Here is a 72,089-nt window from a genome sequence, read left to right on the forward strand (position 1 = left end):
GGGTTCAGCGTAGCACTGTGAAGCTGTCCGCAGCCTCTGCAGTGGGGGTTCTATTCCCGGCCGGCCAGGGAGAAACATACATGGCACGGCAGACCTCTCCTGCCTTGCCCACTGCTCCCCTAAGCAGTGTATTTCTTCAGTCTGCCTGTTCTGTTTCCTGCTCTGTCTCTGGTGAATCCTTTCACCCTCCCACGCATCTAGCCTGTACACAGGTTCTTGTGTAAAAATAAAAAAATCTTAAAAAAAAATATGAAAACTATCTCACCAAAAAGAGAATACTCAGCTACCAATAATGGACATGGTAATTTTCAGAGGTGGGGAATTTGTTATTGATTTTCATTATAGTTTCATGAGTGTATGTTTCTCTCTAAAGAAATCAAGATATGGGCCTCCCCGGTGGCTCATCGGTTAAGCGCTGGGTTGCGAAGCTGCCCGCAGCCTCTGCAGCGCCGGTTCGATCCCTGGCTGCTCCCCGGCGACCAGAGGAGGGTCCCACATGGTGCGCAGACCTCTCCTGCCGCCCGCTGCTCCCCTCAGCAGTGTACTTCGGTCCTTCTGCCTGCTCTGCTCCCTGATCTGGCTCTGGTGAATTCTCTCACCCTCCAGCAATTCTGACTGTACCCAGTGCTTGTATAAACAAACAAATAAACAAAAAACAAACAAACAAATAAATAAATAAAAATACATGCCTCTTTTAAAAAAAAAGTAAAGAAATCAAGATATATATATACATATAGACATACACACATATATATGTGAATATGCATTATATCTCATGTTAAGTGTCAATCAAAAATAAAAGTGGCCATAAATTTTGTTACTGAAATGAAGTTACACAAAGTGTCAAACTATAACATAAACATTCATAAATATGATACTTATATAGGACAGCACTTTGTATATCAATCAAAAAAATAAGTGGGTCCTCCCCCACAGCGCAGCGGGTTGAGCGCTGCGCTGCGGAGCTGTCCGCAGCCTCTACAGCACAGGCTTGATACCTGGCTGGCCAGGGAGATTCCCACATGGAGCGGCAGACCTCTCCTGTCTTGAATGCTGCTCCCCTCAGCAATGCTTTCGGTCCCTCTGCCTGTTCTGCTCCCTGTTCTCTATCTGGAGAATCCTGTCACCCTCCCGTGCCTCTGGCCTGTTCCCCAGTTCTTGTATAAAAATAAATAAATATTTTAAAAAAATAAGTGGATAGAAATTCTGTAATTGAAAGAACAATTACAGAAATGAAAATGTTAGACAAGGATTTTTAGACTATGAACTGGTAGAGGAAATGATTTGCAAATTTGAAAACTCGTCGAATGGTATTAGACAGTCAACAGAACAAAAAGAAGAAAATTAAAGAGCCTGTAATATACTCTCAAGAATACTATCATATGCAAACTGGAAGTTTCAGAAATGGAGGAGTGGGGGAAAGGGGTACAAAAATATTTGAGGAAATAATTCCAAAATATCCCAATTATAAAAAAGAACTATTAATCTTCCCTCCAAAGAGGTTCAACCAACTCTTCTAGCAATTAAATTAAGAATCTGTAGATGGCCATTATTCTTTCTACTTCACTGAATCAAGGAACAGATAAAATTTATAATAGACATATAACAAGTACAGAGAAAATTTACTATAAACTTCTCACAAAAGGGCTTCCCCTGGTGGCGCAGCGGTTAAGCACTGGGCTGCAAAGCTGCCTGCAGCCTCTGCAGCTCCAGTTCCATCCTCGGCCACTGGCGAGGGTCGTACATGGCACAACAGACCTCTCCTGTCGTGCCTGCTGCTCCCCTCAGCAGTGTATTTTGTCGGTCTGCCTGTTCTCTTCCCCACTCTGTCTCTGGTGAATTCTCTCACCCTCCTGTGCTTCTGACTGTACCCAGTGCTTGTATAAATAAATAAATAAATCTTTAAACTTCCCACAAAAGAAATTCCAGTTCCAAATATCTTCACTAGTAAACTCCAGTAAACATTTAAAGATAAATACCAACCACTCACAAATACTTCTGAAAAAAATATAAGAGGAGGGGATCCTGCTCTTGACGCTTCTTTCATTAACTTGTAAATGCTCTTACTAAATATAGTTTCATTAGAGGATAGGGATTAAATATATGAATATTAGGGGTATACAATTCAGTTCATAGTAGATTGTAACCTAGAAGAAATGGACAAACAACAAAGGGGTTGAAACCTTGTACAAGGGAAACTACATATCATTGTTAAAAGAAAAAAGACACAAGAAAAAAGACACAAAGAAATGGAAAATATTTCCTTTGCAAAGATTTGAAGAATTAACATTAAAAAAATCATTTTCTACAAAGTAATATACAGATCCAATATAGGTACAATACCCATCAGTTTCAATGACAGTCTTCAGAGGCTTGCATATTCTGAATTAGAGTCAAATTATGCATGTGTTTCAAAATGTACAAGAGTAAAGACAGTGCTTACATTCTGGGTTCATAAGTAACATGGTTACAAGTAAAAATTAAATCAGAACTCCAATTTCCTCATCTGTAAATATCAATATTATTAGAGATGTTGCATAATATGTACAGTTCCTTAAACATTTTCTGGCCTATAGTAGATACTGAAAAAATATTTTTATTATATCTAAACCATCCTGTTTAGATATAAGAACCATTTATTGTATCTAAACTATCCAGTTGGCCCTAGCAATTAGTACTATGAACAATATTTCTGAAGGATCTATAATCTCCCACTGTGCAGAGATGTAGGTGCCTGAAATTATGCCAATTTCTGGCCTGCACGTTAGTTGGTTCCCCTAGGTGGGCACACACACAGAAAAAAACACATTGGAAAGTTTGAGTTCACTGTTGCTATTTGGAGTTTTTTTCTTGCTCTAGGTTGGGATTGGGTGTCATTCCAAGGGGAGAAAATGGGGTGTACATGGCCTTTCAAATGCAGTGTTCTAGGAGTCCCTTGCCAAAATGGTCACGCATGCTATGCCCAGTGGTGCTGCACTCTCTCACTATGTTGTTAAGCAGACATCAGAAATTATACCATTTCCAGATCTGAGATTTGGCTGAGTCCTGAAGGCAGGCACAAAAAAAAATATATATATATAATAAATAAATAAATAAAATTCTGCTAGCAGACTAAACTCACTATGGCTACTTTAGGTTTCTTTTGACACACTTTCTAAGTGTTAGCTGAAGGCTACTCAGTGGAGAATTGTGCATAAACTTCCTGGCTCCATAGGGTAGGCACAGACAATGCTGGGAGTCCAGAGACTGCACAGGGGACAGAAGAATGGCTCTCACCTCTGATTAAACCAGTCATCAGCCACCTGGGTGCTATTTGTTGAACAGTTGAACAACCTGTGCTGTTGCTGAGAAGTATGCTCTTTCATTCTTAGGCTAGGGTGGTGAGAAATCTGGGGTGGACTAGTGGGGGAAGAATGGGTATTCTTCCCGGTGAACTGACATCAATCCTAAATTACTATTTCTCACTATTTCCTACCATATGCATTGGTTTCTGGCTATCCTCCTTGCTAAGAAACTGGTCTACATTCTTCTACCAGCTCTATTTTATTATTTTTTTTATTTTATATATTTCTTACATCATTTTTCATTTTTGCACAATATATACATTTTTATCTTAGTTATAGTCCCCATACAATTCCCACCACCCTTGTTTTGATCCTATTCCCTTCTCCCCCCACCCCATAGTGTGTACCCGGTTTATAGTTGCTTGTTGATTTTGATTTTTACTTTATTATAATTTCCTGGTCCCTTATTTAGGTTTTCTAAATTCCTGCTATTAGTGAGACCATCCAGTATTTTTCTTTTTCTTTCTGCCTTATTTCGCTGAGCATGATCCCATCCTGCTCCATCAATGCTGCTGCAAACTGCATGAGTTTAACTTTTTTGATTGCTGAGTAATATTCCATTGTGTATATGTGCCACATCTTCTTGATCCAGTCATCTATTTTTGGGCATTTGGGTTGTTTCCATAGCTCACATATTGAAAATAGTGGGAGTACAAACTGGTGCAACCACTATGGAGAGCTGTGCGGAGGTTCCTCAATCTGCTAAAGATGGAGCTTCCATATGATCCAGCAATCCCACTCCTAGGTATTTACCCAAAGGACACAGAAACATCAATTCAAAAGGACGCCTGCACCCCTATGTTTATTGCAGCACCAGCTCCATTTTAAATGTGGCTGCTCCTGCCAGATCCCTGCAGAATGTCTCTGATTTGTAGTTGTTGGTTTATTTTTGTTTTGTTGTGTTGTGTTTTTTTTAAAGATTTATTTATTTATTTATTTATACAACCACTGGGTGCAGTCAGAATCAGGGGAGTGTGAGAGAATTCACTAGAGCCAGAGGGGGGAACAGAACAGGCAGACTTACGAAATACACTACTGAGGGGAGCCGTGGACACGGCAGGAGAGGTCTGTTGAGCCATGTGGGACCCTTGCTGGTGGCTGGGGATGGAACCAGCGCTGTGCCACCAGGGGAGGCCCTGTGTTGTGTTTTCTTAATTGTTATTATTTTTCCCCCGATTCCTTATTTGATTTCCTTTATTCCTCCTATAAGTGAAACCATCCATTTTTTTCTATCTGACTTATTTCACTGAACATAATTTCTTCTAGCTCCATCCATGTTGCTGCAAATGACATTAGTTTATTTTTTTGATTGCTGAATAGTATGCAATTGTGTATCTGTACCATATCTTCTTGATCTGGCCATCTATTTTTGGACATTTGGGTTGTTTATAAATGCTTACCTATTATAAACAGTGTTGTAATAAACATTGGGGTGTGGGTATCCTTTTGAATTAATGCTTTTGTGTCTTTTGGGTAGATCCCTAAATGAAAGTCCTAATATACCTTTAGCAGAAGCTTTAAAGAGTGTTCACAAGGATTTACTTGTTACTTTATTTCAAATTATATAAATTGTGAAAAGAAAAGAAATTTATGTTGCTATAGCTTTCAAATGGAATCACAGGAGTCTCCTTTTAGAGGAATAGATGTCATTTATTTGAGAAATACAGTTCATGAAGTTAAAGTACAGGAAGCAGTGAAGGGGAATTGAATTAGAGATGAGCAGAAAAGTTTTCCCCAATCCCTCAGTGTTTCTGGAAGCAGCACGATAAGTCATAAGGTATTTACTAGAAATATACAATACTCCCAGGCATGAAATATCATCTGTTTTATGTGCCAAACATAAAAAAAAGAGACCGCTACATTATAAACAGCAGAAACTATTTTTTTCTGTCTGAAAGCATTAAAGTTTCGTGTTTCTTCATTAGACAACACTATGGCTTTGCTTAGTAAGAAATCTATAAAATAAATAGCATATACTGGAAAATAAGGACTAATTTTATGAGTACACATGAGGCATGGTCATTTATATTTTTCTTTTCATTTAATATTTCAGAGACTCTTCATGAATAAGTTAGCCATAACTTTATATTCATGGCTGGATAGAGGGGAATGGGTTTGCTGTTCCAGTGTCATAAATTGGTTTAAGTCAATGATTAGCAAAAACTTTATCTAACTAAAACAGCATTTCATTTTTTGTTAAGATTTATTTATGCATACAAGAACTGGGTGTAAGCTAGAGGTGTGAGGGGGTGAGAGGATTCACCAGAAAGAGTAAAGAGAAGAACAGGTAGATCTATTGAAATTCATTGCTGAGGGGAGCAACAGGAGAGGCATTAGAAATCTGTTGCGCCATGTGAGTTAGTTCCCTGGCCGGGTGGGGATTAAACTTGTGCTGCAATAGCTGGCATTAGCTTGATAGTGCTGTCTTTAACCCCTGTGCTACCAGGGAGGTCCCTAAAACAACACTTTAAAGTGTGAAAGCAAAGAAAGCAATATTTCTTAGAGAAGTAGGAATGGAGAAAGATTCCCTAAACTTAGAATAGATTGTTGAAGAATAGGAACCTGCTAAGTATGTATTATAGTTACTTAGAGAATTTTAAAGACCTTAGAGAAGATGACTGAGTGATATGCTAGGAAAGGGCAGAACCCTAATATTAAAATTATTGAAGTGTCTAATCTTGTTAATATTCCCTGACTCCAAGTCTTATGTGAGAAGCTGGGGGAACCACTGTATCACAGGCTCTCTAGACTAGAAATGAGGGTATTCTTAGATATAAAAGGAAAAAAAAAGAATGATTTCTAGAAGTAAACTTTACAAAATTGATGAAGGGCCTATACAGTGAAAACTATAAGATGAAAGAGTCCCTGCTCATGGATTGGGTAAATTAGCATTGTCAAAATGGCCACCTTTTACAAAGCAATATACAGACTCAATTCAACCACTACCAATGTTTCAACTGCATTCTTCAAAGAAATAGAAGAAACATTACTGAAATTCATATGAAATCCTAAAAGATCCCAAATTGCCAAAGCAGGACTGACAAAAAATAATAATAATGGAATCAAATGCCAAGATAGGAAACTATACTAAAAAGCTATAGTAATCAAAACCATGTGAAATAGATTTGAGAGCCCAAAATAAACCTTCATTTAAGATGAGAGTTAATCTAATACATATGACCAAAGATGATACATTGGAGAAAGGAATTTTTGACAGTGATGGAACTGGAGGGGATAAACTCAGAAGTGACATAACTTAGAGTCACATGAAACCAAATCAATAATAAACCCTATAAATCAGAATGTAGAATTAAGGTAACAAAGAATTAGGGGTAAGTGGAGGGTGTCCAATTGACAGTGTTGTACAACTATTGATGCCTTCATGGTTAGATGAGGTATAACATATTCTGAAGGGGTTGTGATCCAACAGCTCTAAATCACATACAGTGTTGTAAAACAATGTTACCTCAAGAAAAAAAGGGGAAAGGAGGAAGGAAAGAAGGAAGGAAGGGAGGGAGAGAGGGAGGGAAGGAGGCTTGATTTGTTCTTTTAGTTCAGATTGTAAGTTTCAGTAAAATTTTTCAGAATGTGATGGCACTGAATAATCACAAAATTGATTTTTCTTATAATTCCAGTCATTCATTTTCAGCTTGTCCTTCATGAGCATTTTTAACCCTGCACAAAAATTTATTTCATTGGTCCAATAGTATTATTCTAATTTTTTTTTTAAGATTTACTTATTTATTTATACAAGCACTGGGTACAGTCAGAAGCGCGGGAGGGTGAGAGAATTCGCCAGAGCCAGAGCGGTGAGCAGAACAGGCAGACTGATGACATATATTGCTGAGGGGAGCAGCAGGCATGGCAGGAGAGGTCTGTCTTGCCAGGTGGGACCCTTGCGGGCAGCTGGGTATCGAACTGGCGTTGCAGAGGCTGTGGGCAGCTTTGCAACCCAGCACTCAACCACTGCGCCACCAGGGAGTCCCTATTCTAAATTTTTGACAAACTGAATGTGAACTTTAAGTTTGCTTGCCTCTAAAACATGATACAATTTAGCAAAGAAAGAAATAACATAAGCATAAAAAGACAAAGAAAACACAGAAATATAAAAAAGAAACAAGATGTCTAAATATTCCCAAAAGTGAAATGCAAATGGAAGAGTGGTAACTGACCAGAAAACCTAAGCATTGAAGAAAATCGACCAATAATGTGCAAAAACCAGAAAAAAATTGTGAAGTGGAAGTACCAAATAAGCAAAATGTTGACATTTGGCATTAAAAATTAAAGTATTGTTTCAAAGGCCATTAAACATACATTAATCAGTCCTCAGTTTAATACAAAGGAGGCAGGGTCTTTCAATTCACAAATTACAGATATTTTCTCTTTCTGAAGCTATTATAGCCAAATAATGGCATTATACTTGGGTTCCAGTGTAAAGACGGGTGGTGAGGTGTAATGTGCAGTCAACGTTTGCATGCTGCACAATGATACATCACTATTTTCATAAACCTGCTCCCACACTCTGCCCTACTGCCCAAAGGGCTCTGTAAATAAAAGTAAAAAATATTTACTCTAGACATTTCATTAAGTAAAATTTGTCAATAGTACTATAATTGTTTAAACTTTATAATATTTAATATTATTAGTCCAGTTTTCCCCATTGTTTCAAGATGCCATTTGAAAAGAAAAAAGAGAGAGTGGGTGGTGAGAAATGATAGGAAGGAGAAAAAAAGTAAAATAATAACATGAACTAGAGAAAACTAGAAAGTAAATAAAAAGAATCATACATATTTTAAACTGTCACCATTAAACTTTTAAAAATATCAGGTTATATATGGATTTATGCATTTGTTTTTACTTATTGGCAAGCACTTCTCCATATGTTTTAAAACTATTAATTAAGAATAAAAAAAAAGAAACATGGATATCCTGTATAAATGAAACAGGAAAGTGATACCACCAGAAAAACATTCAAATGATAAGCGTTCATGAAAGATGAAATGATTACCTTGTATAAAAATGTAAAAAACAAATTCAAGCAATATATTAGCATGTAAGACAAATAAAAAGCAAAATAAAATAAAATACAATATAATGAAGCTGGATTAAAATGACCATTAAGCTCTAATTAACATATCCCCTATGTAAACACAGACATAAACATTCATTTAAATTTGCACATGAAATTAGAAATAATATGTTTCCAATAGAGTAAAATCTAGGCAGTTGAGTGGAAAATAAATTGACAAAATTTAATGTGGGAATCCACCAAAAATATAAATAGCCAAAAGAATAAAATCCATGAAACAAAATGAAAGTGTTTTTATGACATGGAACATTACATTGTCAAAATTCAGCAAGCATTATTAGAACTAATGACTGAGCATGTTCAGGTATTGAATAAATATGTGAATGTCAAACAAATAAATAAAAATAAATCTACACACGCAGTCATTATAGGGAAATGCAAAGCATAGTGTACTACAACAGTAATAAACTGTTACAAGATCCATGCCTTAAAACAATCCAAAGGCTAAGTCAACAAAGGACATTGCTTGCATCACTCTCCTTTACAAGAGGAATAACTAAGAATTATGGATTGAGAAAATCCTACAGTAAAGTTTGGGGTTAAAACACCCCTTGCATCTCAGAGACTATCACAGACAACATAAGACATGAAGCTGGGGTGATCTAAGATTCTTTGTAATGGAAAATGGGTTAAGAAGCAGCAGCCTAGCACAGACAGAGAGGGCAGGGCTGTCAACCCAACCAACAGTGCTGGGGAAGAAAAAGTAGATTTGTTTTAAGGACCAGGTTCTCCTCAAGGTAAGATCAAAGGGGAAGAACTGAGGTATTCAATGTGTCAGGATTCTGGCAAAGAAGAAAATTGAAAAAAAAAAAAAAACCTGTTGTTTGCTCCCAACCCCCACCTCAAGATCTGTACTAGTTCTGTGAAGTATACTGACAGCCAAATCTCAGATCTAGAAACCCAAAAAAAAGAGAATCACAGCAGTGTCAGGCATACAAACCAGGGCTCTTCTGACACACAATGGCCACAGTGGCTAGCCCACTCTGTGTACCTTCTCCTTCACATTGACACAACATCAGTTCATTCAATATCCCCCAGTTTTCTGTGGTAACTATAAAAGTCAGCAGTCAACAAAAATATTAATAAAAAAGCTATAGCACTGTCTTACAGAGAAGAAAAACATAAGTTCTAACTTGATGATCCAGATTGTAAAATAACAAGAGAAGAATAATTTAAAAGCTAGTAGGCAATTCAACTTAGAAGGCAAATAAATGTCCCAAGAGGAAACTTGAGATCCCCAGGTAATCTGAAACTATTAGGAGAGAATAACAAATACTCAGAAAACAAACTTAAAGATGTGGAAGTTTATGACAGGATAGATTAAAAATATTCAAAATATCTATCATGAAGAAACTAAAAGAGATATGAGAAAACTCAGAGAAACAAGCTCAGGAATAAAATTAATGAGCAGAAGATACTGAAGCTATCCCAAAGAAACTAACAGAAATTCGGCAAGTAAAAAAAAAATAAATAAATAAACAAGATCAAAAGTGTTAAAGAAAGGTATGGGAGTAGAACAGATGTAATGGAGTAATGAATCAGTGAGCCTGAGACAGAAACTTAGAAATGATTCGGGTGTAAGAAGAAAAAAAAAATAAGAAAACAAATTCTGTAAGATCTGTCTGACTGTACAAGGAAAGGCAACATAAGGAAAATGGGTATCACAGAAGGTAAAGATAGGGAGAACATAGCAAGGAACTTATTCAAAAGGTGTAACAGCTGAAAGTTTCCAAACCTGGGGAAGGAACTGAATATACCATTCCATAGTGATAATAGAACACCTGGAAAAGAAATGCAAATAGACCTACAATAAACATATTAGAGAAATTATCAAACATCAAAGACAAAAATAATAATAATGATATTAAAGGCAATTAGGGGAAAGAAACAGGTAATAATGTTTATCCCACGAGGCTATCAGACCTCTCCTCTAAGCAGAAAATCTGTAAGCCAGGAGAGAGTAGAATAACATACTGAAAATAAACCTTTTTTAGCATGCTCTTTAACCCCAGCCCTGTAGAAAGAGGTGTTGTGGCTTTAATTTTGGGATCCTCCTTCTTTATTAATTAGATGGAAGGGAGGAGCTTGGGAAAGAGAAGCCCTGATGACTGGAATATTGACAGTCTTTGGTGGGGAGGGGACATTAGAACTGGGAATCCTATACTATTATTTCTCTCTACAATCAAGTCTAGCTCCATTCAGTACATGGAGCCTACTTCACAGGTACCCTGTCAGTATTGCTGGCCTCCATGGTTCACAGCAGATTTCCATTTAGTCTTAGAAGAAAAGTGTGTTTGTATAGGGAGGAAGGATGAGGGAGAGTAGAGAGGGATGGGGGGGGGTGGTAAGGATTGGAAGGGCAGCACTCAACTGCACTTACATATTAGACATGTTTGAGGCAGATGAAACTGTTCCAGAGTTCAGTTAGGAAGAAATATGTTATTCCTACACAACATGCCAGTCTGGGCATCTGGGCACACCAGAGTCTATGACTTTTCCTGTTATTCCCCTGACAGGAATAGCAATAGCAACATTGTGCTGAGGGCTCGCCTCTCCTCTCCCTGCTCCAAAGACTTAGTGAGTAATAGAGCACCGACCTTAAGGAGAAAAATGCGTGGGTCAATCCAGCAATGCTGGGTATGAGATGGTGAGTTTGATTGTACATATAGGTTACAGTTGCACTTGAAGGAGAGGCTTGCAGGTACAGAATAATTCAGCCATATTCAACCTCATTATTCATTACTTCATATTTTTATTTTAAAGAAAACACACTCACACACACACATCAGAAGTTAAAATGCAATCTGAGAGGACTTCTACTTCCACACAAAACTGATTACCAGGTACTGGATTTAATATCCTGTCCAGAACAAAAAAACAAAAACAAACAAACAAACAAACAAACAAAAAAACTTAGAAATGAAACAAAAACATATTTTAACATGTAGGTTTAATAAACAGCATTTTCAGTGCAGAAATGAAGTGAGGACCAAGTAAACATACCCATAAGGCCTGACGGAGTCACTTACGAAGGACCAACTTTTGGGTGAACTCTATACTCTGGGCCCCTATGTATGCTCCGTTTCCTGTCTCATTAGTATCAAAGGTAGTGAAACCACACTGCTATTGCTAGCCCCACAATATTAAAAAGTTCATCATTCTTATTACACTCACCCTATCCTGCCCACTTAAAAGAACAGCTATTAAATTTCCCTTGATTACTGTGTTTGAATATTCCATATAATTCCTGCAGGAACTCTGACTGTTGCAATGGCATAGATGCTAGGGCATAAAGAATACCAAGCACAACTTTTTTGGGTGTATGCTTTATATAAAAAATTTAATGTTCTTTAAATTTTATATTTTAATTAAAATAAGCAATGATTTTTAATTTTTCCTCTTAGGAAAATTTGATAAACTAATGGAAAATTTGTCTCTATATTTTCTGTGAACAGAGTGTCCCAAATAAATAATCAGTATTTGACAAGAATTCCTTCGGATAAAGGGTAATCTGTCTACACAGTTTAGTTGAAAATTTTCATAATACTTCAAGGAATGGCTGTGTAGTTCAGTTATTACAGTGGAAAGTGAATGGTATGTGAAAGAAAGGGTGGTGAAAGAATAGCACATATGTCAATCTCATACTTTGGGGCATGGAATCATTGACAATTCAAATTGAAGCAGTTTACTAATTTCCTTTAACCTTTTTAGCCACTGCAATCTTGCGTGTGGCAAGGGAGCTTTCTCGTGGCAGAAAAGAGAAGAGCTAATTCATAGTTAATTTTATAAATTGCTTTAAAAAGGTCACTTATGTCTTCATACCTTTTAAAATCTATATTCAGAAAAAAGAATATATTTGTCAATTTTTTAAAAAAATTATACTATAGCACATAGATTTGAACTTTTTATACATGATTCCTCTGTGTTTTAGCATTTCTTTCAGTTCTTTTCCAATCCAGTTTTTACAGGCAGAGTTAGTTCTTCATAAAAACTGTGACTGGATCTGTCTTATTGATAAATTATTACTATAGATCCTTTCCAGACTCTGCTATTGTAGAAAATCCCTGTGCTTTGGGGCACTACTACCAAAGCTTGAAAACACATTAAGAACAACACATTACCCCTGTAGTTGTAGGGGGGGGGAAATTGAAAAAAAAAAGTTTTTAATTTAGCCCTATATTCATGAACACAGGGCTAAACTTTCTAGAAAAACAGCTACAGTATGAAATATTTCTTAGAGAATAAAAATCTTAACCTTCATGGATGATAAAATTAGCTGGGTAAATACAAATAGACTGGACACATACCAACCTGGATTTACTACATGATGTGGATATAAAGAGAATAAAATAAAATGATGTGGAATAGGGAAAAACTCTAAAATTCAACCTAGTCTAGTAAGAAGTTCACTTCATCATGAGTGAGAAGTAATATTAATATCAATAACCTTGTTAGTTCTAGCTGTACAATCACTGATAATTCAGGATGAATACATCAGCTGCTATGTTAGGAGCATCACTATCTTCTATATAAAATGAGTTTATAAGTATTTTTATCTAGATTTATTTATGTTCAGGATTCAAATAAGCTTCTACTTGTGGTCTTCAATTTGATTTCTTGTGTCATGTTGAATTCATGTAGACTTTCTTTTTACAAGTCAGTGGCCCAGTGTTTGAAAGTTACTAAAATGAACAAAAAATATTTTATTTTTGAGTAAAATAACAGACATCCTGTATTTAAACTGAATTGTATTCAATTTAAAAAAAAAAACTGAAAAAATTTAAAAAATAACAGAACAGTTTAAACTCAAGAATTCTTGAGAACTTCTTTCCTATAAAATCAAAAGGGCAAAACAGTCATTGGCCCAGTTCTTCCACATGAAATATAGTTTATGATCTCTGTGGGTTAAGTAAAAGAGTTGACAACATGATTTAAGTTCCTGGCCTCTTAATGTGTAATGCTTATCTAACAGTTAATAATGCTTACTGAAAATGGTAACCTAAGAAATCAAGGCTTATTCCACCCTTTCTGAGAATCATGGTAATCTTGATTCCTCCCCACATTACTTAAGTCAAATACATGCTGTACACATAATTAAAAAAAAAAAAGACAACAAAAGAACATTCTCATTCAAATCTACCTAGTTTGTAAATTAACAATACTAAAAATATGAACTGTTCTGAAGAATCTGAAGTATTTTTTTTTTTTATTTGTGGTCATTGTCACTTAGATAGTGATTCTGAATTTGACAGTAATCTGAAGTATTCTGTTTGAGAACACTTTCATTTAAGAGGTTGAGTAGTATTCTTTGTAGTACTACTTCTATGTGAAATTCTTCTATGTGAAAGGACAGTTAAAGAAAAAATTAAGCTTCTGTAAGAGACCTATTCTTTTCAGGTTAACCGAAGAATTAATTTTGTCATCATAGTGCAGCTTTTCTTTCTTATTACTTTGTTTCTTCACATCCTATTAAAAAGTTTAGTAGTTTCTCTTAGATAAAATTAAATCTGTCATTCAAGAGGCATTTGCACGTTGAAAGGATAGAAAAAAAACACTCACAGAATTTCATTAAATTTTCCCAAGTACTATATTAAGAACCAAGTAGATGCATGTTTATTATTATGAAGTTTCATTTTAAGTAGAATCTATCAAATAAGAGGCATTTGAATTCCAATGTGTAATTGAAAAAATAATTATTCCAAATCCCATAGCACTTTGTAATATTCATATCCTAATATAAATCACACTGAGTTATAACATAGTAAGAAACTGGTCTTCCACATCCCAACTTCAGGATATAAATTTTTGGGGGGCAAAATTTGTGTCTTATTCATATTTACATTCCTAATGCCTATGCCAATGCTTAGCCCATGATAAATTCCCCCTAAATAGTTGTTAAATGGAAGACTCAACACATCAATTCTATTTTTCTTTCTAACTCTGTAACAAGTGACTATTACATAGAAAATTTATAAAATCTGAAATTCCCTTGATGACTTCACATTTTCTTTTATATTTTTTTCTAACATTTCACTTAACTTTGTATTCTTCACAATAGTTTGGCTGAAATAACAAGCATATACAGTCTGGATTTTTTTTTCCCCTTTTGCATAGTTCATTGGACATACTATTTTGAAGCTTCCTTTCTTTCATGTTATAATGTATCTCAGAGATCATGTTATAATCTATTTCACAACAAAGAATTTCTACAGATTTTAACAGCTAAACAACATTTCACTGGATGAATGACAAAATGATTATTTGATGATTACTCTATGGATTGACTTTAGACTCTCACCTTAATCGTATGCTATAACCAATAACATTATGAACAATACAATTTTACAGGCATTTTTTTCTACAAATTGAGTATAGTCATCTATCAGTGTCTTAGGGAGATTGTATACAGTGTCCACCCCCACACCCACACATACTAAAGTGCCCAAATGACCACGTTCTTTATGGTATAATAGTTGCATTTACCCTACATTCATCCTATCCTATACTTTAAATCATCTCTAGATTGCTTATAACACCTAATTCAGAACAAATGCCATGTAAATAGTTGTTAAGCTATGTGGTTTATAGAGTAACAATAATAAAACATCTGTACATGTTCTTATGGTCACAACCATTATAAGTCTAACTGTATAGTTTATGGTTACAATCAGATGTTGGTTGATTCTCAGCTGGAATCCATGGATATTGAGAGTGACTGTACAATGTAAAACAAATTCTTTAAATTAGAATCAATGGATCAAAAGAACTTTACTTTGTTCAAAGAGTTATCACATTGCCTTCTATGTGGATTGTACCAATTTACCCTCCTACTAGCATTGCAGGAGAGTTGATAGTTTTATGCATATTTGCCAAGAGAGTGAGTTATAAAACTCCAATTTTCGCTAATCTTATAGGAATAAAAATATCTCAGTGAAGATCTAGTTTATATTTTTTCTTTTATTTTTTAAAGGTTTATTTATTTATTCATACAAGCACTGGGTACAGTCAGAAGCGTGGGAGGGCGAGAGAATTCACCAAAGTCAGAGCAGAGAGCAGAGCAGGTAGACTGACGAAGTACACTGCTGAGGGGAGCAGCGGGCGGCAGGAGGGGTCTGCGCGCCAGGTAGGACCCTCACCCAGCGGCTGGGGATCGAACTGGCGCTGCAGAGGCTGCGGGCAGCATCGCAACCCAGCGCTCAACCTCTGCGCCACCGGGGAGGCCCACTTTATATATTTCTTAAGAGCAACTTGAATGAACTTACTTATGAACATAGATAGCAATTAAAATTAGTGTAAGAATTGAACTGAGAGCAGTGATATAAAGTTATAAGTAATGTTAAAGATAAGTAATGTAGTAAAAAGAAAAAGATAAAGATAAGTAATGTAGTAAAAAGAAAAAGATAAGTAATGTAGTAACAGAAATTAACCTAGGTGAAACTGATTTGATTTAAAAAATGAAGAAAAAATTTCAGTTAAATTAATAAATTAAAATGAGGGATGGCAGTCATCAGCAAGTACTATAAAAATATCACAAAATTATATGAGAGAGAAATGCATATGTAAAAGAAAAGCAATTTGTTTAACAGTCCAATTTGTTAAGATGGTTTATAAAGTGTACAAAATAAAGTTTGCAAAACTGTCATAAGTTCAAAAGGTTTATTAATAATGATAGTTAGCTAGCAGGAAACTTATCAAACAGCAAATTGACAGCATAGGTAACACCACTGACATGTTTATTCTGATGCAGAATTTGTAGATTTTCTGTGACAATCATCAACTATGCTCTACACTACAAAATCCTGGTAATTCAATAAAGGTGTTTCTTATTCAGCTCCTGATATACTTGTTATTGAGTGACTAAATTGTTTTGGTCAGGTTTAAGAAGAAAATAATAGGGCCTCCCTGGTGGCGCAAGGGGTTAAGCATAGCACTATAAAGCAATCCATTACGCCTCTACAGCACAAGTTTCATCCCCCGGCCGGCCAGGGAGCCACCCACATGGCACAGCAGACCTCTCCTGACTCGTCCACTGCTCCCCTCAGCAGTGTATTCCAGTCAATCTGCCTGTTCTGCTCCCTACTCTGTCTCTGGTGAATCCTCTCACCCCCACATCTCTGACCTGTACCCCAGCTCTTGTATGCATAAATAAATAAATCTTTAAAAAAATAAGAAAATAATAGCAGATTATTCATTTATTAAAGTTTTTCATGAATATGAGTAGTTTTGAAAGGTGAGAACCTTTATATTCTCACGGCTTTAATTAAACATGTGAATCCAATGATTTGTTATATAAGTCCTTTGACATGCAGCATTCTACATGTCTATGTTGACATACAAATATTACAAGCAGAAGGAAAGCTAAAAAGGAGAATCATTGTGCTTTATTAAGAGAAAGACACTAGCTAAAAAAGAAAAAAGCAATTCCAAAGAAAATATACTACAAATATATGAAAGATTGTGCTATATCATATCAATATAAATAATGGGCTAAAATAATTTGGTTTAACAAAGATAAATTATTCATATGTTAACAAGAGGACACCAAGGATGCCAAATATCCAAATCAAAATGATGTAAATATGTTCTATGAAGAACATTTCACTCATATGATCTTTTACATTTAAATATAAGAAAGGCAAGGACAATAGTGAAAATAGTATATAAGAACTCTTCACTATATGGTAATATAATCAATTAATGAGAATTAGTGTAACATATTCTACATGTAATTTCTGTTGTCTTTATTGATAAGACTTTGACAATTCATTTATAAGGTGTTTCACTTAGAAGGTACTAAAAGAATCTTAACTCCCTAAAACCAACAGATCAAACTGTTAAAACAAAGTCTATGTTTTTTTAAAACATACCATAAGACAATTATAAATTATAATTAATCCTCATTAAAAGTAATTCTCGCTATGGGCCTCCCCTGGTGGCACAACAGTTAAGCACTGGGCTGCTAAGCTGCCTGCAGCCTCTGCAGCGCTGGGTCAATCCCCAGACGCTTGCGAGGGTTCACATGGTGCGCAGACCTCTCCTGTCATGCCTGGTGCTCCCCTCAGCAGTGTATTTCATCAGTCTGCCTGTTCTGTTCCCTGTTCTGGCTCTGGTGAATTCTCTCACCCTCCTGCGCTTCTCACTAAACCCAGTGCTTGTATAAATAAATAAATAAATCTTTAAAAAAAAATTCTCACTAAATCTAAAGACACACCATGCAGTATAAAATCTTTTATTTTTCTAATTCTTAATTAAAAGAAATAAATTATACTTAAGTATTTCATGTTGAACATCTAGTAATGGCTGTAATTTAGAATAACACTAATTTAATATTATTGTTCTAAAATGCATTGTGCCTTTATACTTTAATACTATCATACTGATAAAACAGATTCTATAGAACTTTATGATTTTTCTTATTAATCATCTCAATGTCCCTATGTAAATATTACTCATTTCTTTATTTTATAAAAGAAGAGTCTGAAGCTCATGAAACTGAAATTAGGGTCCATTTCCTCCATATTTGTTTCTCTAAAAATTTTTGATCAACTCACTCAAATATTTTCTAGAAAATGCTTCTACTTTAATAATACAAGAGTATGGCAAATGGAATTTACTGTATGTTTTCCTTTTAACTTATAAATATTTTGAACTACTATGCACTGAGCTATTTTGACATGAATCCATTTTTAATGTTTACAGTTTTGTAAACTGTATAAATTTAATTTCTATAAAGTATAAATATTATATTTGCAAATAATAGTATGATAAATTAAAATTTTGTTCTTTCACACTGTACATTGGACTTTAAAGTCCCAACTGAGTATGAAATGAAGCTTATTGATCTTGATTTTTTTTTTTAAGATTTATTTATTTATTTATTTATTTATTTATTTATTTATTTATACAGTCAGTAGCGCAGGAGGGTGAGAATTCACCAGAGCCAGAGTAGGGAGCAGAAGAGACAGACTGACAAAATACACTGCTGAGGGGAGCAGCAGGCGGCAGGAGAGGTCTGCGCACCATGCGGGACCCTCGCCAGTGGCCGGGGATTGAACCTGCGCTGCAGAAGCTGCAGGCAGCTTCGCAACCCAGCGCTCAACTACTGCGCCACTGGGGAGGCCCACTGATCTTGATCTTAAAGGATCCTGTGGCTAAAGACAATCATATCTGGGTGGATTGAAAAGTTATGGATGGTTAACTGGTATCACACTTGTTCCTTTCCTAATTGTTCATGATTTATATTATCTTCTTCAGACATTACAAAGCTTTAAGAACAAGCAGAACAAAATTTCAAATCTTCTTTTCACTTCATTTAAAAAAGGACAATGCCCCCAAGAAAAGCAAGTTCAAAGAAAGAACAGTGTAGAACTCAAGTCATATTATTTACAATCTCAAAGCTTTATTTTAATGTTCAGAATAAATAGAGATCTGGAAACTATTTAGAAACACTCATGGGCTAAAAGTTGACATAATTGTAAATATGATAAATAGATTCAGAAAAAAAATGATTAATTTGAGTTAGGAATAAAATAATTAGGAGTAATAAAAAAAGTTTAAAGTGTTTACAAATATTTAGATATTCTTAGAAGACAGATTCTAACAGTTACATATGAATCACCAGAACAGAGATCATTCAAGATCACTGTTTGTAAATGAAAAAACTAGATTTTTTTGACATGAAGCAATAGTTAAAATGTCTAAAGAATAAATGATAAAGACTTCTAGATTCTCCTCTCATCTCTAAAGAAGTTTAGATGAGGTGAATTCTAATATCCTCTCAGTTTGACTCCTGCATAGTGTTATATCTTACATACAGATGCCCACTACCACTGTCACCACTAGCCTTTATAGGAGCTATTCCACTGGAATAGGTATTTAGGGGTATTATAACATGTGATGACCCAAATCTATACACCTGCTTACCACTTTCCATCATGCATGTTTATCTTTTTTTTATTTTTATTTGTGGTGAATATTCATTTTTATAAGAAATTTATTCATTTATACAAGAGCTGGGGTATAGGCCAGATGTATGGGAGGGTGAGAGGATTCACCAGAGACAAAGCGGGGAGCAGAACAGGCAGACGGACCAAGAGGAGCAGTGGGAGAGACAGGAAAGGTCTGCCACGCCTCGTGGGTATCTCCCTGGCTGCCTGGGCATCGAACCCCCACTGCAGAAGCTGCGGACAGCTTCACAGTGCTGCATTCAACCTGCTGCGCCACCTGGGAGGCCCTGTGGTGAGTATTCTTTTTTTTTTAATATTTTTATTTATATAAGAGCCGGGGTACAGGCCAGAAGCACGGGAGTGTGAGAGAATTCACCAGAGACAGAGCGGGGAACAGAACAGGCAGACTGATGAAATACACTGCTGAGGGGAGCAGCGGACGAGACAGGAGAAGTCTGCTCTCCATGTGGGTTGCTCCAAGGCCGGCAGGGATCGAACTGGCACTGCAGAGGCTGCTGACAACTTCAGAGCTGTGATCAACTGTGGTGAGTATTCTTAAAGACAAAATGAATTCAAAATAATCTTCACACATTCCCTGATGCCCATAACCTTTTTATGGCAATGAATCTTATTAAAAAATGATTTACTCTGTTTAACTAAGTGTTCACTTATTTCTTCATAGACAATATGTACTGCTCATAAAATTGCAATGGGGGACAATTTTCTATATTGAAATAATTCATGGTGTTAAATGCAAATTCCTGGCCTAAACTTAGAACTACAGGAAGAAATGCAGTTATCTTCTGTGATATACAAGTTTAAGAAACATTTATTGCTGCTAGCAAAGCCACTGATAGAAGTTCTTTTATTTACCCATTTCTTTTATAATTTCGGTTACCTCTTGCCTCAAGTACCAAAACACACCCTCATTCTCACTTAGTAAATGATCTAATCCTGAACAGATTTTCAGAAAATCAGAATATTCTTAGACTCATCAGTCTGGGCAGGCTAATTTTTATCTTGTTATAGATCTTGCTCCCTAGAAGTTATTTTCTGAGCACATTCCACTATTTATGTGTATTTATGCAAAGATCACAATTCTATTTCAAAATAGACCAAATGGAAACACAAATTTTGCCTGTATGGTTAATAGTGTAGTCTACACTATCCTATTCTATTAAGGTGAATCACCTCGCTCTCAAGATAGATTGCATTATAATTTAATATTTCACCTTTCTTTAAATTATTCTAATCGGAACTCCTCACCCAAATGTGGGCCAGCCCTGTATTATTATTCTTTAGTGGCTAAATCCTAATCTAAGGTATGGGAATTTTCCTGATTCCTGCATTCTTTATAACTTTATGATTGGTTCACAACACTATATATAATTTAGGGAATACACCACAAAAAAGAAAACAAATAAATAAAATCTTATGCTTGGAAAGCTTGAATTTTTGTAAAGGATAAGGGAAATCCTATCTCACAGAAAAGGGGCATTTAAGGCAACATTACTAAACCTCCAAACAGCTTGTTTCCTTTTCTGTTCACCTCTCTCCCCCATATGCCTAGGCAAGATAAAACAGATGCTCATTAATTTTTAAAATTTCTTTAAAATATATAATACACACTCTCATATTAGTGAAATAAGACACAAGGTAGTTACATAATTTGCAATGAGCCCATAATTAATCAATAGATCAACAGTCCTGTATGCAAGATAGGCAATCAGGCCTAAAGATTTTACTCAAAGCCAATGGTAACTCCTAAAGTTGCCATTGATTTTCATGATCTGAGCAAACAAATGGTATTGTTGCACAATGTTAATAGCCCACATTCTATGCCTTGTTTTGCTTTTAACAGACTGTGAAAAGACCAGCAGCTGTTACAGAGCTAAGAAGAACTAAGCATTTACAGTAGGTGGTACCACCTGTGCTTTTCTTGTTCCACCCTTTAAAATCTGCCACTTTATTTTGGAGCTGGGTGGAGAACATGGCAGTGACTCAATGTCAGGAGGAGTGAGTAGTCAACTGTGGCTCAGTTCTGATATGAAAAGTAGTATCATCTTTACAAGTCATCAATGTGTGTTGATGAATGTCTCCTCTTGTTTATGCTTTATCCATTTCAAGAATCTATGAAAAAGATTGTAAATAAAAATCAGATCTAAATTTACCTGACTTTACTGTAAAAATGAAAGAGTTTTACAACCAAATATAATGCAACATGCTGTATATATGCAATTAATGATCTTTCCTATGTTATGCTTCATTTTAGCTTCTTTACCTTAAAGACTAGAAAGATACTTGCCAAATTACCACCTACTTGATACAAGCATCTGTGAAATTCAAATTTAAAGAGCCACTTGGTGAAATATATCTTCTAATTCTGAGTAAAATAGTTAAGGGATTATGGAAAATAGAGAAGTCATTTGGGGACAAAAACAGCTTTTAAAATTGGGTAGCTTACCTAGCACTTTAATATAAAGTTTTCCCTTAATGCTAAAGTTTAAAATAGTATGTACAGAATAATTTAAGTCATGTAATATAAAATAAATATTTTCTACAGAAATAAATGTATGGTGTACATTAACTGAATCACAGAATCCCTACTTAACCATGTAGTAATATGTCTGCAGCTTGCCGTTCTAAACTAATTAATGTTATCAAAATCCAACTGTAATGTATTTGTACAATAAAGAAGGTCATCAAATGACAATATCCTCTCATTGTTTTTATTACTTTTCATATTTTTCATATTAATTAGAAAGTTGTTCAATATTTGGCAAAAGAAGGACCTGTAGCTAGAATAATTTTTATTTATTGATGATGGCAGTGTTTTCAAAAACCCACAATGGCAAGACAGGCAGGGGACATTGAAAAGATGATACAAGCAACATGACAGTGAGGTTAGCATCCAATGATACAAGAATCCACGCAGTTCTAATCCTTATGTCACGTTATAGCTCAACCTTTTTCCTGAATAAACTATGTGGCAATGTGGTATATTTCAACCTCATTTATTTATTTATTTATTTATTTATTTATTTATTTATTTATTTATTTATTTATTTTCTGGGACCCTCGCCAGTGGCCGGGGATCCAACTGGCGCAGCAGAGGCTGCGGGCAGCCTCGCAACCCAGCACTCAATGCAGCACTCAACCGCTGCGCCACCAGGGGAGGCCCCCTCATTTATTTTTAACAACCATTTTTTTGCCTTGTGAAGCAAGTAAGGAAGAGAAAAACTCTAGGACAAATTATATATATACATATATAAAGAGAGAGAGAGAGAGGGAGAAAGAGGGAGAGAGAGAGAAAAGTGTGAAAGTACTGACCTTTGGACAGATTGATCTAAAAATTCCGGCTGAGAGATGTTGGTTTTTAATTGTTGTTTTGAAAACACATGTGAACCTTACCTGAATGTATTAAATATGATCTTCCTGTTTATGTTACTCATTTCTGAACAACTCAAGTTTTTCCTTGCTTGGTACCTTTTTATATAGTAATATTATTAAATAATATCACATCCAAATACCTTTTAATTACTCTGAGCTCATTTTTCATTGGTGTGTTATTTATTTATAATATTGTATGTTTCTCTCCAATCCACTTAGATGCATTTACCCCCACAGTACATGTTAGCAAGAGTGCTACTCCACACATTGAAATCTTACACTGTGATTACATTAGATGTTGATACAGCTGCAATGAATTTATCTGGATAGCTATAAAACCTCTCTCTCTTATTAGTATTTGTCAAGTCCAGGGCATAGTCACTGATGTTGGTGGCACAGTACTGAGACACAGAATGTGAATATGGTAGGGGGATTTGTGACAAGTGACTGCCTGTCACACTGACAGCTGAGACCCATGACTAAAAATAGGAAATGCCTTCCTGTAGACTGTATAGTCACCATAAGCCACCATTTATCAAGAGCCACCCAATGTAAAAAAGAACCCTCAAGGGATCCCCCCCCCAAAAGAATGTCAGGCTTTCTCTTAACCCTCCAGAATTAACTTATGCTGACTTGAAGAACATACAGCAAGTAGACTGATATATAGAGCCCTTGCCATCAGATACCTCACCTCTGCAAAATGAGAAGGGAGCTGATTCCAAGATTCAGACTCATGAAAGATACTCTAGTGAAAAATCAATGTGGAATAAAAGTGGATAAATGAAATATCTAACTAGGGACTTAACAGGAAGCACTTACTAGATAGAATAATTTTCCAAGGAAAATTATTTTGAGAAGGTAGGTCACAAAATCTGTGCTACAAAAAGGAGTAGAAAATATAAAGGCAAAATAACTGATATAACTGAGATGGGTATCTATTTTACAACTGAATAGATGAAAAATGTTCTGTGTAATAATTATAATGAAATTTAGGTAAATATCTTGGGTGACATCTCAGTCTTCTTAGACTTTTAATTGAAATTTTCTCTTTTCAGCAGACAAAGCTACATCAAATTTTAATGAACAATAACTGACAGTCAAGTCCTATTTCAGCCAGTGAAATTACATGAAAGGGCTTAGTCTGTATAGACAAAGAAAACAATTTAAGACCATTAATTCCAATATGAAACCACTTAGCAATCAAGGATTTTATTTATGATGTTTAATGCACAGATGCTAAGAGGTATGCCTAAAGGCAGAGAGATGATGCAACTTAATCTATAAACAAGTAGATATATGTACTAATTTATATACTTATTATAAAAGGTACCTGATTGATAAACTTCTTTATCCTCCTTTGCTTTCTAGCAGTTTATTTAATTACCTTGTATTAAGTACAACTGTGTTCAAGGTATCTTTGAACACGATAAACTTTTCAAATATGGTTATAGTTCATATCACCTGATGTAAGTTTTGGGGTCTCTTAATTCTTACTTGAAATATTTTATTCTATCTTTCTTCTATTTTATACTATCCTTTGGCTTTATTAAATGCCTTGCATTAACACACTTAATGGTATTATATGAGCCTTTTCAATTAACCAAGGACTATACCATCAACAGATTGTTTCTTCCAGGTGATATTCAAAAATTCAAAGGAAAAAGATTTATGAAATTTCTTAGGTATTTGTCAAAGGGAACCATATTTTCACAAGATGAAAGTCAAATTTTAATGGGCTTGTGTTTTTATTAAGGATCAGATAAGTATGTATTGGTTGTTTTGTGGTCACATTTTGTTTGAAATTCTGGTTCTAGAGCAGTGATAAATTTCAATTATGAAAAGAAAAAGGAGAAAACAGGATCATCAGCTTCAAACAAAAAATAAGACATTAATAAAAAGTGGAAAAATAAGAAAATAAAAAATAATTTAATATCACAACACCAACTCAAAAAATAAAAAAAAAATAATTACACAGGAAGTCAACTTCACACATGAGGAAAATAAAACATCAATAACTGTTCTTGAATAGAATGTATTCCAAGATAATATCCTATAAAAACTGGACACAATGCCTGCATATCCAATGATAGTTATGTTCTGAAGCTAATGTTGTAAGGCTCCTGGTCGAGTTACTAAAATATAGAAACAACATTATTAATTAAGCAATATATACCACATAACTATGAGCAGAACATTTACTGTTATGAAAATTTCCTAGATGAAAAAAGTACAAGGCCTCCCCTGGTAGCGCAGCGGTTGAGTGCTGGGCTGCTAAGCTGCCCGAAGCCTCTGCAGCGCTGGTTAGATCCCCGGCCTCCGGTGAGGGTCCCACATGGCACGCAGACCTCTCCTGCCATGCCAGCTGCTCCTCTCAGCAGTGTATTTCGTCAGTCTGCCTGTTCTGTTCCCTGCTCTGGCTCTGGTGAATTCTCTCACCCTCCCATGCTTCTGACTGTATCCAGTGCTTATATAAATAAATAAATAAATCTTAAAAAAAAAATCCAGATAAAACTGCTATTGGTGCAAAAGAATTACTGCTAAGACAGCAAGACTCTCTGAAGGAGTGAACAAAAATAAAATGGACTGGAAGGTATGTTATACTGCAAGTCCATAGGAAACTTGGGAATAATATGAGGAAGGAAAGCACCACTTAAGTATATGGATATCATGAAAAAATAAACAAGGATATTTGAAAAATAAGATAGAAAATAAAAACATTTACCACTACAAAAACAAATAAAGTGAATGGAACCTCAAAAAGTCAGTAGTCATTTAATGTGCATCATAGGAATAACACTACATCGTGAAATATTAAGTATAGTGATATGCTCAGTGGTTTACTGGATTTATCCCCAAAATGCAAAATACTTCTGAAGAGTAGCTTAATTCCACTCATATTGTGTTATTCTATGTTATGCATAATAGATTAAAAAACCTTTTCTCCTTTGTGAAAATGTGACCGTAAGTTGATTTTCTAACTCTGTCCCCTTGGTAACCTAATAAGGTGGTATATCCTCTATGTTTCTAAGCAACAAAGATTATGATAATAATAAACTCTGTTGGCAAATTTCATCTGGACTAAGAGAGCAAAAAGCTTGATAAGAAGCTGTAGCTTCAGGCCTCCTTGAATGTGATGATTCTAGGTATATGTATCTTTTAAAAAGACTCTGAAAATTAGGTCTATAGAACTGTAATAAAAGATATTGGCTCTAATGAAACATGAGTTTTCACCTCATGCCAGATCCTGCACCCACATGAAGTATATTTCCTATCCATACAGATAAGCTATATGGGACACTGAAATAGCTCCCCTGAAGAAGAATGACTAATGTCTTACTGCTGCATTTTCTATCTAAATCCTTCTTAGGAACCTGATGACAACATACGGTTTATGAGAATCTTGGAGTCTGGCTGTTATTTGATTCTATGAAGATCCCTTGCTGGTCAGTGCACAACAAATATACAGAAATGTGCTAAAAATATAAATTGTTCTTCACAATTTTAAATTTGACTATCTGCAAAAATTGTATTCTCAAATAAAATTACACTCACAAATACTAGAGGTTAGGACTTCAACATATTTGAGGGATCACAATTCAACACATAACCAAAATATAGCTCTGCAAGGCTATATTCAGAAAGGAGATGGTTGCATAACTAATTGAACGAGACACCCCTAAATTTTACCAAGTTCTCTCTTAAGTTAGAAACAATTTTCAAAAGTAAATGTTTCTTTGTACCACCACAATCTTCCTCTTTCACTTCCTCACATATTGAAATGCTAATGAAGTTTAAAAGAAATCCTCCTTTCTCTTTCCCATCATCCCAAAACTTATTAAATACAATTTTGAAACATAAAATTCAATATATATTACATATATTGAAAAAGGAAATTATATATAAACAGAATATTTAGAAAAATAAATTGGTAATAATTTGAAAAGAGTGTTCATGAAATGCAAAAACAATCTCCATAAACTCCATGAGTCAATTCTATATTAGAATGTATTTCTGACTATGAACAAGTTAAAACTGAGAAATGAAATACTGTTCAAAGTGTGAAATCAGTAACGATGCTAAGAAGTATAAAATGGAAAGAAAACGTTGAAGTCAGTTTTATAATACAAAAAATTCAACTTACAATATGGGAAATGTGTCTTATTCTTAACATAAGTAGCATTATTATCGTTGGGATTTGCTTTCCAGAGTCCTAGAGGTTACTGTTCAAAAACTTAGTTTAAGTTCCTTATGTTTGCACAAACTGTTAAAGTCTTCCAATAATCACCTGAATATTTGTTTGACTCAACCTTCCAGGCAAAAATTTCATCTTAAAAAAATAAAGGTGATGTTAATTTGCCTCTATGAAAAATGCCCTAAATTAATATTTGCTGCCATTTCTTTTGTTGTCATGAGTAAATATGTGCACTCTCACGAAAAATAAAAAGGACACACTTGGCAGAGTTTCTAGGTTTATGATCAATGGAATAAACATTCACACAGCTCACATTAAGCAAATTATTTAAAATAATTTTGTAATACAATTATAAGTGCATTATAAATTGAAATATGTGTGTATTGCATGGGATACTATTCAAATTAAGTAAATATTTAAGCATTGCAGTATGATGTGCTAAACTCTGTCTTGGTAAGGTTCTCAGTATATATGATCCATAATGTGCTAGATTATCATCCTGTAGTAAACTCAGAGGGTTCCTTAAAGCAAAGTCTACATAAAAATTTGCATTTCATTGAAAGTGTTTAACAAGTAACACCAAGGTACTGCCTCGGACACAAAAGTTATAGAGAATACCAAAAGAGTTAGAGAACTTACATTAACATTGGTTTGTTCCATATTCACAAAATATTTCCCCTTTTTGCATTTTCAAGGTTTTCTCTACTATAATAAAGTTTTACCTTCAATTTCAAGCTAGAAATTGCAAGATTGACAATTAGTCATTATACCTATTCTAGGGATAGTTGACTTGTGCTTTGAATGTTATACATGTTATTAGTCCTTTAGGATCATATTAATTATTTTCCACTTTTGAAAATAAACATGTTTATGATATATTCTAATTAACTGCATTTGATTCATCAAGAATAGTCTTTGAACTAGAATTCTGAAAATTTCAAAATTCTGTCCTAATTTTATCCAGGTTTAGGTTACCTTATAAGAGTTCCTTCATTCCATAAAAAAGCTAGTGGATGAGAACTCTTTTATTCCTGGCAGAGGTAGTAAGTTTGATTGAGTGTATTTTAAGTCAATTGTTCTAGGCCTTTCAAGAATATTATTTCTTTAATTCCATATAAACTTTATGGGTGATATCAGAATTTATATTATCAAGACTCTGAGGCTCAGAGAAGTAGGTTAATGTCTAAGACCATAGATGTAATGGTTCACTGTCAGTCTTTTATAATCTCTGTAACTTCAGAGTCCAGCTTAGCCTGTCCCATGAAGTTACACATTTCTACCATTAATTAGCTATTTGATCATAGTATAGTTATCAAACTAATAATAATCTCACTGTTCCCTTTATTTATAAAGAATGTTGGGTGTAGAGACATAATACCCAGTAAAATTATGATATGCACAATTGGTATATTATCAAATTATCTAACATGAAACATTTTTTGAGAATGAAAGGGCACTATGAATAATTATGCTAGAGAAACAGACATGTAATGGGTGAGCAAGTTGGTTTTTCCCACTAAGACTTCTAACTGGTATATTCTCAAGTACTTCTAATTCAGTTCAATACATTTCCTACTGAGTAATTAGTTGAGGCTTCTGCCTTATGATAAATAATATGATCCACAGAGTAATAACCATGCTGGTTTTATTACCAGAACTTAGCAAAATAGCCTGGAACTTTCTAAACAATATAAATTTCTTAAATGTAGAAAATAATGATTAGATTCTTACATGAATTAATGATTCAAGGAAGAATGAAAAAAATAAAAAAAGGGAAAAGCTGTTAACCAAGTATTAAGTAATATAAATCCATATGTAACAGAGAGGGTTGTATAGGAAAACATTAGAGGTTAGTATATCTACTCAAGAGAATTCCAGCATTATCTTAGCTTAGGGTTATGTTTTCATAGTAGACCACATAAACACTTAGATGTAGAAATATATAGCTCATTAGTTTTGTGCTAGTAAGATTTTTGGGCAGTTAATGAATTGAGAAACAATTATGATTTAAAGTTAAGTGAATAAGGCTTAAAATTTCATATATAATATAATTGATCATATTTGATAATATATGCATAAGATTGATGAGGAAAATAAAATCTTACAATATGTTTAATAATTTCCTCTGGGGAAAGGGATCCTAGATCATTTTTCAGTCTCTCTGTCTCAATATGAATATGCATATATACATATATACACACATATGGAAAGACTATATGTATATGGTTGAAGTTAAAAACATTGCTTGAATCTCTTAAGTTTCCAAAAACTATTAAGAAATTCTTCTAAAAATAAACCACATATGTATTTAACTGGATTTTCAGCTAAAATTGCATATATCCATGTGTGTGGATATATTCATAGAGAAACAGATATAAAGCATTTCTTGGTAACATTGACTTTTTATTTTAAATATTTTTATTTTATTTATTTATTTATTTATTTTTTTAGAAAAAAATTAAAACTTTATTCAAGGAGCTAAATTTTGCAGCACTGAATAACACATTTTAAACAGTACACCTACAAAACAAGAGTTAAATACAAGCATCATCTCATTTCATGTATTTCTGATTGTGACGGCTCTAAGCTGCTTGTTTCTTTTCCAAGTAAATTAGAGGTAAATGTTACTTAATGAGACATATAGAACTTGAATTCTCTAAGTTTTAAAATTGTATATGAGATATGAATTTCTCTAGTGATTAATGAAGTTTAAGAAACTCTCATAGTGACTGTATTATTCCAAATTTATTCCTGACCTTCACATGTAGATAACAGCTACTGCAGAAGTATAAATAAAAGGAAAAACATCTAACAAACCTAGCCTTACAAATAAATATAGGAACATTTCTAAGTTCATAGTTGATTTCCATTTCATTGGAAATATTTGTCAATAATTTTTAAATATGAGTGAGACAATAATTCAGTTATATCAAATAATAAGATGACCATCTCAGTGAAAATCTAACTTCAATGGTATTCAATGAATTCCAAAATACACCATAAGGCATAGGTGATAACCATATCGAATGTTCTGGAATTAATCAATGAATACTGAAAGGTACATTTATCTATCAGCAAATAGGGAGAATTAGGGGGAAAACACAGAATAGCAATTTAAATATGATCTGAAATGCTGCAAATTCAGTGTGCCCAGTATGAGTTCTATTATAGAAAGTACCAAAGCTTGTCTATGATATATATTTTATGAAATTCTCCTTTAGGCTATCCATCTGTAATGATATCCCACTGCTGCCATCCATATTGACTTTTCATTGTCTGTAACACAGGTAGAATGAAGCAAGAGATTATTTGTGATAGAAAGGGGGCCAGAATTAAAATGTAAAAAGCATGGCATAAATGATCCTTTTCAATTCTTAGGAACATTTTCTTCAAGTTAATTGTTTTTGATACATTGCAACTAGGAGTACTTGGCTCATAATTAACTTGAAAATGGAAGGATATAGGGATTTCTATGGCCCCTATGTGCAAAGTTGCTTTTCCATTTTATTATCTTTCTAGCAGCAGCATCATATCACACCTAAACCATAACAACTGAAAAATGAAGAGGAGTCTAAGTTTTTCCTTTATTCCAAGAGAAGTCATCTCATGTTCGCAATGACTACAGATTCCACATATGATCAAAATGAATGGGTTAATAGCCTTTAATCATTTGACATGTTAAGAAAGACATCATGCACATCAAAAGCAGTATTACTTTGAAAGGCATTACATCTAACTGCTTTCAAGACATTACCTTTACAGTTTCTATCTCTTACCATACAGACTATTTGCATTTGAGGTACCAAAAAAAACCCCTATTATTATTAAAAAGAGTGATAATATGAAATATTTAAAGTGTTCAAAAATTTATATATTAAAACCATTAGTGAATTAATTATAATTGCTTTGCTGCAGAAGTTTAGCTTAAGTATGCCAATTGACTGCCTTTAAATAAACAACTCACATGCATTAAAATATTGGTATCTTTTTCTAGAATATTCACTATGCTCTCTTGTCTTCGTTTCTACTTAATTCACACACCAGGAAATTGTGTGTTATCAGTAACTAGTCTTTGAGTATCCCAACTGAAACACTATAGGTAAGAAACTGTAGTAGATCCCAAACTCCTGTGGATGTGGTTTAAACATTCAACAGTATGATTTTACTGAGAACAAATATATAAAATTAAATATCAATGTCAAATAACTATGTTTCAAAACAGGTTTCTTTCAACTGTCACAATGAATTAGACAGGGGGTAAGACAGCTAGAGTAATCAGGTTGAAATCTTTTAAATAATTTTAACCCTAGCATGCCAATGAAGACATTGATTGCTAAACACTAATGAAAACTTTGAATCTCTTACCAAATAAAAACCTATTTTTCTTCTTCCAAACTTAATCTTATGGATTGATTGCAAATGTCAGTAAAAATAGTATATATATCTTTTCAAGAATGCCTCTTTGTGTGAGGCAAAAGTACTAGCCAGCCCATCAATTTCAAAATAATCTCATTCTCTTTTCTGCTAAAGTGTTAAAAAAAAATAAAAAACAGAAAGGAAAAGCAAAATGTTGATGAAGCCCATCTAGAAAATGTATTTTACACTAGGGAATAAGAATAAAAACTTGAGAAATAATTGCCATGCCTTCTTGTGTGAGGCCAGAAAAAAGAAATGCTTGAGAAATAGAATATATAGATTACTTCCACAAGGAAAACCTCCTGATTTTTTAAAAGTACTGATTCAAAAATTGCTGTGATTTTAGCCCAATCTCAATTACAGTGCCATAAATTGATGCCCAGTGTCATTATGTCATTTTCTTCCTTAAGTATACGCATAGAAGCAACAATACTGAATAGAGGAGAGTTTTTAAAATTACTATTTGCTACATAGTATATAGCAAATAATCTTGACTGCAGATTTTCTTTCATTTAAGTATAAATAAGAACTGTTCTATGTTCAGAAATCTCACCCCAAAATAGTAAAATATATTCACTTTAATTTTACTCATTACAATAAATTTCTGATTTAAAAAATGATATATGTCTGAATAGTGTATACTACATATATACACAAACACATGTATATAATTATACTGTATATTGCTTGACACTCAGCATCCATCTCTACCAGAGATGTCAATACTCTCGTCAGTACTACAAGGTTTGGAAAGCAACACATTATACATTTCTTGAAGCTAGATTTATGTATTCAACTTGGATTCCACCAATGATAGGTACTTGTTTAAGATGGGGAAGAGTTGTTGAGGCATGGATCATCTTCCTGCTGCAGTAATTGCTAGAAAGAAAAATCAAAGAGATGTGTTTTGGGATTTGCTCCTCATGCGCCAAAGTATAGGCTTCAAGAGAAATATAGAAGCAGTAGCAGCAAATGTTCTATGCATCACAATCATGAACCAATTCCCCAAGTGGAGATGGTTGAGGAGGTAAAAGCAGTGGCCTTTTCCCTGTATTGAAATGAAGCTATCAGAGTATATTTGAAATCTAGTAACACTTAAATTTTGTTTCTCCAAACTTTCCAAGAATCTGTAAGTATGTAATGCTTTCTATTGAATCATTTATTTCTTTTCCTAAAAAAGAGAGAATGTGTCCTGTTTCCTTGATCATGGATCCTGAATGATACCACAAAGAGGGAAATGTAAAATTCTCCCAAGAAAGGCCTTGTGAAACTGAGTAAAATCTTCTATTATCTTCATTCAACACTATATCCCCATCCTTACACTATGTGCTTGAAGAATAGCTTTGTTCTATAGAGATTTTTGAAATGAGAGAGAAAAATACTTTTCTGAGCATGAACTCCAATATCTAGCACTGATAAAGGCTATGAAGCCTCAATAGAATAGGTAAATGTGGGCAGTAAAGACTTTTACTTTAAAATTGAGAGTATTAATGGAATATGGACAGTTTGTTCAATACATGGTGCTGGGAAAACTGGACCACCACATGCAAAAAAAAAAAAAATGAAACTAGACCATTACCTTTCACCATGCACAAAAATCAACTCAAAATGGATAAATAACTGGACATATGACCAGCAACTTAAAATATATAGAAGAACATATAGATAAAACACTATAAGACATATATTTCAGAAACATCTTTAAAGACTCATCACTCAAAGCAGTGATAGTGAAGGCAAAGATAAACACCTGGGATTACATCAAACGGAAAAGCTTCTGCACAGCAAAAGAGACATTAACCAAAACAGAGAGACACCCCACTGATTGGGAAAAAAAATCTTTGCACTCCAGTCAACTGATAAGGGACTGATCACAAAGATAGACAAAGAACTCACATGACTCAACAAAAACAAAATAAACAATCCAGTCAAGAAATGGGCAGAAGAACTTAAAAGACATTTCTCCAAAGAGGAAATGCAAATGGCCAACATACATAAGAAAAAATGTTCAACATCCCTTTTAATCAGGGAAATGCAAATTAAAACCACATTGAGATACCACCCTACACCAGAGTAAGAATGGCACATATCAAAAAAACAAGCAACAACAAAGTTGGCGAGGATGTGGCGAAAAAGGAACTCTCCCATATTTCTGGTGGGAGTGCAAACTGGTCCAATCACTATGGAAAGCTGTCTGGAGGTTCCTCAGTCTACTGAAAATGGAGCTACCATATAACCCAGCAATTCCACTCCTAGGGACACAAAAACATTGATTCAAAAGAACACCTGTACACCTGTTTATTGCAGCACTATTTACAATAGGTGAAACCTGGACACAACCCAAATGCCCAAAAATAGATGACTGGATCATTTATACACAATGGAATATATTCAGCAATCAAAAAAGATAAATTCATGCTATTTGCAGCAACATGGATGGAACTAGAAGGAATTGTCAGTGAAATAAGTCAGAAGGAAAAATAAAAATATCAGATGGGTTTCACTTATAGCAGGAAATATAGAGGAACCAAATAAGAAATCAGTATAAAAAATATCAGTACAAAACACAGCAAAGCAAAAAAAGGACAATTATAAATCAGAGACATACTGCAGGGAGGAGGCAGTAGAGGGATCAGAGGGAGGGAGGAGCACAGGGGACTGAGGTGATGGTGCACGGGTGCTTTGGTGAAGGAAACTCTATAGGGACTACACCTGAGGGGGTGGGGTAAGCAAATATTATTTAAAAAATGAACAATGATGTAATATATATATACATAATAATAAAATAAAATAAAAATGAAAAAAAATTAAATTGACAGCAGTTTTGTTTCATAGAGATAAAAAAAACATTAATCACTGAGACACTGGGTTATTTTTTTGAAAATTATGAAATTGGACAGTACATGGATTTTTTTGGTCCTGAATTAAAACAACGGAAAGGTGTCCTTCCTTGATTTGACAATATATTCACGTCCGTGTGGGTAAGGTATGCCTGAAGACCTGATTTCAATGCCAGGTAATAGTTCCTTGACACTGGTCAGAACATTCAAAGTGTTTCATTTTCTTGTTCAACAATACAGTTCAAGTACCATCCAATGAGAGTTATCATTAAGATTATAATATATATTGTATCTCTTTACTAATATCAAAAGCTATAAAACCTATTAAAGTTTGGAGCTTCCAGGATTACCCTGTATTCATGTGGAGAGACTGTCTGAATTAAGCTTTACTAAGATGAGCAAAGCCAAGAATTAGGAGTAAAAGAGATCTGAAACTGCTAGAATCTTTGAATCCAGATATGCTTGAAAGTAACCTACACTATATACTTGCCATAACAAAAACATGCAAGTTTTCTACTTGGTTTTTGGAGTAGGCTTAAACTTATTCTTGCTATGTTAAAACTTAGTGGACTCTAATTTAGATCCATTTGTTGGCAGACAATTCTGAAGCCACTTTAGACAAAATGTTTAGAGTATAAAATTTTAAGTTTACTGCTTGCTAACATACATGCATATGAGTGTTCACAGTTGTTTTTTTTTTTTTTAACTATGGAATTATCCTGGATTTTCCCCTAGAAAATACTGCTTACATTTGGAAACTTTACATGTATCTTTAAGCCCGTTTTGTTCATAGGGAAATAAATGTGCAGAGTCCCAAAGACCACACAACGTAGCATGCATTTATTTGTGAGGATGTCAGTCTATGAACCAAAACATAAACTGAAGGGAGAGGGGACATGATGCACAGCAACATCTATCTGGTATGTTCAAAATGGCAGTTTGGTGAGAGAGGAATAAACCATGGAGTCAACCAAACTTAACAGTGTTGCTCTAGGAACAGTATATATTAGGTATACAGATATATTAGATATATCAAACAGAAATTTTATTACACTATGTTATAAATCTGCTTAGATTTCTCAAAAGGTTTGTAAAATCTTGTTATATGCTGAGGTCTTGTCTCAGCTATGATTTTAGTAAAATATGAGAGACCTCCAAGAGTATAAGCAGAAACACAACATAAATAAAAACACAATGAGAGATCTAACATTCTAGAAACCAAGAACATGTAGAGTGAGCCCATGGAGAACAGAGATGTTTCATTAAATTCAGAACTCAGTCTGAGACTACAAGTAATAATCAGTGTTCATGGGCAGATCATATTTTACTGCTTTGGGTATCACAGTAATATTTTGATGACAGCCATTTAGCAAAATGTTTTACAAAATAAAAAAAAAAGTGATTAGTTTTCAAATGCTTAAACAAAAAACACTGATAGCACCAAATGCTCACAAGGATGCAGAGTAACCAGATCATTTATACATGACTGGTAGGAATATGTAACATTATTTTGAATCTGATAAATAGTTATTTCTTATAAAACTAAATATTCAACTATTACAGAATCCAGGAATTGCAAAGTAATTATTTCACACAAAACATTTATACACATATTCAGTTTTCTTATCCAGCTATTTCCAGCCAATGTGGCATGAGCTGTATTCCCTGCCAGGGAGTTCACCAACATATGGGGTAACTTTCTCCTGTCTTGCCCATTGTTCCCCTTAGCAGTGTATTTCAGTCAATCTGCCTGTTCTGATCTCTATTCTATCTCTGGTAAATCCTCATAGTGCCTCTATCTATAGCCTACACCGCAGTTCTTGTATGCATAGATAAATAAAATAAAAAAAGAAAAATCAGAACTTCCTAACTAAAAACATTATGAACATGCAGATGATCATCCTGACACATATCAGACCTTTGTTTCTATGTGTTCTGAGGTCACAAAGGCACATTTATGAATATACTTTGTAAACTGTCACCCACTTGTCATTGAACTTTTCAAATGGGTTATCAGAAATCCCTTTCATTTCTCTAAAATTTCTAAGTGGATCATAAACACTACATTTAAGAACATTGAAGGATATTCTTCTACTTTTTAGAATATATTCAAGAAGATAAATATGATAAAAAATGGAAATGCCATTCTTTTTTATTATTATTTATTTATTTATTTGTTTATTTATACAAGCACTGGGTATAATCAGAAGCATGGGAGGGTGAGAGAATTCACCAGAGCCGGAGTGGGGAGCAGAGCAGGCAGAAGGACCGAAGTACACTGCTGAGGGGAGCAGTGGGTGGCAGGAGAGGTCTGTGTGCCATGCAGGACCCTCCTCCAGTAGCCAGGGAGCAGCCGGGGATCGAACCGGCACTGCAGAGGCTGCGGGCAGATTCACAACCCAATGCTCAACCGCTGCACCACCAGGTAGGCCCGGAAATGCCATTCTTAATGCTATGGATCAAGATGCAAATTAGTAGGAATGATTTTTCAGACACCAATGTTTAAATTGAGACTAAACTTTAATGGTAGTCTTACTTTGTTTTAGTGGCATTATACACTAAAAATATAATCTTTGTAAGGTTCTGAGAAACAAAGCAATACATACACAATTATAATTTCCTCCACATAAAACTTTTTTAATAGATTTTCAAGCAACTGAATTTCATTCGAAATTTTGACATGCGGATCTTTGGTGATACTCAGATGGTCTATACTACTATGCTTCCAGAGTTTCATAATTCAAGATATGGGAAGTCAGGCAAAAGTCCAAGTGGATTTTAAAATATGACTTAAGGTTTTGAAAATAGCAATGACAATCTCAAAGCTATACAGTGATTTAGAAGAAAGCAATAACGACTAAGGAGGGTATTCATTTTGACTTCTAAGCTTGTGCATAGCTCTTTTACAAAGAATTGTAATCATGTATTTTCCTACTTTCAAAGTTTCAATAAGAACGAATGTATTAGATTTTCAGATGATTATTCAGAGTGGGATAAACTACAATTTGTGAGGTATAGATGTCATATATATAATACACACACACACACACATATAACAACTGTTGTCTGGGGTTGAAATCTAAGACATCATGCTTCACTGTGAATCTGTACATTTGAAGAATTTGGCAAGGAGAAACTATGCATTGTTTTGGAATTATTAGGGCTTTCTTGAAAGATCTTGATCATTTTTTAATGTCTCCCTCAGGTCTTATTCCACCTAATTCCTTTTACTTTTTAAAGCCTCCCCCTCGACTGTCAGGGACTTTCATTTCCTCTTTAAAATTTATATTAACATTCACTTTTATTTAATCATGACAGTTTCTCCCCCTGAACCTTGAGGTCCTTGGAGGGGTCCATATCCATGACAATATAAATGAAGTGAATGTGAGATAAGTCCCTCCTGAGTAAGTCACCTATTTTCACATGTTTATTGCCTTGTCTACTTTATTAGATCAAATCAATGTCTATGAAATGTTTCACACTGATGCCTCTCAATAAATGTTTAGTCTGATCATACTTGGCACCAATATTAATTGAAGAAGCTTTATAAAAACTGTTTGCAAAATGTTTTGAAATGCCCAGATGATAGTTGTATAAAATGCATCACACTGATTAATATTTATTACCTGTTTAAAAATTTATATAGTAGCCATCACTTTATAACTTAGACACTTTGACAGATACTATTTTAGCATTATAATAAAATGGATAGAAGAGAGAGTATCTTATTTGCTATTACTGCTAGGTCAGCCCCATGCCCAGGGATAAGAAATTCCATGACATTTAGGTAAATGTAGCATGAAAGATGGCCTAGAATTTATTTTTAATAGTAATACTCCTGAGTCTTATCCTCCAGACTTTTTCTCTAATCTTTACCTGACTTCCCCTAAATGCATTTTTTACACTTATACTCAATGGCACTCATTCATGTTTTTCTGATATCTATGTCACTGCTTCCTCGGTCCATCACTCTAATATTCCTTTCTGACTCATGCCTAGACTTCCTCCCTTATTCTGACACATATATTTTATCCCTGTATTATTATTCCTCATATATTACAGTCTTTTCCACACATAAGAGGATATTTTAAATCAAATAGTGTGGATTTAACAATTGCTTACACAGCTATATAATTTCAGGTGTATCAATTTTAAATACACAATTTAAAGAATGAGGTTTTGTTCCATGTGGTAGTTAAACGCATGTGTAGAGATTTCAGTGATTAAGACATATTTCTTTCATAGATATTCTAAAGAGCATTAAAAAAAACTAATATACTCCAAGAAAAGTTAAGTATTACCTTTCTTCCATTGAAATGAAACTCAGACAGGATAACAGTAAGCATAGTAGAGTAACTCTACTTACATTAATCTTTTTTTTTTTTAAGATTTTTATTTATTTATTTATTTATTTATACAAGCACTGGGTACAGTCAGAAGCGTGAGAGGGTGAGAGAATTCACCAGAGTCAGAGCGGGGAGCAGAGCAGGCAGAAGGACCGAGGTACACAGCTGAGGGGAGCAGCGGGCAGCAAAGGGGTCTGTGTGCCATGTGGGACCCTCCTCCAGTGGCCGACCCAGCGCTCAACCGCTGCGCCACCCGGGAGGCCCACTATTTACATTAATCTTACCACAAATAATGAACTCCATGAAATCTGCTTTTGTTTTCTATATGCACTTGATGTCTTCCTCAAAATTTTACGGAATGTAAAAATTATTTTCCTGTGACCTGTACAACAATCTCAAAAACTTCTAATAGAGGTAATTTTTATTCACAGAGCACCTTCAATGATATGTCCAAATGCCAAAAAAGGCCTCAGTGATTTCTCAAAACTAAATACAGTGAGATGATTTTTACATCTTCAAATGTTTAAGCAATGTATGGAAAACCAAAACTTATGTTAACTCCATTGGTTCTATTTTCTTTTTTTTAATAATAAATTTTATTTTTATATTCCCCATACAATTGCAACCCCCTTATTTTGACCCCAATCCCTCCCCTCTTGCCCCCTACCCCCCATAGAGTGTCTCTGGTTCATAGTTTTTTGTTGATTTTGATTTTCACTTTCTTATAGTTATTCATTTTCCTGGTCCCTTATTTAAGTTTTCTAGATTCCTGCTATGAGTGAGACCATCTGGTATTTTTCTTCTTCTTTCTGGCTTATTTCGCTGAGCATGATCCCTTCCAGCACCATCCATGTTGCTGCAAATTGCATGTGTTTATCTTTTTTGAATGCTGAGTAATATTCCATGGTATATATGCACCACATCTTCTTGATCCAGTCATCTATTTTTGGGCATTTGGGTTGTTTCCAAAGCTTAGCTATTGTAAATAAATAGTGCTGCTATAAACATAGGGGTGCAGGTGCTCTTTGGAACTGATGTTTCTGTGTCCTTTGGGTAAATACCTAGGAGTGGAATTGCTGGATCATATGGAAGCTCTATGTTTAGTAGGTCCAGAAATCACACAGCTCTCCATAGTGGTTGGACCAGAAAAAGGAACTCTTCTGCACTGTTGGTGAGAGTGCAAACTGGTCCAACCATTGGTTCTATTTTCTAATGAAGATAGAGTATTTAACTTAGTAATCATCAAAATGCATCAACTCTGAACAATATATTTTTGTATATTTGTGTGTGTATTTGCTAGGTATATCTTATTCTGATTTATTAATCACCTTCTAATTGCCCACATTCTACAGAGCATCATATACTTCAAAAAAAAATCTTGTGATTTACCTATGTCAATGCACTATGAATATACTTTATTAGAGATGAATCTTAATGTATCTTAATATACAAAGATATTATATATTATTTCTGACATATAAAAGTCATCAAAATTTATATTGGGATGACTGAGCCAGCACACTGAAAAAAAAATTCTATAAAATGACTATGTGATCAAAATAGTACTTTGCATCTCTTCTTAGAAATATAGAGGGAAAGTAATCACATTACACCATATGGATTTTGCATTCCAATCCATTCGTACCAACATATTTTAAGATTTTACTTCCATCCTTTTGTCATTATTTAATGCCCTACTCAGTAACAATCTGCCCAAACTTAAGAAGGTAAAGCAGTCAAAACATCCATAACTTTTAAAGAAGTCTAATTGAACAGTGATAACACTCTGAGCCCTCTACCAAATTATCAAGAATTTATCAGCTGCACTGTCAATAACTGCATTGTGCTCTCTTTACCACTTTCTACACTTCAAAATGAAAGACACTTCTTTGTGCTGAAGTGAGTTAGGGATTATATTCTGTAAGAACCACTATGGGTGATGGACGCCTAAGTGATCTCCCGCTGCTGGCCGTGGACTGTGAAGCAGCTGAGAATACTAATAGCAACAAAGCAGGAACAGTTTTTGCTAGCTTAAGATCATGCCAGTCTCTATTGATGTAAACAGGGATTTGATGGATGCAATGATCTGTCTGCTCTCCACATGCAGCACATAAAACTTATTTTAAATTGTTTATCTTCTTAGATTTCATCTGAAATTCAAGATGGACTCTGACTGAACTGATGATAATATTGGAATATGACTTTGAGCTACACAATTAAACTAGCACACAGCTTCTTTTCTCACTGTGTCTTTTTGCTTTCTGTCAGTTACCATCCCCACAGAATTTACTGGGAGCAAAATGAAATTTTAAAAGAGAAAAATGAAAAGAAAAAACTGATGCTCAGGGAAGACCTACTGCTTCAAATCAGGGATGAAGGGAGAATGTAGCAGTTCGGGTTGCAGAAGCAGCATTTAGGGCCCTAACATAACTGCTGATTTTCACACCATATTCTATCAGTTTGTACGTGTCTGGGATGTGCAGTACCTTGCAGTGAGTGACTCTCCTACAAAGAAAAACTGTTTTCAGATTCTCTCTTCTAGGGAGCCTTCCTCTCCAGAAATCATAAAATGTGCTCTTGTTTTCCAGACTCAGCACTTAGTTCTCTTGTGTTTTGCTACTGAGTAATAACTGTATGGTTTGGCCTAGAAATGGCACCCCTGGAGTGAATTGTTGTAACAGTAACTAATGTGAAAAGTTGATTTGCAGATTTCCCTGTGTCAAATGCTCATTTCATGGCATTATCACAAAGCATTACTACCAGCAATAGAAGAATGGAGAACTAACATTTTTAGAGATTGAAGGGCTGAAATTGCTGCAAGGAAGGGAAGGACAGGCAATGAAACGATATGTACTTTTCATCAATGCCCTCATATCATATCTGAGTGACTAACCGGTCTGGCACAAACTGAATGGCACCATGCTTATCAAATGCCAAATATCAGCAACATAGCTTATCGGGCCAAAGCACGGCACATGATTTTTTATATATCAGATTTCCTTCAGTGATAGCCAAAGCAACATGTACATGAACTGCAGTTTTTACTTGTAGCCCCTTCACAAGAGCAATCCTACAGAAAGTCTTCTTTCAGAAGTAACTCTAACCTGTTTACCTAATTCTTTATAATCCATCTGCCATTCAATAACATATGTACTCTCCACTATTCTCAATTCAAAGTTATTTCAAGCCCTTTGGTCCTTTACCTTCTTAGCCCTTTCCTTCCCCGGGTATGTTCTGGATCTTGGATCTTGAATCTATACATTAGAACAATCCATTTCCGGTACAGTTCCATTGGGGATACTCTGGTGAAACATTTAATCTAAGGTCCCTTTTCTGCCACAAAAAGTGACCACACCCTTTTTAAGGATATGTGTTTTCTTACTTGTAAAGGATGTGTGTTTTCTTATGTGTAAAAGTTCTCCCAAGAAGATTCTCCTTAAAAGTAGTTTATGGAAACAACATAGATCCCAAGTCAAAGTGGACAAGTCCCCAGGAGGCCTATCTTGTACTCCTTACAGGATTGATTAAGGCATTTCATCTTTGCTTCTGGTAGAAGGCAATAATTATATCAGGATAGCAGATGTCTGCCTAACCTGAAGTCTCTCTAGTATATAGTAAAATATCAAAGAATTTGCCTATGTGAATAATAGTACTGATTTCAAAGTTGCTTTTCATTATATATCCTCTTCTAGAATTCCTCTTGGAGTTATTTCTATAAACTTTTGTTTTTATACAATATTGCTAAGAGAGACCATTGATTTAGACCACAGACTTATAGATGGACCTACTAAAGTATAGTTAACCCTGGTTAAATAGCCTAACATTAGATGAATGTTGAGGATGCATGATGGCAACATCTTTTTGTCTCCTCTCTATATACCACACACGAGATAATTCTTAAACAAACAACACTGAGATAAAAAAGACTTTTAATACAAAAATCATTTCTTATTTTTTTCTTTTTAAGATTTCTTTATTTATTTATATAAGCACTGGGTACAGTCAGAAGCATGGGAGGGTGAGAGAATTCACCAGAGACAGAGCGGGGAACAGAACAGGCAGACTGAGGAAATACACTGCTGAGGGGAGGAGCCGGCATGGCAGGAGAGGTCTGCACGCCACATGGGACCCTTGCCTGTGGCCAGGGATCGAACTGGCGCTGCAGAGGCTTCAGGCAGCTTTGCAGCCCAGTGCTCAACCGCTGCGCCACCAGGGGAGGCCCACAAAAATCATTTTCAATTCTTACCATGAAAACTATTCTCCTATACCCTAAGCCACTGCTGGAAATGGTACCTGTATAGTAATAATCACAGTATAAACGCCCCAAACTTGTATAGTGCTTAGAGATTTCAGTTGTTATATATTTATTGCCATATTTGATTCAACACATTTATAAACTTCAAAAAATGAATATATAAAGGTTAATGGATTAGACAAAGGTACTAATTAAGTTTTGTGCCACTACTAAATTGGAGATTTTTTAACCTGAGAAATTTATCTTTGGGATATATGTTAGCATATCATTACATTTTGTATAATTTATTTTACTATAATAAGAAAGGTGCAAAAGTATAATTTTAATACTAAATAAACAAAATAAAACTATTCAAGTGTTCATTATTCTACACCATATACTTCATGGCAAAATAACCAACTTTTAATTAAAATTAACCATCCTCAACATAAATTCAATATCCAAAGCTGTTAATATTACCAATTTTTGAAACGTGAGCCAAAAATTATCAATGACTGTAGATTCCAACATGTACTCCCTGAATTATCATAATATATTCAAGGAACTCTCAAGCATTCAATGACATTGTTTTTGGCCCTACTGTGGAATGTATACACTTTTCCACGCTTTACTATTTCATAAAAGTCAGTCACCATCAAATAATAATAATTACCAGTCTGTATTATTGTTGAATCTACTGGGAATAGGAGATTGTTAAGATTAAAGTTAAGAAGCAGACAGCGAAAATAAACTAAGTACATTTCTTAAATTAGATGCCTTTGTAATTATAATCTGCACTATATTAAGAATTCTAATCCTTTAGCTTTCTTCCCATATTCATTGCTTTCTAATCCAAAAAAATCTGAAAAAAATTAACATACCTTTCCAAATATAATATTTGCACAGCTTTAAAATTTCCCCCCAGGGCCTCCCGGTGGCACAGTGGGTTAACTGCAGGGTTGTGAAGCTGTCCACAGCCTCTGCAGTTTGGGTTTGATTTCTGGCTGGCCAGGGAGATACCCACATGGTGCAACAGACCTCTCTTGTCTGGCCTGCTGTTTCCCTCAGCAGTGTTTTCAGTTAGTCTGCCTGTTCTTCTCCCTGCTCTGACTCTGGTGAATCCTCTCACCCTCCACACCTCTGGCCTGTACCCCAACTCTTGTATAAATAAAATAAGATTTTTTTAAATAAATAAATAAATAAATAAAGTTCCCCCCAACATTACTTAATATCTATGTCTTTCATTTGTTGTGTGAATTTTGATACTGAGATTGAGGTATTATTGCAACAATTTTATAGACAAAGATGCAAAGAATTAGCAGATTTTTACCATCTTCCAACATCTAGAAAATGGCTGAGAACATCTTGGAAAATCAAGTCTTAATTCAAAGACTCATATTTTCAAAGGGTTTTTTGGAGATTGTAATGTATTGACTATGTCTGGTGCTGACCTCAGAAAATTCTTCCACTAGTAGAAAGTTATAATTGAGAAATATAAAACTAAATGTCAGGCATGTCTAGAAACAGAATTAGAAAAATTGTACACGTTGCTTATTGCTATTTTCTGTATCATTCCCAAAGAAACATGTTCTGGATGATAATTATGCTATAGGGTATAACTGAAAAAAAAAGTACATTTGGCAATTTATTACATGATATGGTCTTTTAAAGAAAAATACTGAAGACAATTTCAGTATGGAAAAAGCTAATTTCACTTGACACTTTACATGTTTATAGAACTTTATGTAACTCAAATTTTTGTTTGTACTTAAATCCAGATTTTTAATCATGATCAGGGTTGTTAATTTATCCCTAACATATATTGTGTGGAAGTTTTATCACAAATTCTTTTTTTATAAGAATTGAAATTAGGAAAACAATTATCTTGTCAGCTAGAGTATAGTCACATGATCTGTGCTCTGCCAGTTATTTGGAAATCATTTAAGCTATAGTGGCAGTGGAATAGGATGATGAGAACTCAGGAACAACTGAATATAACAACATGGGATCAGATCTCAAATAACTGGTGGCGCTATTGTCAATGGAAATACATTAAGGAATACATCCCCCCATGGCACAATTTGGTTAATTTTTGCTCCTCAGTCATTTTAAACAAGCAAATTTCAGTAGTTTGATTAAAGTTTACAATTGATATTTCTGACAATTTCAGGATTAAATGATTTAAAAAGTAGTGTTTGTTCATGCACATGCTTCTTTCCTCTCGTTTTGATATCATTAGTTTATCATCTATGCCACACATAGTAGAGATAAGAAATTTGCTTTGATTTATTCATTTTTCATTTGTAAAATATGTTTTCAGTGTGTCCTTATCAATTCTGTTTTGGTTGAAAAGAGCAGAAAGCAATTTCCATTAGCTGTTTGTGAACAGATCAACAAAACAAAGGGGTTACCTTTGGGTAGAAAGAGACACTTACTCCACTGAATAAGATAATGGAAAGTAAGTACAGGGTAGATGTGGTTATTTTTGAAAGGAAAAGGTAGATAGCTAACGGTGTTACTCTGTGGCCCTTTAATTCCCAGGGAATTTCTAATCTAGTTATTTCCAGCATTTTGACTAAGATCAAGTGTGGAATTTCTGATCTACTGTTTAAGAGAAATGAAGCTCTGGGCCTCTCCTTCCCTCCTTTGAATGTTAGCGAAATGAAATGTGAAAAAAAATTCATAAGATACCCACTTCCACAGAAATAATGAAAAAGACGGCCTTGATATGATAGGGGGTAACATGACAAGCTTGAGTCACTCCCTCCTTCTCTTATGTCAGTTGCCTCCCCCTGCTTCTCTCCTTTCCATTCTCCTGCCTCACTTTCTCCCTTCCACCCTCCCCTGAAGCATCAGGATAAAAAACATGCAGTATTATAACCATTCAAAAAAAAAAAAAAAACACACATACCCCTACCCCTCTAGTCATTATAATCATTACAATTCTTTTTTCCAGCAAAAGTTGTCCAAATAGTGGTCTCTTCTTATTGCCTGTACTTTTTCAGTTTCTGTTCCCTTTAGTCTGGATTTCTACAATATTTTCTCCCAAATATAATCTTATTAAATCACAATGACTGTCAAATTCAACGGTCACTCCTGAGTCTTCATCTCCATCAACTCCCCAACAGATCAACACTGTAATCACGAGTACAGTCATGAATCATTTTCATTTTTATTTCATGTTATCAGATGCATCAGGTTGGTCCCTGGCTTCACTGGTCATTGCTTTTCTGTCTCCTTCTTGAGTCCTACTAATTTACCTAAATTTCAAACGTTGAATTATCATGGGACTTAAGTTTTACACTTTTTATTTTTCACTGAACTCACTTTCTAAATAATCTTATTTAGTCAATATCACAAATATCATGTCTACAAAACTGACCTCCCTCCTTAACTTAGATTGATGATTCAAAATCTCCTGGTGAGAACTACCCACTCAAAATCTTCCTGTGGATATCGACTTAGCACAGAAAATTAATTACGTATAAACCACCTTAATTCTCTTCTGCCTAAAATTGTACTCATTTTGTTTTTTAGTATTTTATTTTATATAATTCTTACTTTATTTTTCATTTTTGCACAATATATGCATTTTCATTTTGGTTATATTCCCCATACAATTGCACCCCCCTTATTTTGACCCTAATCCTTCCTCTCCCTGCTCCTCCCCACCCCCGTAGTGTGTCATTGGTTTATAGTTGCTTGTTGATTTTGATTTTTACTTTGTATTAATTAGTCTTTTTCCTGGTCCCTTATTAGGTTTTCTAAATTTCTGCTATGAGTGACACCATCCAGTATTTTTCTTTTTCTTTCTGACTTATTTCACTGAGCATGATCCCTTCTAGCTCCATCCATGTTGCTGCAAACTGCATGTGTTTATCTTTTTTGATTGCTGAGTAATATTCCATTGTGTAAATTTACCACGTCTTCTTGATCCAGTCATCTATTTTTGGGCATTTGGGTTGTTTCTATAGATTAGCTATTGTAAATAGTGCTGCTATAAACACAGGGGTGCAGGTACCCTTTGGAATTACTGTTTTTATGTCATTTGGGTAAATACCTAGGAGTGGAATTGCTAGATCATATGGAAGCTCTAACTTTAGTAGGTTGAAGAATCTCCACACAGCTCTCCATAGTGGTTGGACCAGTTTGCATTCCCACCAGCAGTGCAGGAGAGTTCCTTTTTCTCCACAACCTCACCAACATTTGTTGTCGCTAGTTTTTTTAATATGTGCCATTCTCACTGGTGTAAGATGGTATCTTGTAGTTTTGATTTGCATTTCCCTGATTACAAGTGATATTGAACATTTTTTTCATATGCCTGTTGGCCATTTGCATTTCCTCTTTGACCAAGGCACCTTACTCATCCAGTTGCATTAGCCATCTGGGAGTTGCTCCTGTCTTTATTATTCACTCTCAAGATTTTGTCTATTAGCAAAATGCTGTCAATGAAACTCAAAATAAATGCCAATGTGAACCACTTCTCATCATCTTAGCCTCCTACAAGGAATCATTATGTCTTGCTTACTTAAATTCCTTAAATGACCTCTTAACTGATGTTTCTGGTTCCACTTGTGCCTCTTTGTAGACTATATTCAACACAGCCATCAGAATACTCCTTTTCAAAAAAGGCAAGTTAGATTAAACTTTATGATCATTACTCAACAACAACAACAACAACAACAAAAAACAACTCTCAATATGTTATACAAAATCCTAATATCTAGCCCTAACTTCAGCCCCATCTCTTAATCCTAGTTTTTAACCATTATTCCATATCTCATCCCACTCTACTCTCAATGGCTTATGCACTATTTTCACTCAGCTTTGGAACCTTTATAATTGCTGCTTCTGTTGAACTTAATGTTCATAACTCAGAATTCAGTGTTTTTTTTTTAATTTATGTACTACCTTCAGATGTCCATTTGAATGTCACATTGTCAGAGAATTTCCATGTAAACTATATGTAAACTAGCATACCCTCTATCCTCTGTCTATCCTATTTCCAATTTTGTATTTTTTAAAGGTTTATTTATTTATTTATATAAGAACCGGGGTTCAGGCCAGATGTGTGGGAGGGTGAAAGGATTCACCAGAGACATAGAGGGGAACAAAACAAGCAGATTGACAAAATACACTGCTGAGGGGACTGCAGGAAAGACAGGAGAGGTCTGCTGCACCATGTGGGACCCTCACTGGCCAGCCAGGATCAAACTGGCACTGCAGAGGCTGCAGACAGCTTCACAGCACTGCACTCAACTGCCTGTGCCACCAGAGGAGGCCCTCTAATTTTGTATTTTCAATAATATATTACTACCTGAAATGATTTGTTTATGATATGACACATACAAGACATCAACTTAGTATCTCAAGTGTCTAGAGTAACACCTATGAGTACTCTTGCGGATTTTGCAAAGGAATGCTTAACCTTAGATTGTTAGTTGCAAGTGATTCAAATGAACTTTGAGCAAAGAGTGAGGTAGCTATAAAAATAAGGTGTCATTTCACTAATAAGGCAAAGATAATTTTGTTAAAATATGATTTTGCTGTAATTCTGACTTTTTTGATATACCACAAAATAATTTCCATATTGCTGAATATTCATTTTTACAGTTTTTTTGTCTGACACTAATGTAATGAAAATCTTGAAATAGATCTTCATGTGAATATCAAATTTTTTATATCATAATTTCTAAGAAGTGCAATTACTAGTCAGAGGATTTGAACATTTAAAAATTCTTGACAAATATTCCAATATCCACCAAGAAATCTATATTAATTTCTTCACCTGCCAAAAGAATATTAAAATGCAAGTTCCATCCACCCCTGTAAGATACCATAAATAATCTCTTAAAATAAGTACATACATAAAGAACTTTATTCATATAATAGCAGTAATCTCCTTTCCCCTGTTTCTATTATTAATGAGATTGGACTTCACACACACACACACACACACACACACACACAAACTGTACCCCAGTTGATGTACGCATTAATAAATAAAATTAAATCTTAAATCTTTATATATATATATCTTATATATAACTTTTATATTATGTATCATATATGTATGTATATATATAAGGAGAGAGAGCTAATTTTCCCACCAATGTTCATTTAATTCTAAGGGTTTCTTCATTTTATCTTATCTTCCCTATTCTTTGGTATGCAAAAAATGCAAATATTCTCAGTTTACCTTTTGAATTTTGTTTATGGTGCTGACATATGTGATTAAATATTGTTTTATTTACATTTAACAATTGAAGAAATTGTTTTTTTTTCCATGCTAATACTTGTATGTGTGTGTGGTTCTTCTAACAATTTAAACTTTAATTGATGGAAGAATAATTTTAAAAGATATTATAAAATGAAGTCCTTATTATAGTTTTCCAATATTTTATTCAGCAGCCAAAAAACAACTTATTGAAAAATCCTTCGTTTTCCAATTGTTTTATCTATCAAAACATCAGTCCTATTCTACAGTCCTCATTATATACAATCATTACTACACTATAGAAATTTCAATATTCTTGCTTTGTAAGCAGTAATGACTAAGTCTATATGGCTTACTATTGTACCCCTAGAACCAAGCACCTCTTCCAGTGCTTGAATTTCCTTTACACTAAGTGCTTGTAAACTTAGTGCTGTGCAGCTTATAACCTCTGGAATTAGTTTATTTCAGTATCAATAAGCTTAGAATTTAAAAGCTTACCTTCAGGTTAGCAATAGCTCATCTTCCTTAAGCTTCTATCCAACACGAGTCTATTAACACCTTTCATATGACAACAATTCAAATATTTCAAGAACTGCTCATGTCACTAAATGTTTTCTCCTTCAGGAAAAGCATTCTTAGCTGTCCAAATATTACTCACTGGTATAGTTTCAACATCTCTCTCATTTTCATAGTAGCCTAACCATTGAAAATCAGAAAGGAGGGGGGTCTCCCTGGTGGCACAAGGCATTGAGTCTCAGCTCTATGAAGCTATTACCAGCCTCTGTAACATGAGCTCAATCCCCTTCCGCCAGAGAGCTGACTCGCATGGCAGCAGACCTCTCCTGTCTCACCTGCTACTCTCCTCAATAGATCCTCCTGTTTGTCCCCCACTCTGTCTCTGGTGAATCCTCTGACCCCATGCACCTCTGGCCAGCACTACAGTTCTTGTATGCATAAATAAATAAAAGTAAATCTTAAAAAAAAAAAAAGAATATCAGAAAGGACTATCACCGCTTGCCTCTCACTTCTTTCTTATCCTTCATCTCATTTACAACAGTTTCCCGAGTTTATGGCACAGGTATTATCAGAAGAGTTCAACTAAATCTCCCTTGTATTTGCCATTTACTCTGCTGCTAAAGAGAACCTCTTCACTGCTTACCTAGAGGCCATGCATTGGATTTTTTGGCCTCAAATGTAGAGTTGATTTATCCTTTTTAAATTCCTCCTTGTTAGAGTTCTCCCTTTCTCCAGCCATGCTGAGACTTCATGAATTCTGGTTCTGCCATTCATTATGCTCATTACCTTCCCTGATCTGTGAGTCACCCACCCTGGAAGGCCTGTATTTTATTAGATCATTCCAAAGTGAGCTCAAATGACTTGAGTAAAGTGGCTGCTCTTGAGGGCTGTTTCCTCGATTCTCTCAATTAATACCTACTGTGCAAAGTAAGACATTGTGAAGTACTGGGGTTTGAATAAGTGGGTTCACCACATTTCTGCACAGCCAGAACAAGATAAAGGGTACTAGGGCCAAAGTCATAGTTTTAATGTTATAACCTCTTAAGATGTCACCACCACGGCCATCCCCAAAGGTCACAATGTTGGAGAAGTCGACTAACATCTGGTTTGTTATCTTAAGATGGTGGGCAACTATGATGATTCCATCAGCAGTATGGGTGAGAATGGAAAGAATAAATCAACAAGCTTTCCGAGTTCCTTAGGAGCAGCTGCTTTTAAATAACTATATCAATTTATTTTTATCTATTTGGGACTCAGGGGTTATTTCTTAACAAAGAGTGCCTAGATGCAAATACAAGTCACCCTTCCCATATATGTTTTTCAAAAATTTCATTTTCCACTTGGATAAGCAAAATGATTCCCTTTCCCACTCCCTGTATTTGTAGATGACACCTAGAGAGCCTTAGCAAGCAATTTCAGCTTGTGGAATGTGGGTAAAAAATGATTTCTTACACATGCATGTCAAGCCATATAATGTCCCTCACCCTCACTCATGTGTTCTTCCTGTTCACACTGTTATACATGATGAATAAAAAGAAGAAAGATTCATGTAAAGGAAAGAGTCTATATACTGCTTAGGACAAGAGGGACCAAAATGCATCTGATTAAGGACATGCAATGGAAATACATGATTTAGAAATAAAACTTTCGGATTACAGAAACATATTTGGATTTGCTTATTTCAGCAAGATAATCTTGACTAACATAGTGTATTAATTAATAATGAGCAATCTCACTCAACCCTGTGTCTTGTAACTTGTATAAACATTCTCACCTAACTAGGAGATACTGTAAAGCTATAGACCTCTTTTCTTTGAACAGTTCCTTTAATTGCACCCCTTATTCTCTAATCCACATCTAATAATATCTCTTCCATCATATAAGAAGTTAAAAAAAAAAAACACCTTAACACATTGACTTTATTTGTAGATGGAGAAGCTGCCAATTTAGGTACTATTTTTAAAAGGAATATACAGAATACACTTAATTCTATTATGAAAATATATAAAATGATGAGAAGCTTAATATGCATGAATATATGCACATATCGCTTTTAAGTTTTAGGTTATTGACCTAAACATTTATTCAAATACTAAAAGTATGGGGCCTCCCCGGTGGCACTGCGGTTGAGCGCTGGGTTGCAAAGCTGCCCGCTGCCTCTGCAGCGCCGGTTCGATCCCGGCTGCTCCCCAGCCACTGGAGGAGGGTTCCACGTGGCAAGCAGACCATTCCTGCTACCCGCTGCTCCCCTCTGCAGTGTACTTCGGTCCTTCTGCCTGCTCTGCTCCCAGCTCTGGCTCTGATGAATTCTCTCACCCTCCCGCGCTTCTAACTGTACCCAGTGCTTGTATAAATCAATCAATCAATCAATCAATCTTGTATAGATAAATAAATAAATCTTTAAAAAAACCAAAAAAACTAAAAGTATGTCTTCCTTTAGAGGACACAGTAAGTTAATAGTCAATTTAGCATAGCTAATCTTTAGCAAAAACATACTCTATATATGAGGTGTACTAATAAAGTTATATTTTATATTACACTTAAGTAGGATAAGGGAAATTTAAAGAAACATGAATTAAAACACATGGAAAAATAAGACTTTAATATTTTAGTTATGGAAGAACGCACTTCACATTTCAACATGAAAATCTTATTATATATAAATGCTAGGAAATTACAAAAAATGCTTATCAACTCTTTTCAAATCTGGCTTACTAAAAAAATATATATGTAAAAATATAAGTAATGACAACATAGATGGTAGAGTTTAAGAATAAATAACAAAAAAATCAATGAATGAATGCCAAATCAATGAACAAGTATGTTTTTCAACAAACAATAAAACAAACACAGCAAAAACTGAATGAGTAAGAGTGAAGTAAAATCCATAAAATTTTAAGTTCTATAAGTTAGTAAAGACTTGCCAATTTTTAAAACTATCCTGAGAGTGTAGGTCCTGCAGGCCCCAGCCAGAGGCAGAATAAGCTCTAGTAAGTGGTTCAATGGGCTAGGCCCCAGAAAGTATGTTCTCTGCCAGCTGGCATTATTGGAGCAGCAAGCTAGAAGGACATAGTGCAGAAAGAGTCCTGTGGTTAGAAATGTGACTTGAGAATCCCATTCAATACTGGTACTGACTTCAAAAGCAGAGATAGGAGATCCAGACCTCAATAAAGCACAGATGGGTAGAAATAATGCTCTGGAAAGTGTAGTCTGGACCCGGGGACACTGGTGGCAGAGCTTTCAGCTCTGATGAGGGTAGAATTCTGGTGTGTTGAATACCTTTTGAGAATACCTTGTGCAGCAGTTAAGGTGCTTCACAAAAGATAGGTCTCAGGTAAAGATAAGAGCAGAATGGACACTCTGGTCTACATTCCTCTTTCACCACTGCCTAGGACCATTGCATAGAGGCTCATTGAGAACACAAGAACACGTGTTGTTTATCCCGAACAACATAGAGAAGGGACATCAGTTGTGTAACAAACATGAGACATTCCATCCCAACATAGTATCAACCACTGGACACCTTCAGATGCTTACACCACCCTGTGACACAGCAACTGCAAAACAGATAAGAGTCCACACAGAAGCCAGCAAAGGACAGTGAGATAAAATAAAGCAAAAAAAAAAAATCATAATACCCACTGGGAGAAATTTAAAATAGCCCAACCCTTATGTCCCATAGACATTAAAAAATAGTAAAATATGCAGATTTCATGTTGCAAAATGGACAGAAATATACATATAACACAGGGTAACATGAAATCTTAAGAAAGCATGACCTCACATGGTAAGAATATCTCTGTAAAATGTAAATGAAAAAATATGGAAGATGGTATTTTCCTATCAGATAGTGTTCAGATTAAACTATAATAAACTCAGAAAGATAGACACGAACTTGAAAGGCAAGTCAAAAAAAATACAACTCATAAAAACTAATCAAACAGATATAAGAAAATTCAGAAACACATATTAATTAGCTCACAAATAAAATCAATAAATAGAAGATAGAAATTGAGGCTTTGAATAAGAAAGAAACAGAAATTTAGAAAGCAAAGACCTTAATAAATGAAATCAAGAACTTTAGAGAAACCCATGGAAGTGAAATACACCAGATGTGGAAAGAAACAAGACTGAAAAAGGAACAAGAGTATTTGTAATATAACTTTCATTTTACCCAACAGGAGAAACTGACATACAAATGAGTTTTTTTTTTTTTTTTAGAAGACAAAAGTATAAAGTGATAATAAAAGCTAAAGAAATAAAATCTGGGGGATGCATGTTCCTAAAGGTAAAAACTGTAATGGATTAAAAATTTTGCTAATTTAACTTTGCTTCAACAATTTTTAAACTATTGGAACTTGTATGTAATAAGATTAAAAATACTGATTTAAAAAAAAGTATGCTTTCCAAATACTGGCATGAGACCTTGCAAACTGAAGAACACGTCTAGATAAATGCTACATAACTATCACTAAACTAAAGTCACCTGACTTTCCACCCAGGTGAAAAGTTAAAAAAAAAAAAGATAATAAATTTGGCATCAAAAATATAAAATTATCATTAGAATGACTTTGCAAATAATTTGACCTGTTATTATCTCAGTTCACAATAGAATACAATGTGTAAAACCAAGGTTAAACAGCATTTTCAACTTTTCATTTTCAACATCAAATGCTTAGTTTTTACAAAATGAAAACACCTGTTTCATATGGCAGTGACCTTCCACAAACAAATAGACCCTGATTGCATTTTGCAATTTGAGACTTAAAGAACTGTTAAAATAGGTGCTGAAAATTTCAGTATTGTTTTTAGTCTCTTTATTCATTTATTAAGAAGTCAAAATAATTTTACCACCTTTGCCCTTTCCCAAGCCAATAATAAAAAAAAAATTTAATTATGTAAATCTATGTGTTATAATGTCCAAACCACATAATTTTTACCTCCAAACCCATAATTAAAAGTTTCTTTTTGCTTTGACTCAACTTTATTATATATAAACCTAACAGACATTGTACTTTATTGCATTTTATAGACTAACACTGCTTCCTATATAGTATAATCTCCTATGAAAATATAATACCACAAAGAGGTTATAACAAAAAGCAAGGAGAAAAATTACTCTGTGGGATTTCATCTACATAATAAATGAATTTGATACATAATATGGAAAATGACTGTAAATGTCTTGAGTTAACAAATTTGGCTAAAATACATCAACTTGGCCATTTTTCATTTGTCAATTTTCTTTTCTACTCTTTTTATATACAGCAGAGAAAATACAGGTAATATAAATAAGACGTATGTAAAAGGTATATTTCAAATTTCTCAGACATCTGACAACTCATCTAAAAAGAATCATTTCAATTTAAATATAATAGGCATTTAAAAGAGTAAATCTTAACAATAGATAAAACTCAGAAATAATGCTTCCTTAATTGATCTAGTGTTTAAGTTATTTAAATGGGTTTACCTATAACAAAGAACTACTGGAGAGAGATGAGACTTTGGCCTTTAAGAAATCAAAATAGCAGAAATCTACCAAATTACTTTCCCAATTTAACAAGTGTTTAGTCTTTTAAATAACTGTGATAATTAAGTATACTGTTGTTTGAAGGGGGGAACAAATAAAACTCAAGCAATATGTGAACAATGTAAGAAAGTTATTACTAAGGAAATTGCCTATGAGTCTAGTAAAGAATGAATATATGTTCATAAAGTGAATGGGGGAAAGGTAGAGAAGAAAGATACAATAGGGTATTTTATGCCAAGGAATGTAAAAATGTTAATGGACTCAAGAAAAAAAAATAAATTGTCAAGAGAAAAATATTATATTGTAAATATAAATATAGGGCCTGTATGCCATGCTAAGCAGTTAGACCTTCATTGTGTGCATAAATTAAATCATAATTACAAGAACAAATAGAGAAGCTTCACTGAGCATTAGCCAGTTACAGGTACAAGTGCTTATCCCAATGTATAAAACATCTTTATGAGCTGGGGTACTACTGTAATACTGCATTTACAAAAGGAAAAATCTGAGGAGTGGACAAATTCATTTCCTTTGGGTGGCAATGCCCTAATTTTATCCGGGCATTAGATCCACAGCCTGTGTTATTAAACACTACAATACTTTACCATTCTATGAAGTCATATTTTTTACATTATATTATAATGTGAAAACATAAATAGTGCAAACACACTGCCTCATGATTCATGATGTTTAATTGTGAAAATCTAAGTTTAGCTTGAAATCTGATGAACAGGATAAGATTATCATGAAAATATTGAAAATTCCTCATTAACTATTTTTTTGACATTGTACTTTCTTAGATTGTTTGCTAATGTTATATACCATTGTATGTAACCCTCTATGATTCAGTTTTCTGTAAGAGTTTCAACAGCAACTGTTAAATAACTAGGAGTCTCTATTGTTAGTTTTTCATATATCAAAACTTTTTATATTAACTTTGGTATGACCAACTCAAATTTATACCTAAAATAAAATTGTAAAGATTTACCTATGATCTGGATTTTAAGTAGCTAGAGTCCTTGATCTAAAACATAAATAAATAAAAATGTCTTTGGAATCCAACTCAGCTTGATTCATCCCAAATCAGCTATATGCTCACTCTAACTATGACTCTGTCAACAGAAGATTATTAAATTTAACAGGTGTCCAACTTTATTTCTAAGCTGCAAACGATACTTAGCTTTTTTTTTTGTCTCTGTGATCATTATATAGTATTAAAATGCTTATACATACATGGGTGGATATAATGGATATAATAGTTTTTTTTTTTTTTTAATGGTGCTGCTAATGATAGCTTATAGTTGTTGCCACTGTTGCTATCACCTGGAGTTGGCCAGCCCATTCTGGTTTTAAAGTCAGCCAATCTAGCACTCTGATAACTGATTTTCATAAATTGGCAAATTTTCTGTTAATGTGAAAAATCAGTTTGTTTTTTTTTAATGAGGATAAGTAGAATATAACTAACCATAACAAAGCACATATATGACAAACCCATAGTTAACATCATATGGAATGATGTGAAAATGAAAGATTTTCCTCTAAGAGCAGGTAGAAGACAATGATGTTCACTTTGACCACTACGATGCAACATAGTATTGGAAGTGCTAATGAGAGTAATAGAGCAAGAGACAGATACAAGTGAATCCAAATTGGAAAAGGAGAAGCAAAACTTCAAAAACTCTGCTAAAAAACAATTTTAAAAAAAATCAGTTAAGTGGAAGGTTACACATCAATCTACAAAAATCAGTTACATTCCTATAGGCAAACAATGAACTAGAAAATAAATAAGTAAGACACTTTAGTATCACATCAAAATGTTTTCTGAATAAATTCAACAAAGGAGGTAAAGGAAAATGAGAACTATCAGATATCTTTGATGAAAGAAATAGAATACACAAAAAAATGGAGAGATATTCCCTGCTTATGGATCGGAAGAATTAACATTGTTAAAATCACCATCTTACCCAGAACAATTAAAGCAACATTCACATTCAATGTAATTTGTATCAAAGTTTTATTGGAATTATTAAAACAAATATAATTTAGTAATGCACAAAAGTTATGTTTCCTATGTTAGACTATCAAGAAGGCCACGAAGAGCCCTCTATAGTGACATTCATTACTTTAGTAAATTTGCTCTGGTTAAAGGTTTCCTCTCAGTACTGCAGATACATAAAACTGATTTTGTCGGCACACAGAGTATTCCATCTCTCTGGAGCAGATATTGACCAAGTTCAAGTGGCTGATGTACAAAAGCAGAAAGTCAATTGTTCTGTGGATAGAGAATAATAGGTTCTTAACTCTCTTTTTGACTATTGCTCTTTGTTGACTGTTTTCTACTTTTAATAATCCCTTCTATTTTACTACAGGCACAATTTCTTGCACACTAGCTTTCTAGCCCGTATGAAATGGTGAGTGGAATCAGAATATTCCCCAATTTAATTGTCCACCATATTTTGGAATGTTTTCAGAATTTATAAGCAGAGTTCCTCTACTACTTTTCCTTACATGCCCAAGTCTCTTTTAACAGAAATGAAAAATGACTAAGCCTCTATATTAATATAAACATGTATAAGGAATAAAATAATTACTCCTTTAAAGTCCCCCAGAACCTAAAAGTTTAATGAGTGTGTAAAGCTTTACTGTCTTTATTTTCTCCCCTGACCATATTACAAAAGCCATGGTATACAAGCTCCATTTCCTATGTTATCTGTGGGGACAAATGGGATTGACTGGTAAATGTTCTTAGGATTGTTAACAATTTAGAAAGGGCTTTCAATGGCAGAAAACCTATGACAAATATTTAGCCAATCATAAATAGGAACATCTAAATCTCTGATGCTACCTCTAGAGACTGAAAGTTACCAGTGAATACAATGCTACCTACTTCACCAGCAAATAATTCATATCCATACCAATTCAAAAGGAAAAAAAAAAGACTTTACCCCACTTTAGACATCAACATTAGAATATCTTATAGATGGGGAGGCCATATGCACTGGCTTGGTCAGGAAAAATCCATTTTTGCCTGTGGTTTTGGGGTTAGTATAATTTGTTCAGTTCTCTCAAAATAGTCTCAGTTGTAAAACACTTTTTCTTTTTTGGCAAAGGCTTTCCAGGTTATCTTTTCCATATCTTGAATACAACTTTCATCTTAGCACCTCTGGCTCCAGTCAGACTGATTTCTAATACTACGTAGAGTTAACATAACCTTTTAAGCCATGTTAACTTTTGTCACAATTTTTTTGTTTGTTTGTTTATAACCCATTGAAGGGCTGATATAAGGAAAACTATAACACATCATTGAAATAAGGTGAAGAAGACACAAAGTAATGGAAATATATTCCCTGATCATGGATCAGAAGATTCAACATTGTCAAAATGGGAATGCTACCCAAAGCAATTTACAGATTCAATGCAACCCCAATAAAAATCCTAATGGCATTCTTCAAAGAAATGAAACAAATATTACTGAAGTTCATACTGGACCACAGAAGACCCCAAATAGCCAAAGTTCTCCTGTCAAAAAGGGGGAAAATGGGGTTATCAAATTTCAAGACTTTATGGAGAACTAATCTATACAAAGGAGCAAAGTTTACACACTGGAATAAGGAAATCCTCTTCAATAAATGATGTTGGGAAAACTGGACTGACACATGCAAAAGAATGAAACCAGATCAACTATCTCATATAATGCATGAAAATTAAATCAAAATGGATAATAATGTGGATGTGGAACATAAAACCATAATATATAGTAAGGTAAATATAGGCAAAATACACCATGACACAAACCTCAGAAATATTTTTGAGGACTCATCCAGTAGCAAGGAAAAAATTTAAAAAAGGGCCTCCCTGGTGGCGCAGCAGTTGAGCACTGGGTTGCGAAGCTTCCCGCGGCCTCTGCGGCGCCAGTTCGATCCCCAGCTGCTCCCCGGCCACCGGAGGAGGGTCCCACATGGTGCGCAGACCTCTCCTGCCGCCCGCTGCTCCCCTCAGCAGTGTACTTCGGTCCTTCTGCCTGCTCTGCTCCCTGCTCTGGCTCTGGTGAATTCTCTCACCTTCCAGCACTTATGACTGTACCCAGTGCTTGTATAAAATAAATAAATAAATAAAAATAATAAAATACAAATAAATAAATCTAAAAAAATAAAAAAAACTGTATCAAACTTAAAAGCTTCTGTAGAGTGAGACGGTAGTCAAAATGAAGAGACATTTCTGAAAAGTAAATATTTGCACACCATACATCTTACAAGGGACTGCTATCAAAGATCTATAAAGAGCTCATATGACTCAACAAAAGCAAAGTAAACATCCTAATGAAAAAACAGCCAGAAAAGTTAAATAGGCACTTCTGCAAAGGATAAATGCAGATGGCCTATTAATAGACATATGAAAAATTTTTCATCATCACTTATAAGGGAAATGCAAAATCAAAACCATGAAATACCACCTGAAAACTGTGAGAGTGGCCCATATTAAAAAATTCAAAACCAAGTGCTGACAAGGATTTTTAGAAAAAGGAATCCTCTTACACCGCTGGTGGGAATGTAGACTTGGTCAACACCCATAGAAAGCTGTGTGGAGTGTCCTCAAAACATTAAAAAATGGATCTGTCATATGACCCAGCAATTCCACTCCTAATTATTACCCAAAATACTCACAAACACTAACTCAAAAGGAAACATGCATTCCTATGTTTACTGCAGTACTATTCACAAAAGCTAATGTATGGAAACAATTAACCTGCCTCAGAACAGATGAATTGATCAAGAAGACGTATTATTAAAGGAGGAAGCTAGGAAATGGGTATAGGCAGTCAGGAATAGGGTGTCCAAAGCTCTAAGTCCATTTATCATCCTGATTAAGAAACAATTGGTTGGAGTCAAGAGGGTGTCTCCTTTCAATCCAATAAAGAGTGGAATGTCCAGACCATCAATGTAACACAATGCTAAAGTACTGGACCAAAGCTAGTTTCTAGAAGTAGGGCAGGTAATGTGTGCAAACTCACTGGACCTCAGTAGCCTATGAGAACTCTGCAAACTCAGTGGACCTCCAGAGTCTGTGGAACACCATGGACACAGTCAATCAGCAAGAGACACAATGTGGAGACACCCAATGACCAAGTCCCCACTCATTGCCCATTATACACATATATACCATTGCTTTTTTCTTTTTTTTATATTTTATTTTATATAATTCTTACATAATTTTTCATCTTTGCACAATGTATGCATTTTCATTATGGTTATATTCCCCATACAATTACACCCTCTCTACTTTGACTCTAGTCCTTCCTTTCTCTGCCCCCCCATCCTTCCACCCCCGTCTATGGTTCTCTGGTTTATTGTTGCTTGTTGATTTTGATTTTTACTTTGTATTGATTAGTCTTTTCCCTGGTCTCTTATTTAAGTTGTCTAAATTTCTGCTATGAGTGAGACCATCGGTATTTTTATTTTTCTTTCTGACTTATTTTGCTGAGCATGATCCTTTCTAGCTCCATCCATGTTGTCCTTTTAGTGGCTACCACTCAGGAACCCTCTCCACTTGGAGAGCTTTCCTCTCCTTACCTATCAATACCTGTTGTTTTTGTATTTAACAATAAATCTTTTGCTTTTCTATAACTTTGGTGTCAACAATAAATAATTTACTGTTAAAAGAAAGTAACCAAGAAAGTCTACTGGGGTCCTAGTATTCCAGGCATGCTTCCAAAAACCCTGAATCAGTATATGTACACAGTAGTACTCAGCTATGGAGCCTCCCCAGTGGCACAGCGGTTGAGCGCTGGGTTTCAAAGCTGCCCACAGCCTCTGCAGCGCCAGTTCCATACCCCACCAATGGGCGAGGGTCCCACATGGTGTGCAGACCTCTCCTGCTGCCCGCTGCTCCCCACAGCAGTGTACTTAGTCAGCCTGTCTGCTCTGCTCTCCCTTTTGGCTCTGGTGGATTCTCTCACCCTCCCACGCTTCTGACTGTACCCAGTGTTTTCATAAATAAATAAATAAATCTTTAAAAAAATAGTACTCAGCTATCAAAAAAAGATAAACTCATGCTCTTTGTGGAAACATGGATGGACCTGGAAGGGATTATGCTAAGCAAAATAAGCCAAAAGGAGAAAGATAAATACTGGATAGTTTCACTTATATGTGGAATGCAAAGAAACCAAACAAAAAGTAAAATGAGAACAAACACTCAAAACTGACTGCAGATCAGAGACATCCAGAGGATAGGAGTGGAAAAAACACAATGCACTATTACTAAGGCTACGAAAGGGGTTTAGTAGGATAGGGGCAAAAGGGAGGGAGGGAGGGTCTAACGGAGAATTACTGGAGTTTTGGTGGTGGATGTAGTGATATACCATATATCTGTTATACTGTGATATAAATTAATATTACCTCAATAAAAATAAGTCAATAAAATTATTGTTTCCTTCTCAAAAGTATGCATTGTTTAGATATCAACTCAATAGTTGAGAAATCTTCCTTGATTTCAATAAATTAATACTCACTTCTACCTATTATTCACCTTCATTCTTCAAGAAAGTCATATATAGTAATATTTTTTACATAGAATTATGACTCCTGTATATACTTCCATCATCTCCACTAAATTGTAAACTCCAAGAAAGTTAAAACTGTCATGTTTTGAAAGACTGTAAGTTCCCAGGACACAGCATCATTCTGGGCATAGAAGAACCCTTCAATATTTTTTATTTATTTATTTATTTTTAAAAAGATTTATTTATTAATTTATACAAGAACTGGGGTACAGACCAGATGCGCAGGAGGGTAAGAGAATTCACCAGAGACAAAGTGGGGAACAGAGCAGGTAGAGTGATGAAATAAACTGCTGAGGGGAGCAGCGGGCGAGACAGGAGTGGTCTGCCGGGCCATGTGGGATCCTCGCTGGCCGGCCAGGATCGAACTGGCACTGCAGAGGCTGTGGACAGTTTCACAGCTCAGCGCTCAACCTCCTGCGCCACCAGGGGAGGCCCTAATAATTTTTAAATAAATATATATATACTTAGAAAAAATAATAGATTCAAGAACATTTATAAAATAGATTTCTGTTTATTTATTTTACTATGCACCAGTTTCCAAAAAAATAGAGGGAAAATACAACATAATAGGACTAATAACGATGCCCTCCTGCTTCAACTATGTCAAGAAAACCTTGTGCTGGTCCGCATCACACTCTAATTCTGAGTAAAGGGGAAAAAAACAACAACTAATGTTTAATTTGAAGAGCACATGACAGAGTAAACATTCTTTACCCAACCACATAGTTTCACTTACTCTAAAATCTTGGAAGCATGGTTCAGGGAAGGGAAGGTTATACTGACCTTTGAGAACTGACATCATTTTTTTTCTTCCCAATGATTGAAGCTATCTGACAATGATAATTTGTACTTTATAAAAAAAAATTATCTTCTATTCCCCATGTCTTCTATAAAAATGGAATACAGGTATGTATAAGGAGTTAGCATAATGACTTTCTTATCAAAAAGTGTAATTTTAATTACATTTCTCATATATATGTCCAATTTGAAGAAGGAAGTCAAAGACAAACCATGTGTTCAGTTCTAGCCATGAATTCAAAGCCTACTGCCTAATCTGGAATTTTCACACAGTTCATTGCAAGAGTTACATGCTATTTCATAATTAAAATAAATTTTTCACCCATGTCTGAAGTGCTCAAGTCCTTGTGTACTTTCTGTTTTTTCATATCTAAAAGGGGAGACAAAATAAAAAAGTTTGTTTTGCCAATAATGATACAATAATCATTTGTATCTAATGTTCAGAGATAACAAGGTACAAGAGTCATCATCCATCTCATAGTTAAGGCCATCTTATGAACTGGAAGGGCAGGTGTAGGAGAAGTGGAGATGGGTGGGGAGAAAGGATATATTTATGCAATCTTCATGTCATTGTTTAAGATTCCATATCAGAGAAATGGATGGGTGCTATCAAAGTTTATCCCGGTTGCTCTGATTTACAAAGATGTTATCACTGATGAACTTCCCACATGATCATTTCATTTCATTTTTTCACCATCTATATTAATACATTTGTTTGGGTAACAGTTAAGTCACATAGTATTTTCCCCTCCCAATGACCTTCATATTGCTTCTCTGTTTCACTGTTCATATTTCAGTTAATCTCTCAGACTTGTTATATACTTCACTAATTACTGAATACTTCAGTGAAACTTAACTATTGCCCCAAGTAACACTATTTATATCCATATACTAAATGATTCCATATAACAGAAGGGTTATTAGTCCCTTTTTATATGATATATAGAATGTACTTAAATAAGTTCATGTTAGAATAAAAATGTAACTTAAATGATTAATTAGGACACTTGGTGTCACATTTTTATTCATAACCCAGACTTGTGAATTCTAGCAAAAGGATTAAGTATGTCTTGATTGACTTGACTGACCAACAATGCAAATCACTATAATTAAATAAAATTTATAAAACATTGTATTTTTGTTTGGAACAGAGGCAAAATCTCACTATTGCTAACAAGAATACTTCTATGACTATTCCTGTATGTTTGCTCTCTTTATTAGAAAATCAAATGATTAAAGAAAAATTGGGAAAATAATGCATACTAATACTAACATCATATTTAACATCGCTTTTAAAATTATTTTTCTGTATGACATAAGAATTATTATGATAAATCACAAACATAAACTTTCAAAGCTTGCTATGTCAAAGAAAATTTCTCATACCCTCTGTCAAGTTTAGTCCTATTGAGATACTTATTGTTAAACTCTATAATCTGTCTGGGACAACTTTTGTGATCTCAATATTTACATTCAGTTAATTCAAGTTAGATGAATTTTAAGCCTATGTCAAAGACTGACAGTAATTTAAATTATGCTAGTTACCAGCCTTTAACCCTACAACCATCATTGATTTACTCTTTATTTTTAAAGACACCTCCCCCAAAATAAAAGCACAAGGTAACTAAGTAAAGGGAGAGAGGAGTTAGTTATCATTATGTATACATTTTCTCTTATCCTCAGAAGCTATCACTTGTATAACTTTCTGAATGGCAGTATAAAAGGGAGGACTTGGGCCTCCCTGGTGGCACAGGCGGTTGAGAGCCACACTGTGAAGCTGTCCGCAGCCTCTGCAGTGCAGGTTCTATTCTGGCAGGCCGGGAGAAACCCACATTGCGCAGCAGACCTCTCCTGTCTCGCCCTCAGCTCCCTTCAGCAGTGCATTTTGTCAGTTTGCCTGTTCTGTTCCCATCTCTGTCTCTGGTGAATCCTCTCACCCTCCCCCGCATCTGGCCTATACCCCGGTTCTGGTATAAATAAAAAAAATTAAAAAAAAAAAAAACTTAAAAAATAAAAATAATAGGAAGGACTTATAATAAATGGTACACATATTAAGTGATGCAGAAAAAGCATTTTTCTTGAAGTTTTGAGCCACAGCCTCCAATATACCTTTTCCACATGGTCTGTGAACTAGATTCCTGCTGGTTAAAGCACGGTGCATGGAGTATTAGTGGCAACATCCCACAGTGGGCCTGAACAATGCAGAATCCCAGGTCTTTACCACACACACTGATTTAGATTATGCTTTCATCAAATTTTCCAGCCAATTCATGTAAGTACAAGGTAGGTTGAGAAACAGTGGTTTAGATTAACTTCATTATAAACAAATTATTTTGCATGTGGTTTTCTTAGAAATTGGTATTAGCTGTGTATTTATTTCAATCAGTTTATGTGCTTTTTTGTTTTGTATTTTTAATATTCTTAGCTAGTTCAAAACACAAAGTTTGGTTCAATACAATAATCCAAATGTTTGCACTAAACAAAACCCATGACACATTCAAGCTATGTATTACCCATTAAAATTTAAAGACAAATGTATTTCAAAAGAATTTCATCTACATATTTCCAGCAAATGTACATTTAAAAATTTTAAAGGACACTTTTTATGTCTATAAAGTTTCAAGAATCACAAGCGTTTGTGTCTTTGTTCACACTAGAAAGTTCAGACTATAACACAAGGATCCTGAAATCTACACTAAACTTTTAAAATGCTTTAACTTAGAAAGCTATGATTTACAATTCTACTCAAAATTAGCATTACTTAAAATAATTTACTGCAGCAAGCTCCAAGATAAAGAAAAATCCATTTAAAGCAATCAATTTGCTATTTTTGACACTGCAGCAAAATATAGTGATAGGCTTTGATTATGCAACTTTAAGTAAAATGTTAAAACTACAGTGACATATGGGGATGAATGCTTAATTTTTCCCCTTATATTACCTCTTAAGTAATTTGCAAATATTAAGGCTAAAAATGGGATTTTCTTCATAGATATGCTATTTAGACATAGGTGAAATATAGATAGTAGCATCAAAAAAAAAAAATCCCCAAAAAGTACAATAACTGCCAAATACCTGAGCAAAAAGTGAAGTAGAAAAAGGAAGAGACAATTAGTGGGGAGTATGATGTCTGAGACGAGGCATAAATTATATTATCAGATCTATCATATTTCCCATAATTGCGTAAGAAAGTTGCATTAGCTTCCTTGTAAATGAGTCAGGAATTGGCCAGGCATACTACTCATTTGTCTCGCTTTCACTAACATATTTGTCTTCTTTCTCCCTAAATCATATGAATGATCAATATGATGTAGCTATGGGAATATTGACTTAGTTTTCCTATGGTCTCAGAGAAAGCATCACTGATATTTTCATCATATATAATTCTTATCTAAAATAATAAAACTGAGGGCCTCCCCAGTGGCGCAGCGGTTGAGCGCTGGGTTGCGAAGCTGCCCGCGGCGCCAGTTTGATCCCCAGCTGCTCCCCGGCCACCGGAGGAGGGTCGCACATGGCGAGCAGACCTCTCCTGCTACCCGCTGCTCCCCTCAGCAGTGTACTTTGGTCCTTCTGCCTGCTCTGCTCCCCACTCTGGCTCTGGTGAATTCTCTCACCCTCCTGCGCTTCTGACTGTACCCAGTGCATGTATAAACAAACAAACAAATAAACAAAACATGCCTCTATTAAAAAAATAAAATAAAATAATACAACTGAATACTGAGTATAAAAGCCTATCATATCATTTTAAGTACATGATAATTCTAGTAAAAACAGATTTTAGTGACAATTGCTGCTTCTCTAAACTACCAAAACTTATATATTGTTAAACTTTTATTGTGAAATAAAATAATACATTTTTAGTTTCAAGTTCATTACCAAATAACCAAAGAACTCTACTCTTTATGCAATACTCAAAGTTAAACAGACAAAAATTAGGGTAGATAATCCACTCTGTTTTCTGCAGACAGTCAACTTTCAGGTCTATAGTGAATATGGGTATATATTTTATTCTTTTTTTCCCTGTCTTTTCCTTTATCTCCCTACATCTTTGTCTTCCTATCCTTTTCTCCTTTCCTTCCTTTAAAAGAAAAAAAGGACCATAAACAGTGTCAATATCCAATCAAGAAGCTATCAAGAACAAAGAAAGATACAAACTTTTTGAAACTTAGAATAATGCAAGCTTGAGAATGGCAAAGAATTAACATGCTGACTTGAGTTTATTTTTGAAATAAACAACTAGGCACATAAATATTGACAATAATGCTTTCTCAAGCTATGATCTCATTTTCCTTAAAGTTTTTTTTTCTTTTTTTTTTAATAACAATTTGAACAGTAACAGCCGGCATATCTAATAAGAGGCTATGAGAAACAGTTTTCTAATGAAACTGCCCTGTCATCATATGTGAAAACTCACAGAGCCCTCAGATCTCCCAGAGAGCTAGCTCAAGGTCAGGCAGTAACACAAGCCAAAATTGGTCTGTAAGAAACCAAATCTTTAGATAGAGCTGCAGTTTCTTAAGGTTAATCCTCATCTTACACCAACCTAAAGCCTAGAGCCATAAGAGAGCATTAAGCTTGAGTAACAACACAGGTAGTAAGAATACTGACCTTAACAGTGCAACCTCTAGGGGAAAGACTCTAGAAATTAGGTTATTTCTGTATATTTCAGTACCTTACCATCCTAGTGTATATTTCCCATGTTGAATGGCAGGGTACTTTATGCCTTCTATCCAATCCAAAATCACTAGTTAAAGACCAATATCATTCCCCTGAAATGTATTCAACTCTTAGGACTATGAAATCAGAAGCGAAATTGTTATAATCCTTACTTAACTCATACATTCAAGCATTTTACACTGTAGCCCAAAAGAATCCCTATCTGTTCTGCCCTAATGCACTTGAATATTGACAACCTGTCTAGTAATATTCGTGGACAAATTACCACTTGTCCAGATGACCTCCTGACCAATCTGTTAAACTTATTTAGATATTTTCTACTCAATAAAATTCCAAAATTATGTATAAACCTTAACATCTCTCAGTGCAGACCACCTTAAAGAAACAAACCAGTGGTTTCTATGATTATATTTAAACACTATTGTTTGGAAATTTCAGTGCACTCAATTTTGAAGAAAAATGATATTACAAAGTAGCTTCTCTGAGTGCTGATGGGGATCTAGTCTCATAAATTATATACCTAATTGAGAAACAATAATTACACAACAAATCCATAACATATTTTGGGGATGGAAGCAATATTTGTAAGGAGCAGTACAAAGTAGAAAATAATATCTGTTATGAAAGCAATTTAAAAGACTGTTTGGCTGAAAAGCAGTGAGTTAAAGTGACTTCTTATTTATAATATTCCCTATTGAAACTCTCATGTTTCTGCTATGGTCATGCAAGTTATAGTTAAAAAACAAACAAACAAAAATAAAACAACACTAAATACAGCTTTAGCATTTTAAAGTTGTCAATGTTAACTTAAGAGATAGAACTAATACTCTGCTTAAAGACAGACAAATTATAGAAAAGTACTACTAAAGAACTTTCATTGGCTATATTGCTATTCTAATATCATTTCAAATAGCAACAGGATATTGGAGATTTAAAAAATTATATATCAATATACTCAACAATTTTCCTGAGAATGGTAGTTAGAAGAAATGGAGGAAAAAAGTAGGCATCACTTTATCTCAAGGGAAAAAAAAAAACAACAGTATTTTTCCCTTTCTCTTTTTCCAGCAGGTATGAAAAATAAAACTACAGTGAAAGGGACTGAAGAGGCAAAGAAGTGTTCTGCTGTGCATAATCTGACAGCAAAGGCAGAAGTATTAAGAACTCCAGCACAAAAAGCCTATTCTTTTAAGTGAAAATAAAGAAAAATATGTTTATTTCTATGGCAATGATCTTCATTTATATCAACAGAACATGCAGGTCTCCTAGAGCAGCCCTATGTGTTTGGTGGTTGGGAGTCAGACTGCCTGGGTTTAAATTCTGTGTTATATCACCTAGGCAAATTATACACACTTACACACACACACACACACACACACACACACACACACACACCCTCCTTTCCCTCCATTTCTCTCCTGGAACTATTTTATAAAGGTTTTGTTTGTAAGACCAAAATTAACAACATAGACAAATTATTTTATCAGTATGCTGTCTGAAATATACCTCATGCCAATAAAAGGAAAAAAAAATACAGATGTAGCCTTATAGAGACATCTCATTATTCTACCAGTTATCTACAAGATTTTCTTTAGAAATTATTATCTGAATAAAGCACAAAAAGTTGGGGGATCCCTTGGTCTTAAGATTCACTGATCCAACTTAGCATTTCAAAGTGAGGCCTATTTAACAAACCTCCAGTTACCTACACACAATTAAAACTCATAATCACTGATCAAAAATTAACATAGTTTGTGTGAGAACATCACACAACACATCAGACCTCACTAGGAGCATCACCCGCAGAGCTGTTAATGAATAGGCATCAGAGAACATGCCTTGACCTTGTTTCTCCAGATAGAGGGTAAAGAGTACAACACAAAGAGGACAGAAGAAAAGTTAACCAAGCCAGACTAGATTTAGAAAAATCATATATATATATATATATATATATATATACACACACACACACACACACACACACATATATATGCATGCAAATGTCTAAGATAAAATGGACAATGCATAGACCATATAAATGGAGTCCTATTTGTGATTCAAATAGTCAGCTAAGGAGCCTAGAAACTCTGAATAAAGCACAAAAAGTTGGGGGATCCCTTGGTCTTAAGATTCACTGATCCAACTTAGCATTTCAAAGTGAGGCCTATTTAACAAACCTCCAGTTACCTACACACAATTAAAACTCATAATCACTCAAGACAAACTATGTAAATAAAATAGCAACCATTCAGACACATGTGTATGTACAAATCCTTAAAATATCATGTATCTTCAGGAAAGACGTTCAATGACTGAAAGCTGCAAATGAAAGATACCATGACTCTATACCTTGTAAAAACAAAGATTTCAGAGTATGTTACCAATATAATGTGAGCACATATTATTTGATAAAGTAGTTGTTTTTAAAATTTTCTTCATGAAAGAATACTATGATACTGCTACCATGATATTTAAATGTATATATGTTATGGAAATTATGAGGAAAACTGAGCAAGTAAACACTCTAAGAAGATGAAAGAAATTCTAAATACTAAAATATAATCTAAAAAAACCCCACATATTAAAAATAAATCAATTTTTATGTAACTGTGTATCAAAAGGACAGACCCAATTTTCAAGATATTTATATTTAATGGAGGGAATATTTTTGGGAAATAAAATGCTAAAACATTTTCTCTTAACTATTTCTCACCTGATATAAATTACCACCATCTTACTTCAAAGAAGTGTGACTTTCAACAAACTATGGATTTTCCTCTTTATGTTCACTGAATACCAATGATAGTAGACAGGAAAATTTATGTCATGTGTTTCTGTTAATTAAGCTCTGTTGCTTGTAAGCTATTTCAAGAATCGAAGAGAAATCTCTATTCAGGAGTTTCCATATATTGTTAATTCACAGCTAAATCATTTTGATTACACTCATAAATATGATTTTAATTTGCTAGAGTTCTTTTATTTAAGAAATTATTAGCATTTACAATTGATTCTCCTTGATACTAATACCCAAACTGATGCGAGGAGAATTTTGATAAAATGACCATAAGCTGGGACCTAACATTTTTATCCTAATTCATAAATGGGCATATATAATTATTTTACATTATTATTGAATGTTTGGGCATCCTGAAAAGATATCTAAGTTATTTCTGATTTCCATTGTGTATTAAGCCTATTACTTTTACTTGGAAAAAAAAATATAGAGGACTCTTGGATATCTGTATTAAATGAAGAGTCACTCACTTTGGGTGTCAAAAGAAGTTGCAATAGGTTTCGTGAGGCAACATTGTGGATTTTAGTACATTTAGAACAAACACTTGCTACCTTCTTTGTGCCCTAACCTAGTCTCTAGTGACACAAGAATACTGAGACTTTAGATGGTCACAGCAAAGCTGAAATATAGATTGATCTGAAATTTGATGAAGACACTCCAAAATATCATTAAATATAACTAACCCCTTGTGTAGAGTGAGTTTAATACTCAGCAAAGTTGTTTGGTCTGAATATTCTTGTCATAAATCTTATATAGCAGAAATTAATGCCAGGTTGTAGATTGCATTATAATCACATATATCAATATATGTCTGAAAAACTAAAAATTCCAGAAATTCACTTGATTTTTAAAAAGTTAGAACAGAAGCTAATAGAATGAAATTTCTCTTAAAAGGTTCAATATTTGTTAGTGTTTAAACAATCTGTAATCAGCCTGGATTTGCAACCTGACTCCACTGCATATAATCTTAGGTAATTTACTCAATCTCTCTTACACTTCACTTTCTTGTGAAGAAGTATATAATAAAGCTACTGTGCATAATAAAGGTTGAAAATAAATTATATGCTGTATGTGGAACATTTTCCTTTGGGGATGGCAAATGATTAGCATTTAGTAAATATTAGTTCCTCTGATTAAGTTTCAGGTGAAGGACTTGGAGAATGAGGAGAACTAGGGTAGAGAAGCGCAGAGAACATTTCAGCCAACAGAAACAGAGTTTGATTAAAACCTAAAAATAGACACAGTACACCTCTACAATGCCTTCATTGCTGGATACAATCTGGTTGTTACTCATTCTCTAAATTCTTTCATAGCCATCTCAACTACACTTGTAATTTAGCTACAATCGTATTCATTTTATTGAACACTTTCAAATCCTCCCCCATCTCCCGACTGCTACATATATTCTCTATACTTTTCACCTACCTAAACCCTGCTAATCCCTTGGTTTTTAAAACCTTTGTTGAAACATCCATTAGCCTTAATTGTAGTAGAGTCTATTTATTTACAATCTCATTCAATTCGAAAAAACAAAATCACTATTATAATTTATATATGTAATCTAAAAAAATAATTTGGTCCCCATATTGAATTTTGAATCTCATTGCAACTTAGGTAAAATTGCTTCCAGACCTTTAGAGAGCGCAAAAAGAAAAATTTATCTGCCTTTCTCTGTGAGGCTGTATTACAGATGTAGTAGTAACAATTACCTTTAGCTGAGTTCCTGGATGGCTGGAAGCTGAAAACACAGGGAACGAAAGGGCTACCCAGAGGTCAGAGGCGGGAAGCTATTTGCATATGCCCTTTAGCCACTTTGTTAAGTTCACTCCTGTGTACTTGAAGTAAATGGCATTGCTCTCTTAATTTCTTTCCCTTCTACATCAGCTGCAGAAACTTTCACAAAAGGCAGGTGTTCCTCTCCCCCCAAGCACCTGTGTGAGGACATTTCCATCCCATTGCCTCTAAAAACATGATATAAATATCAAGCGGAAGGACAAGAGTTAATATTCAGTGATGACAACTTGCGGTGGACCTCAGAAAACTGTCCGGACATTTTTGTGTCTGGACAGTCTCCCGGTGAAACGAAGCAAATGCAGTATCTTCTTACCTGAGTGGAACTTCTCCACATGCAGGTGCTTGTGCCAAGTCCCGCCAGTCATGTTGAGCCACTTCTTACAGCATCAGGTCCACAGTTTGTGCAA

This window comes from Talpa europaea, assembly GCF_964194135.1.
Source record: "Talpa europaea genome assembly, chromosome: 4".
NCBI lineage: Eukaryota > Metazoa > Chordata > Mammalia > Eulipotyphla > Talpidae > Talpa > Talpa europaea.